Raw genomic sequence first — 72,089 nt, 5'->3', positions numbered from 1 at the left:
TTTAGTTTAGGACTTCCTACTCCTCAGTTTACGTTTTTTGTTGCACAAGAAAACACAAGGGCTTTTCTGAGTACATCTTAGTTTGGTGAAAGCTAAGAGCTTTCAGTGGCAATTCCCTGGTGCTCTCTTACTCAGGCCCCTTCTGAAGCAAACAGTTTCTCACTAATTTTACACCTTTAATTACACAGCTATATTAAATCAAGACTAGAAGATTAGTCCTTCTTGCACGCTCTCAGCCTGCAGATCTGTGTCTTCAAGTGTACTCTCAGTTCCGTACTTTCCTCCCAGGATTCTCAATTCACAGCAAGGCTTCTATTATCATAGCTGATTCATCGCTTATAATCTTATGTTAAATTCTTAGAATAAAATTACTCAAAACCTTGATTCAAAAGAAATTACGATGGCTACAGCCATTTTCATGCGGTCTTAATCACACAGATTGTAATTACCGTTCACATTAACTGATGCAGAAAAGAACCGTAATTCAGTTGTCATTTTTATGGTGATAATAAAATTATAATGTAACATGCTGAACAAAAGTAACGTTTTAGTCCATATGATCTTGAATCTCAATCATAAGTTTGTATTTCTGTTTCTCTACTCTTTGGGAATATCCCCATGGTAATTGGGCAGTTAGAGTGCCAGTGCTCCAGTACCTTTGTTTGTTAACGCCCCCGTTTCGCCCAGAAGCTTTGGCCATAGAGTATACCTTAGAGCAAAACTCACTCCAGCGAAGTAGTTTACAAGGAACCCGTCCACACCTCTGCAGAGAGTGTTCTGATCACAGCATCAACTGAGCTCCTAAACATTTTCGCAACTCCTCTTTCCTCGGGAAGCACGCACATCATCTGTGGCGGCCCTCATACAGAACATGCTCCACTCCACGAACCTTCATTGACCGTAACGCAGAAGTATCAACAGCAGTCTTTAGAAACTCTCAGAGGATCAAGGATATTCATGTGACATATGGGCAAAAGTGTTGCTTACCTAGAGCATACCCCAGTATTACGTTTCCGACTGTTAAACAAATAACAGAGCCAGTAATGGTTCTTTCGCAATCACTCATTATGCGGGACAATGTTCGTACAGGAATCCTGCGACTACTCAATGTACAGTCATGTCACCTTCTAACTACCACCTGTCAGAGGCATGGTCTCCCTTTCTCTAAACTGCGGGGCTTCCAACCGGTAAGTGCTTCAATAATCCTGGTGTTTTGAAACGAAAGCTTCACTACCAGTGTTACACCACACCTTGGAGTGGCTCCGCATAGCGTAGTTCTGAGCATGGGCGGGACATCACACCCAAGGCCAGCTGCGCAGCACCCTCGCCAAACTCTGCCAGCATTGCTTAGCACTGCAAAGAGGTGTGCGGCTCCTCATTTAAAAAAAAATAAGCCTCCACCGGGAATCGAACCTCCCTCTCTTGGATCCCCAGCCGAGCGCGTAGCCACTCTGCCAAGCCTAGGATCGGGAAAAGCTTTACATAATTCCGCTTGTCTACCGTGAGGATGATAGCGGGATTCCGCAAGTGAGATACTGCGATTGGCGCGCAATTTGAATGTACCAAAGACTAAAATAGTTAATTAAGTCACTCAATTGGAGTGACTTAAAAGACTTGACGTCATGCAATTGGAAGTAGAGCCGAAAAAGTGCATAGGAAGAGATTGGCCTGCTTTATATATATATGACCCCGCCGGGCTGGCGCAGTGGTTACGGCCCTCGACTACTGTTCCAAAGGACGCGGAATCGAATCCCGGCCTCAGCGGCCGCTTTTCGCAGGGGGCGAAAAGCAAGGCGCCCGTGTGCTGTGCGATGTCAGTGCAAGTTCAAGAACCCAAGGTGGTAAAAATTTCTGAAGTCCTCCACTACGGCTTCTCTCATAGCCTGAGTTGCTTTGGTACGTTACATACCACAAACCAACCAACCATATATATATATATATATATATATATATACATAAAATAGGATGTCACAACTTTTGTGATGATATATTTTATGCTAACAACAGTTTCGGACGGTGGACTGTCCTTTTTCCATAGGAATGACGGAAGAAGACGGTCCACCGTCCGAAACTGTTGTTAGAAAAAAATAGATAATCGGGAAAGTTGTGTGACATCCTGTTTGAATATAAATCTGGCCCATTAGTCACACGCTAACCATGTCCATATATATGTGTCTATATATATATATATATATATATATATATATATATATATATATATATATATATATATATATATATATATATATATATGTAGAGAGAGAGAGATGAGAGTTGAGAAGCTTAATTCTTCGGATCCAGAAATAGTCACCTGGCATTTGGACGTCGTGCGACGCAAGAAATAATGAACCAAGGCGAAACGCGAATCGAAAACGCCGGAACAACGAGAGGAACGCCTCGCGAAAAGACGACGCCAAGAAGCCCAACGCGGCGCTATATCCAGTGGTAGTACGCACCCCGACTTGCTTTCGCTCCTGACTGGGCTTAACAGTTAAGCCGCTCCAATTTTTTTTACGAGCCCAGTCTTCAGCATTTAGGAAATTTCCCGGGCTAGCAGAACATTCAAAAACGACCGTGTTAAATAAACTCGTGACGTCGCACAACCTACACTAATCAGCACCCGAACAAGCTATTTGCCAGTTACCACAAGCAATAGGCATACTCACAAATTTTTCAAGTCCGCCGGCGTGAGTGCCCTAACGCTTTCATGTTAAAGCATTGATTGGTGGGCTACATTGCCATCCTTCTACATCAAAGCCCAACTAGCATACGGGACAGAAACTTGCAAGCAGGGGCCACGCAGCTATATGCCAATAATATATTAAAATATGACAAGACTCACGATGGCTACAACACAATAGTACCGCGCCGCCAGCAAACAAGGAGCACGATAAGGAAAGAGGAGAGAATAGAAAAGTCATGAATAATATTGGAAAGATACAGATGGTGGAGGGGAAAGGAAAGGCGGTTGTCGATTTCCCCCATGTGGGTCTACACAGACATATGTTGCCTCTGAGATATGATGAGTTGTATAAAAGCTTAAAAAGTAAAAAGTAAAAAAGCAAAAAGCTCAGCGTCCGCTTAAGCAAAAGAATCATATCTCACCGGACAAGATGGCATATTTTGCTAAGTATGGTTGCTAGGTGTATGTTATTTAATATAGTCATTTTGAAATATACAGACTTTAACTTATTTTCTCTTTATCTTACAGATGCTTACACAACCGAACATATATCAATCCATCCACGAAGGTTTGTTATGATGAAAACTTAAACAATTCATGTTTTATTTATGATGCAGATTTACATCAATAAATAGGCTTGAAAAACGCGACTCCTCCTTACCCGGCCGTTTACTGCCAGAGCGAGCTCTTCAACGCCCGAACTTCAGCGGCGTTCAATGAAGCGAGCAGGGCAATCGTGGCAATCCCAGCTCCACAGAACTCGGCATCGGCACCGCAATCAAATCATAGCACCGTTCCTCACTCAACGGATCACCAGTGCTGGGGGAAACACAAGTGGTAGTCTTGGGCGAGGCTTAGGTAGAGGTATAGACCCTCCTATCTTGCGGCTTCGGGCAGGACAGCTGGGTTCCGTAATGAGGGGTGCCAGGGGACGCGGACGGGGTTAGAGCCGAGGGGCAAGCTTCTTGTCTTGCACTCATTGACAGTAGACCTGCGTTTAGAGGTAGTGCAGGTAGTTCTAAGGCTTAGTGCTATATGTAGTGTTCCTTAACGTAATTTTATATCTAGTCCTTCGTAAAGGCTATGTGTTTTCGCCTGGCTGTGCGTCACTGTCGTCGAGAAGCGGAAAAAAACGCTTCGAAAAACAATTGCAGCTTAGCTGCGTAACAGGCTCAATTCGCAGACGGAACATGCACTGACATCCATGCGCTCCGTTTTCTGACGCTGAGTGGCGTTGCCTTCACCGACAGACACTCACCGTGCCACAGCTTGCATCTGCGCACTCTAGCCTATGGCGTGTGAGTGGAGACAGGAAGAGCCATTGGACGAAACAAGAAGTGGCCAATGTTTAAGCGAACACCTTTTCTGGCTACTTCTGTTTTCAGGACGTTAGTTATTGAATTTGGTGCAGTAAGACGGGCTATAAATGTCCCTTACCCTGTCGTCACTCACCACAGAGTAAGGGACATTTACACTGTCACGGCTAATCTGGATTTGAAGAGGAAGCGGAACAGAATAGTGAGAAAGAAGTCCATCAATGAAATATCGGTAAGGGGAAAAGCAAAAGAATTCACGCTCTCGCTGCAGAATATATACCCAGTGCTAACCGAGAAAGGCGACCTTAGGCTAGAAGGAATGAACAATAGTTTCAGAAATATCAATACTGAGTGCGCGGTAAAAGTAGGCAGTAGATTTGTTAGAGAGGATACCGGTAAGCTGTCTAAGGAGACGAAAGCTTTGGTTAAGAAGCGCCAACGTGTGCAAGCCTCCAACACAATATGCCGAACAGAACTGCCAGAGATATCAAAGCAAATCAATAGACGCAATTTGGCCGACATGAGGAAATATAGCATGGGTAAAATTGAGCAGGCTCTAAAGAACGGTTGTAGCCTGAAAGCGGTAACGCGGAAATTAGACATAAGCAAAACTCAGATGCGTGCACCTAGGGACAAGGTGGGCATTGTTATTTCTGACATGGACATGATAATCAAGGTAGCCAAGGAGTCCTATACAGACCTCTACGGTAACCAGGGTAGTCAAGACAAAAATGTATTTGGCCATAATGAAGAGCAATCAGACGTCCCGCTAGTGACGAAGGACGAGGTTAGTAAGCCTTAGAGGTTATGAAAATAGGGAAAGCATCAGCATTGATAGACTGGTTTGTCTCAAGAAGCGAGCGATGATCTACATTGAAATCCTTGAGCTCTTCAACACACGGCCCGGTATACCTAAGGCACAACCTGATTAACGTTAAGCCGTTTTACGAGTTGAAACTCGCCACGTACATCAGAAACAAACTGTGCTAGATCCAGATAGAATATCCGACTTCCACTTGCCCAGTAATACACGGTACGACATGAGACATAGACTGATCAAACAGCCGGCGGTAAGAACGGATTATGGCACTCAAACACTAGTGTACTTATTACCTAAATTTCTGAACACCCACGCATCTTTTCTGGATAATATGCAGGAATTTAGATTATCTGGAAGCTATAAAAGGTCCCTAAAAACTTACATGCTCTAGCTTTCATTTCCATGGGTATTTTTGGTTTTCTTACAAGCCACAAATGTATGCTGTCAGAAAACCTCTGTAATTGTGTTGCATGTTGTTTTCATTAGCACTTGTATAACATTTTAATTCATATTTGGCACTTGCCGACCTCTTTAGGGGTGAAAGGGCCCGCGTCAGGGAGAGAGCATCTTCATTTTGCCCTATCATTCAAGACCAACTGTGTATGAAAGAATGCTACAAATAAAAATAAACAAATAAAAAAAACAGAACGATTCTCTAAATTATTTCGCTTTTTAGGCTTACAGATACCAAATGTTTTAGTTCCTTGAACAATTATTTTAAGACGATGCAAATATCGAGGCAGGAGTCTACATATGCTGAACGCATGAATTTTGGAGTAGCTTCGTGTTTACAGCATAAATGAAAGCAAACAGTTTAACTACGTGCCTCCTCATACTGTATCCTGGGACATAACTGAAAAAAAAAGCAAGAAAACTTCGGCAGCAATACCTGCAATTAAAAATTGCGCACCTGAATGAATTTGTGCCGAAACGCCTGCATGCAAGAGAAGAACAGCCTGAAAGCATTACACAGATTCTGAAGGCTATTTCACAGGCAAGTGAACACGCTCACCATTTCTGCCGCTACGTCGCAAAAGAAGTATTCCGAGTGATTGCATAGACTCAGGCGTGAAGAACGACAAAATTTCATCAATTGTGACACCTTTTGCCGCGGTGCTGCTTGTTTTGGAGAAATTTGCTCAACTGCCTTTGAACTAGAAGCTACTGATTTGTTATTGTTGTTGTTATTTCTTTCGTGAAATAAAGACAGATTACGAACTTGTGCAATAGATTGCAGACGTCATGGTAATAGGGGTCAGTTTGGAGCAGTATTACCAAAGACGAAAGATGACATTATTGCCACTCGGACAGCGCCGTTTTGCCCAAGACGTCAAGGAAGAAATTTCGCAAAAATATGTTACTAAAACGTTTTCCTTGCTTTCTATATCATTTTTATCCCCGCCGAGCAAAAACAAACTGGCAAACAGAGCACATAATTTTGGAACGTTTGGCAACATAAAACGACGAAATGGAGTTGGTACTCAAAAACATGATCATGCAGGCCTGGTTTCTGAGGTATGCTGGACCTGCCACGACACGTCAGATGTGGCTTTTGCTTCGGCCAGATCGCTTCATATATGCTGCGTTGAATTGTGCGACCACGTTCTGGAGGACGCACTTACGACACAGAGACGGGCTCGTAAACACAAACAATCATAAATTTTGAATTACAAAATGGGCGTTTGGCCAAAGACACCACACACACGTCTTCTTGCTTTCTAAACCCGCACTGTTGGAAGAGCTAAGGGGGCCTCGGCGTTTCAGCACGCAAGCTCATTTTACTTTCTTAGCCCTGTAGGAAGCGACAAACAAGCCTAATCTCAAGTCAGCACCAAGAGAAGAGGCATTGGTCCCGACGTGCCGTTCAGTTTCCCGATGGCTCATCAAGCCACCCACATGTGTAGAAAGATAGTGGAAACAAGGGTGGGATAAAGCGGTTAAAAACCAGCCGCCCATGGGTAAAGCCAGCTGAAGAGAGAATGAGAGAGGCTGTACTCAATCTCCCCCAAAATGATGAATGCAAAACATAATGAAAGACACAGGGAGGATGGTGAATGCGCAGTGCTCTAAGCAGGTTCGGAGAACACAGGTTGGGAGAAGTCAACATGCGAACTCACAAACGCAAACTAGCGCCTCGCATAGTATAAACTACAACTGTTCTGGGTAAAGCTTTGGCCGGTTCGAAAGGTGGCAAAGAAACGAGATTATTCTGTCAGAGGCACGGTCATGAGCAAAGAGTGCGCGGCCGTCGCCTTTCCCCGCATTTCCGATGCCAGTACAGGAATATTAACGGCGGTGGCGGAAAGCTCCGATACCGCACTGTTGAGGCTTATTAGCATGCGAAGTTTGACCCAGTGGTTTCGTGTGTTTAAATCTGCAAATAAATGTTTATCCTTTTAATTTAAAGCATAATTACCCCCTTGCTCCTACTTCAGATGAAATGTCACGTGTTTTCAGGGTTTTTCGGAGAGTTTTGCCTTTACAAAAAGATATTACTTCTAACAAGACCAACATATTTCTAGATTTAGAATTGAATGTCTTACCAAACAGGCACGTGTGGTTGAAATATTCGCCTTGGCCTAAAATGTGCCACCTGAATCAGCACATTCGCCGACGGTGAAACATAGCATTGCGAATTTTATATATTGACCTTTTTGAAGAAGAGCTGTTCCACTACTACGTGTTGTATATTTATTTTCAGTTCCCGTTTCAATGTGTGAAACTCGTGAGGTAGAGGTATGTATATATATTTTTTGCAGGCCTCGATGAACAAACTACTTGTGCTTCACTAAATAAACTACCCCTCATGGGAAGCCCTCACCCAAGGGCCCTTGAGGTATCTGAAATAACAATAAGCAAATAACCTGGCGGAATATAAACGCCAGCCAGATATCAAGTGCTTGCGAAAAGCGTGCAATGCCAGCGGCAGCATAAAGAGCTTCCTCATTGTTGCGGCTCCCTCGAAGTTTGAATGGTTGAGTGTGCCTTTGGGCTTCGCCACGACAACGACGTTTTCGGTGTTGAATGTTGGTAGAACCTGAGGTTTCCAGTTCTTAGGCTGGGGCTGCTTGCTCACTACCGATATGGTGACGTGCACGTTCCTCTCAGGGCCGCGGTGCAATGCCGCCTGTTTATTGTTCTGGATAATATATTCCGTAGCTTGTTCGAACGATGCTGCGTTCGCAGTCAGAATCTCCACGATTTGCATACTGTCCAAGTCGTAGTCACGTACGTGAGCAACGGGTCTGCAACGAGGGCCACGTCGGTGGCTAAGGCACTGGTGCAAAGCCCTACGCTTGAGCCCAGCGCCCATGTTCTCAAAGAAACAAAGTGCCGTAGGTTAGCCAAATATTAGCCCACCTGGTCGTCTGTGGTATCTACGGGTTCCTGGTGCCTTGGTGGACTCGAATGAGGTGATTTTTAGAAGGTTCGAAGTGACGGACAGTTGAATGGACATCGATTAGATGCAGCCGGTGTGAAACGCGTCTGCTCTCGACAACCTTCTTTCTTCCCGGGAGCGAAGTGGAATTGGAGCTTGCGCTCATGTCTCCAACCGCTGTAAGGGGCGACACGCTCGTACTCATTCCAGTCCTCGGCGTCCTCAAACACGTCGCCATGAAAATACAGTGGTGTTCGCGGCTAAGCGCAGGAAGTGCCTGGGAAGTGTTTTCTCGGATGTCATTGCGGCTGATACTGCATGCGTCCCAGGCTGCGTCGTTTAGGTAGCGGCGGGAAGGGGTCTGAATTCGAGGGGCTCTCCACGTAGGCGGCGAGCCGAGGTGCTAGTGGACCAAAGTAAGCCCCATGGCGAGAGGTTGGTTGTGCAGGACGGGATATATACCCCACCTCTAACATATTTCCTGACACAACCTTACACAAAAGGCAATATGGAACCAATTAACAACATCGGCAAGTTATTGTCGCCTTCTGAAGTGCTGGCATATACCGACAGATAGAGATCGGTCAAGGAATGAAGCGCAGAGAGATATAGAGGTGTATATTTACATCGCCAAAATAAAACTATTGCTAGGTAAGGGAGAATTAAGGAAACGAAAAGATGAATCTCCCAAAAAATGGAGAAATCGTAACGCACGCATAACGTGGACACTGATGCTTATAGCCTGTGATTGAAAATGTACATTAGCAAGGCAGATGCTTAAGTTTCCTCAAAATGTTTTGACTAGCGGTAAAAACGCATCTGTGGCTGTACCCGAGCATGCCGAGTCGAAAAATACTACAGAACCGTGTCAAAAATACGGCAAAATATTCTGTAGTCTGTCATAAACGTCAGATTTTTCTGTAACACTGTAGTACTTTCTGCAGTTATGTAGTTTTTCTGTAGCACTTTTCTTTTGTCTGTAGTTCCGTAGCACTTTTCTGTTGTACCTACAGATATTTCTGATGTTGCTACAGAACGTCCTGTTGTCCCAACATACTTGCCGTCTAAACTTGCACAGAAATTTTGCCGTAACAATAAACATTTTCTGTTGTTTTTTCTGACTGGGTGGGGGCGCCAAACGACAGTACGATTGGGCTGCTCAATGTAAGTCCAAGCTGTTGCAACGAAGCGGTGGCAAAACAGCCAGAAATGTTCTATTCCTTCCGGCTTCCCGCATATTTTGAAGACGGGAGTAAGCGCCAAAAAAATGGTCAATCAGGCGATTCCGAGCCGGAGCCTGATCTGACGTCCTCGAATCGCATGTGTCAGTTTCCGTTGTCTTCCATGGCATGTGTCAAAATTACCCTTCTTAGCCGTTTCAGAATCGTCACGTGTTTTTGCGCAACATGCAAATTTCTGGACACGTTGCAAGATCTGCTGGGCTACGTTAAAAGGCCATATGGCTATAGTAACAAGGAAAGAGCCTTGTGTGACGTATTAGGGTCTTCGTGCTTTCTGGCTGAGCATTTCAGTTTTCGGGGCAGGTGTAACGCTTGCTGAGAAGGCAAAAATTGTTGTGACTTTTCTCAGCCAAGCCTGGTTACATAATCGAAAGCTTTAATAGCCAGGCGATGTTTTTACGCTCTCTCTCGCTAGCTTGGCACCTTCATGCTACCTACCTCTTGCTAAAACTTCTCCTTTGCTGGTACCGTAATCTCGATCACCATACACACAGCCCGCTTCTCTCTCATCGTCTCTTCACCATGCCGCTAACTAGCACCAGTCCTGAACAGTTCATTCTGTCTGTGCTCGTTTCTTTGATTATTTTCGAACACCCACACATACCCTTTGCGCCACCTTTGTCACCTCTTGGTGTGTGTGCATGTGAAGCAAATGTTTGTGAAAACGCAGCGCTCGATGTAGAGATTCTTCACCACCGGGTGTGCGAGGAACCTTGTCGGAGAAATGCCTACCCCGACATGAATGCCGGGTCAATAGTTTTGTTCTTCCTAACCATTCCCCTTTTCCTCCTGACTGCTAAGCGTATAAAGTATTAGTGGCTGCTGCCGAAAGGGGTCGTCATCGAGACATCTCATGAGTGTACGTGTCTGTTTCACGACACGTACTGTGATACATTTTCTCAATGTATCACATGATACATTGAAAAAAATAGTGGGTTGCAGGAGCCATAAATCTTAAATACTTCTCAGGTGCATACCCTTTTAGAGTGATGATCAGACAGGAGGAGGAAGGCGCCATAACTGTGCTAGTTATTCTTCGGCAGGGATGCCAGCCACCGACCATCGAGCCCAACTGGGGGACGTAGCATGACATGAATTAGACTTCACGCCAGCTGTACATCACTACTATAACCAGATATGCAGTAACAAAGGTAGGGAGGGCCTTAAATCACCACTCACTCGGAATCAACTTAACCACCAGCATCCCTTGTTCCCCAGGCACTGCGATACCACGCAGGGCTAAGCGGGGATGCGGGGGGCGGTTGTGTCGCACAGTACACGCAGTCATCTCCTTCAACAGATGTCCCTTGCGGGAATTCCGTCATTGTGAGGAACTTTTTGAATGTGTTGCAGTTATTGAAATCCGCAATAGAGTCCTCTGAATTTGATGACGTTGCCATCCGCCATGTAGTCCTCCGAGTTCAAACGAAAATAGAATGTTTATCCTTTTTTAGGCAATTGGTGCTCTTATTTACCCTCAATCAGAAAAATAATAAGCGCTTTGCCTCTCTACCTGTACAAATTACACAACAGTACACTTCACAAATATAAAAAAAGATCTCGGTTGAGTTATTTTGAAAGCCACATATACTAAGTTGTCTCTAGTATATATTATTCGGCACAGAAGTTTACAATGGTACTCATCCACGAGGAGAATACCTGGCACGTTTTATTAGTAGTAAACATTGTTGTCTTCAAGCGAGGGTATAACGGCGTTCTCAGTCTGATTGATTATTTCTTGACAGGAGGGCTTGTACAATCCTTTTGAAGCTTTCTTCAGTTGATTCTTATAACGTTGCATACATATTTTGTCAGGACCTGTTTGTATTGAAGAATTCTTCACACGAAGTTCAAACCAGTCACCCACTGAAATAAATTATTTCTATTAGAGCCACAAGTCTGGAAGGCACAGGATTATTAAACAATAATGTAAGTGGTAAGGATACACTTATTATAGTTTCTAGAGGAACGCACACAATGCTATTGTCAATGTCGTCCACTTTCAGCGAATAATAGCGTCAGCCTAAAATCCTCGATCAATAGCTACAACTTTCGGCGACACTGAAATATGACAATGTCACACAAAGTTTTAACGAAACAACGTGGAGCAATCTGAGACCACAAATATACCGTACCGTCTTGCAAAAAGTAACCGGGCTGCATGTTTTGCTTCTCGCCTGAATTCTAAAGCCAACATGGATTCCCAGAGCATCACAAAGTGTTAAGAAGTGAGGACAGGAGCTCGCGTTTACTTTGCACAGATTTACAACTTCAGAAATGGTATGAATTCTCTACTATCTGACAGAGAAGCGGAACAAGCAGCCTGGTTACTTTTGGCAAAGACGGTACATCGTCCTTGTTCCTAGTGCACTAAATTCGTTTCGCTTTTTTTTGTAATTTTTCGTGGCGTTTTCGGCGGTTTTTCTTATTGGAGATTCCGAAAATCTAACAGGGAAACGTTCATCACACGGCACTCTGGATGGCTGCTTCACATTGCAGAATATGGGTGCGGTGTTAATAAGACGAAAAAAAATCAGTTGAAATGAAGGGCAAAGTGTGAAGGCAAATTCATGGATAAAAGCATTAAAGAGCTCTGCGCGACATGAGCAAAAGCCGATCGCTGAAGGCGTATAGCTGCAGTCCTTGAAAGTCACACAGCGTGCATCCATGCCGCAGTTGGGCTTTGCATCGCTCCGTGTACGGTAGACGAAAAAGTGATACTTTATGATACTTTCGAATTCCAAAAACAATGACGCTAGCCTTAAAGCATCGGTTTGAGCCCATATGCCTCTTGTGCATTTGCGCTAATTGCGCAGACATTTTTTCGCTGCTGGTATTCGTTCACAACATTTAAAAGTCTGTAGAATTCCTCTCATCTGTTCTTCTAGGATACGGCGCAGAATAGGTATTTGACGTCCATCAACAATAGGGACCGAACTTGAGCTGCACGCAACGTGCTCTAGCTTTCAAAGAGGGTGTGCGTAGCATCGGTAAACATGCTCAGGTTCCTGGCAGGCCTAGCCTTTCTTTTTTTTTTTTGGGGGGGGGGGGGATTTACAGTCTTGACCATGCACTGGATGAGCAATAGTCTCGGGACAGTGAGACCACTGTGCCTGCTTAGTTACTGCGAGTGTGCGTAGCACACAAGCCGTCAATAAGCAGGCACCCTAACACACTGCTAGCGTGCTATACATACTTGTACACCAGCCGTCAACACACAGCGTCATCACCTGCGATTTCGGCTTCATCAATCATCGAGTACTCATCTTTTACTTCGGAAAATGTAGGGAAAAGACAAGTTGCAGAAATCTGAAGACTAATCTTTAAACAGACGCGTGACTCTTGAAAGATGTTCGGCGAAATAACGACTTAGATGCAAATTATAGGCAGCTATTCTCTGTTCTGAATTGTCTCGTGTTATCTAGGTAAGTATACAGTTCTTTCTATTGCTTTAGCCAAGTGCAGGTTTTCGATACAGGAGCATGATGAAGAAAATTGCAGTTGAAGACCGGTGAGCTGCAAATGTCGCCATTTTCTAGCTCAAGATAAGGTCGCTGGAGAATTTAGAGCATCGCATTTCTCATATGTGCAGCGCCCACTCGTCAACTGGTTGAAGCAAGTCCAGTGACTTCGCGTCGCCGTATCCAGTCCTAACATCCGCCCGGAACATGCACTTTGCGCAGATGTTGCACTTCTGTTCATGGATGTCTCAAGGCGAAACATTCCAAGGCGCAATTCGTATGTGACCTGCCTGTGCACGCAGCATCCGGACTGAATTCATGAAAAACTTCTTTCCACTATTATGAAGGAGCAAGAACGCTTTCAACGAAGATCACAATGGCTGCATTGTATTGGCCGATAAAATTGTTCCATTCCAGTACTCGCTTGTATGGGAAAGCTGTATCAATTGCTTTATATTTTTGTTCAGTTGCACAAGTGCAGAAACTACTTTACCTGCATACAGAGCGCCTTGTTGGAAAAGATGTTTATATTTCAGCGCATTACTTCACTCATCTGCAGGTATACGCCGTGTTCATTTTGCTTGCAGAATAAGGCAGCTGCTACCAGCTACTCAAGCGAGCTTTACAGCCATATAGTAAGGTATACACTTATATGCAGGTTCACGGTAATACTCATTTGTGCATGCACGCGTTCACACAAAGCTGAATTTCTTCCTTGATTAATTTTGGAGCTAAAACACTGTACGTTGCCCAAATCTCGTGTAAAGCCTCAGAAGTGTCCAAGACGGAATAAAAAGACTCGAAGCAGAACACATTCGAACCCATAAAGATATCGTAAGAACCTCTTCGCAATCTCGTATCTTCGTAGTTATCGAACTGCTTCGGCTTTCTTCAGAGCTGAAAATGTCGGGAATTTCATAATTGTTGAGCAGATTTTAGACATAATCATAACAAAATCTTTCATATACAATGACTAGTTAGTGTTGGGTCAGCACTCTGGGGTGCACAGATAAATATGAATGCCACGTAAACACGCCGCTCGAACCCATAATGAAGACATTAATTTGAGAATTGCAAATAACCTTCCGTGGTGTCCCTAGCCACATGGGAATACATGGAATGAAAAAACCGACAACGCTACATCGTTTGCAACAAAACATATGAGACTTACAATCTGTATCACCATACATTCCTTACCAACGTACCGGCTTCCGAACAAGCGCAGACTCATTCAGGACCAAATGTGTCAGATAGAATGGGATAAAGAAGTCATAATAAACTCCATGCTAATAAGTCTCCTTAAGGAGACATGAGGAACAGCTGCAAAGTCACTTCGTTAAAGTGGCGTTCAAAAGGTTGTGGATAGGTCACACTCACCGAACGAACTCGTATCCACTCACGTCGAGTTCTTTCCCTCTATGTGATAATTGTGGGAGAACGATTCTGTTGCACATACACTCATCAAGTGTACCCGCAGTGAAAATCAAAGACCGGCTTGTTTCCAGAAGTGAACAAGCAGCGAATTCCATTTCATCTGATGCCCTTCCTTGCACCCGATTGATTATTTTCTTTGACGAGGACACAGCATTTTAAAGAAAAATCCCTCCTACAATCTGTCCCTTCTAAGCGAACTGACAACAGCCCGTAATTTTGTGCTACCTAAACAACGCGGTTTAATGATGTGTACACATTGCATGCAATTTCAGACGAGCCAATGTCATAGTCTACTGAAATCCGTGCAGTGCATTAGGTTGAAGTGTATGAAAGAGCACTGAACAAGATTAGAGGGGGAGGCTCAGTTTGCAAGTCGAGCCAACGTTTCGAAAAATGGACTTGTATTCGTCTGAGCAGCGCCATCATCACTTATCGACCTTTGGCGCGACTTGTTAACTGGCGCTCCACCTCCACCCTTGTTCATTGCTCTTTAGTACGTCTTCTCGTACTACCCATTAGGTTAAAGGATCACTTGACATAGACAAGAGGGCGCCGTGAATTTGCGCGATGAGAACTTCTCCCTCGTCTCGGTCATGGAAAACCCTGCACCTTCCTTCAAATCACACAAGTCACCTCTTTATTTACCAGAAAATCACATCGTTTTATCTTTTATACTTAGTTTAGCAGTTATATGGCCACCCAATTACAGTGAATTTTATATTTTCTTTACATTCACGACAATTCATGGCTTTTCGCCGATTCACATAGGAACCATCAAATGTCAGTCTCTGGCAGTTTTTGGCTTCAGGTGCCCTTGAGCAAGTAAACATTACTAATTGCCATCATAAAGAAACTTTCCAATGGCTTTCCCGTACATTGTTCAGCTATAGAGTTGATTAGTCCGAAACCTTTCTAGAGAATCAAACAGAATGCATAAGAAATAACTCTTCATGCTGTTGCGATACTGTATATTAGCATTGAGAAAGCTCATTTCATTAATAGTGTGATTTTCTTCAGCATCTTCCCTTCCTGTATAAAGTTTTGTTAGCTTTGACCCCGAACGATTTCGATGTTCAGCATTCAGTACGGCAAATGCACTGCTCCAATTAACGAATCGTAGGCTCACATTTTATAACTACACGTTTCTAGGTATATCTAAACAGCCATATTTGGCCTCGAGTATCCAATCTGATTTTCAGTAACCAGTGTTTAGCTACATACGTGAATGATACACGAACACCTTGACCACACCACAGGTATAGTTCGTATTGGCATACCAGAGTATTTCACTCATCATTTTCTGTCCACCTGAAAAGTGAAAAAGAACCAATATTTATGGACAAAAACGAATTAGTATTTGTTCTAACCTTTACACACGCGGAACAATGTCGATCTGCCTTAATTTATTTCAACAGCTGAATATGATCCCATCGAATGCATGCCAATCACAGCCTAATTTTTGAAGCAAGTTTAGAAGTATAGGTAGTCTGATATGTTAATCTGGAATAATTGGCTCGCAGAGACACTATCTGTCAGTTTCCCGTACATTATATGACGAAGAGACGTGGATTCCTGATAGCGTCCTGTAATCCACGAATTGACTCTAAATTTTATTTTACCTCCTGTTTCAATGCTCGACTTAAATTGCAATTATGCAGGTTAAGCAGGGATATTATATTTATTTCCTAGATTAAGCTTCACGTGTGAGCGTTGTGAGGTAAATACTGCTCGAACATTTCTTTTTCTGTGACCTGATGTGGTACCCCAAACGGGTACTATTTATTAAATAAGATTTTTTAATTTCTAAGGTAATAGAGCCTTTAGTCATGTCAATTGATACGCAAATACATGACATAACGTGCCCCGAATAAAGTTGGATACTAAATCATTCCAAGGGCTGGAGAAAGCGATACCCACCACGATACAACTCCCTTAGCAGAGAAGACTCAATCGCGTGGAGGCAGCTACAAACGGGCTCGTACCCAAACCTACACGTACTCAACAAAATGTATCCCACACAGTACACTGACAATTATGTCCTTGGTGCCAAGAACCACCCACGCTGTACCACATAAGGCGGGCATAACAGAGGATAAGCGTGGTACCCGTTATAAGAAACCGGAGTGCGGAGCAATGGGAGGGAGGGCTCCCCAGCGATCGCCGAGTCGACCAAGAAGGTCTGATTCGGCGAGCACAACTGGCAGCAGCATCCAGCGGAGCCCTGGACTAAGGGCAACCGACCTTTGTCTTAGAAGATGGGCGAAGCCATCTGAAAACCGCAGAAGACAAGCCAATCTAGAGCTTAATAAAGTTTTTCACTCACTGTGTGTCCATATCATAAACCCTATTTTGCGCATAGATGCCTCGACATTGCTTTTCGTCGTCGTTCACGTCCTCAGAGTGTTTGCGGTGATATCATTAGCCGTGAGCGGCGCATGATTTTCGGTAATTCGCTATAAAGTACCCTAACCTTGAAAAGGTGGCATCGTTATTCAATGTCCCCAACGGTAAGAAGGGAAAGAGTCCGACCGGTTTTAAACTGAAATTAATGTCTACAGAGGAAAAAGACGAACACGAACACGATGGGCGGGAAGCGACACCTAACCTAACCAGAAATATGCAGGCTCGATGCCGTTCCTTTAACCAAGTCGTGCGCAGACGTCTTACGTGGACAAAGTTCAGCGTGCACGTGTATTACACATCGCCCAAGAGTCCTGGAAGCTTTGGTTTTCATGTCACCCTCCCATCTCAAATCAGAAGACCAGTTTGGCGGCGCCTTCCATGGTATACAGTCTCATGACGTCATGCAACTCGTCAACCAATGAGCATCCGATCATGACACCTGCCGACGTTTACCTGCCAGAGCCATGTGCGTTTTACTGCCGGAAACGCTGGATTCTCTGTGAAACGAGACCTTTAATGCAGTCGGGCTATGATGCTTATGACACCCTTGATGATTAAATACCTACCCTTTAAGTCAGCACGCGAATTGCATTTATTTTGTGCGGTTTGTGACAGTTTCACGACACATTATTTTGATACTCAAGCACATCACTGCACATCATTGCAAATTATAAAGAATATCTCAGGTGTTTAGGCGTTTTCTGACCGCTTAAAAAGAGGGCTCTAAAGAAACCGAAATTGTCGATGGACTACATTTACGTAGGTGATGATTACAAAACGAATTCGATAAAAAGAGGCGAAGGATATGAGCGTCGCCCTACCCCTCCTAGCTGCAAATAGAGTAAAATGACAGTTCTACTGTTTGACGAAGAATGAGGCTGAGTTCTTTAGGTAAACATTCCGTACTCAAACACAGTTACCTATTCTGCCTCCTTCCTTCTCCGGGCCTGTAATGACTGGAATAACCTGCCTGCATCCTTAACAAGTATACCTCAAGAAGAAAAATTTTTATCAGCGCTGCAAAGTTTCTTTCTCACCTAGTATTGAAACTTATTGTGTAGTTATTTATCATCATTGTATACTCTTTTGCGCATTGTATTTTAATATTTTGTTATTTTTTACACCTATGCCGCCTTCCTAAATTACACATGTACCCCGTTGCTCTTTTTATGCGCTAATTTATAACGAAATTTGTTTTTCAAAGATTCGTACGTTAATTGGGTTACTTCTGTTTATATATATATATATATATATATATATATATATATATATATATATATATATATATATATATATATATATATATATATATATATATATATATATATATATATCTTAGTTTCGCTGCCATTTACGTCTGACACAAATCCAAGAGGAAGAAGGACGACAAACTGCATGTATGGCCACTTGTGGTGGCAACTTTCGTATTGCTGCAATGCGTTTCAATCGGTTTCTACGCTTTGTGTTGATTGATCGATTTATTTATTTAAAATACCTCCAGGGTAAAGATGTACGTTACAGAGAGGAGGGACGGATAATATATATATATATATATATATATATATATATATATATATATATATATATATATATATATATATATATATATATATATATATATATATATATCGATTGAAACGCATTGCAACAATACGAAAGTTGCCACCACAAGTGGGCATACATGCAGTTTGTCGTCCTCCTTCCCCTTGGATTTGTGTCAGACGTAAACGGCAGCGAAACTAAGAAATCAGTTTCCACGTCAATCACATTGCATATCACGTGACACATGATGAAAGAAGTACACGTCAACAAATGGGCTTTGTACAGTTCCAGCCACCTACCGGAAATACACTTCGCTGAAACATCTTTACGGCGTAGTGTACTAATTTGCTTATCAATTACGGAACAGATTCGTATATTTCTGTTTGTAAAATGCTTGTATAAAGCATACTTTACGTTGCAATGCGCAAATTAATCATAAAACTGTTACAGAGAATGTTTTATGATTTTTTCGAGCTTTTTGGTTTTAAAACATAAATTATTGTACTAAATAATACCAATGCTTGTTTTATGTTATCATTATAACCGAAATATTTATCTTAGCTTTCTACAAATTGTATCTGTGGGAGCGGCGCCGTAGAAAATATTGGGAATAGTTCGCTCTTTTGGGAAACAGGTGTGGAGTAACTCATTGATTCTCAAAACGTCTGGGCTAGCAAATCCTGCACTGTGGAAGCATAAATCTCGTCTTCGTTCATGCGATTGTGAAAAATCCGCCTGAGCCATGTCCCAGTACACGCTGAAGAAAATGGACAAAGGGAAAATTTGAGAAGGCGCCATAAAACGTTGGTAAGTGTGTAGGCGTCTTTTTGTCACGGTTTCTTTCTTAGCTAGCTGGGAGGGGCTGGCATCAGTTTATCCTGCATAAGGCAGAAAATATCGCTTTAAGCCGCCTGCATAAGCTAGTATATAAAGGTGCATTTGGGCATTAGACACGTTTCAAAACTGGTTATTTGAGCTTTGCAAGTTTGGTATTACAAGTAGACATGAGATTGCATAGTTAATAATGAATTTATTTTAAGGTAAGATTTTAGTTTCTTCTATTAGTTCTAACTTCACGCATTCCTGAAGTAGAAAATTGTACAAATCTGTTTTATATCAGCCAAGACTTCAAACTCAGTACTTGGTAAACTTCTCTTTATTTCCAAAAAATAGAAACGAACACTTTATTGCATAACCTAATTGTAAAATAGAAACGTGAGAACAAACACCTCGCAAAAAAGCTCTAGAACGGTGCTTACCAGCGGGGCCGATCACAACCTGATTGTTCAGTTCCGATTTCTGCCAATAAGAAGCCCATTGCGTGAAATATCCTTCGTAAAGTGTACTTTTTCTGAAAAGCAATGTTCAGATTTTTGAAATTTGTATTACTTCCTGCACGTGCTAGAGTTTTACCTCTGGCTTCCCCAGTAGTAAAGCCTTTCGAAAGTCACGTTTAATACTGTTATGTTTTTAATCATATCAACTTTGCAAAAGATCCCACTTCCAGATGAAGAGTTGTATGTCCATATCGGTTCCGTCGTGTTCAGGAACTGAAAAAAAAAAAAAAGTGCAGCGCTCAAATTTAGTCTCCGCCATTTTCAACACGAAAATGCTCAGAAAGAAGCCAACTTGCAACCCCAAGTGACAACATTATCTCAAATGCCGGTCTGCATTTTAAATGGCTCGCAGCCTATCCAGCAGCTGTGAAACAGAGCCTGGTACTTAACGCCTATCGCTTTATGGCTGTAAAAAGCAAGCCTTGCCAAACATTTATTGCACAACACAAACCTTGAACATTTAAACACAAATAAGATGTACGCCATTATAAAGAAGAAATTTCATTTTAAATTTCCTTCCTCTCTTCAAGTGACGGATATTCTGCAGAAAATGTGCAAAGACAACAATCGTTTATGTGTGAAATTGCCACGTTCCTTTCCTAAGCGTTTACGTACGAGGGGGTATTCAAAAGAAACCGAACTAACTTTTTGGTGGGCAACCCCTTTGAAGTACCGTGTTTTGCCGCTAGGAGCGCATAGAGTGAACATTTCAGAGTCAGTCAGCCGAGTGGTGTCGCTAAAAGTCAGACGTACTAGTTTCGGCAGAGTTTATAGTGACAACTGTTTTCTGTGAGCTTCGTTTTTGCAATGGCTGATTTTCGTGAACAGTGTGTGGAGGTAAAATGTGCTTTCTGCTCGGAAAAAAAAGGAACAGAAACTCCTAAAATGTTAACAACGGCGTACAAGGATGATGCTATGGGGAAACCTCAAGTATTTGATTGGCTCTCCCATTTCAAAATGGGTGAAATGTCAATTGACAACCAACTTTGTTCTGGTCGTCTTTCCACAGCACGAACACATGAAAATGCTGAAACAATTCGTGCAATCATCAATATTTGACCAAAAATGGTGTGGCCCCTGTTCCTCACCCCCTATTCTCACCGGACCTAGCCCGGTGTGACTTTTTTTGTTTCCCAATGAAAGCAAAGCGTTTTACTGATGTTGCAGAGGCAAAAAAAAAACGACGCAGGCGCTGTCAAGCATCAGAAAACATGATTTTAAGCAATTTATTGGAAAGTGGAATGAAATTTTAAACAATACATTAGTAAAGGTGGAGAGTATTTACAGGAGATTGAAGTTTTGGGCTTCAAATGTAAACAAAAAGGTTCAAAAGGAAATAGGTTCTGTTTCTTTTGGGTTCCCCCTCGTATCCGACAACTAGTGTATATCTATAATAGGCAGAAGGGCATTACGCAGAAACGTTTGATTTGGGATACGAGGGGTAGTGGTTCGGTTTCCGGTGGAGACAGTGTTTCAGTTCGTGTGACCATTTCTTACGGTCAATTCCTGCGAGCACTTTCTGAGAACATTTCCAGAGCACATGAGCCATGAACAATATTTGCCTTGCAAATGAAACAAAACGGTTTTGCCTTCATACTCGCTAGTACTCATCAGATCATCATACGATTTTCTCCGTCATACTTCCTCCCTCATAGAAGTTCCCCATATTTCACCCTCAAACGGTTTTCTCCACCAAATGAGGAAGAGATTTAACAGTGTACAGTTTCTTTACAGTAGATTTTGTTACAATACGGTTGTTTTAGAGTTAACTGTTTGGTACATCTCGCCACTTGGTGGTTTCAGGAAGCGCACGAGGGTCTTGAACTTCTTCGTCTCGAAGAAGTTGAAGACTCTCGTATGCTTCCTGAAACCACTAGGTGGCGATATAATAAATTTAATGCCATGAAATTAATCCGCTGTCATAGTTTTAAAAATATGTGCAAATGAATGTAATAAGTTGTTTACTACTAGTTACTACTGGTTATTTCTTGCAGAAGCAACAAGATTTGTGCGAATATTTTATATTACAATAGTTATAAAAGTACAAACCCTTACCTGTTCTATGTCATACAATTCGTTTTCATGCACTTCATTATTTTCCAAAGCGTTAATATGGTTATCAATATTATTCATAGAGGCGACCACTGTAATGGGCACCAAGAAACACTGGATGAGAACAATTCCTCGTTGTATGCCCATTACCGGCTTCAACATTTGGCTTGCTGTGTGTCTAAAAACAAAGCCACTTTTATACAATGATCAGCCTCGGCTCCCCGCAGCTGCCAGCAACAGACCTCATTCATCATCAGGGACTCTGTTTCGAATACATTAGACACAATTTCAACTTCTTGGGAGCCCTCAACATTCTATCAAGAAAATTGATTGGTGCTTGTTATCCTGATACGTTGCCGCTTCGAGCATCGAGAAATGTATATTTTATATTAGGACATTTGGCATATCGTTAGCAATTCTTAAGTATCTGCATATTTCGAGACCTACGTATTTTACAAAATGGGCTGACTTCCCTTTAAGATGCAAAGGTGAGGGGTCGTGTTCAGCCTCTTGTCATGCATGTAAGAGCTACCAGTGATGCACAAATCAAAGTACTCAAACAGATGTGCTCACCGTTCAGGAGCGTCAGCTGTACTATTTATAATTTCATGGTTGCTTGTGCTTGATACAAAGGTCAAACCAAGTAAAAGGGCAAAAATAGATACTATGTGATCATAGTATTGTGCTTAGCAACAGCGAACGCACGGCGCTTCGACTGATACATGTGTCAGAATATCGCCCACAAAGTGGGAACACTTCCAGGACACCATTTGGATAACATTTGGATGTCGCCCATTTGACACATAATATTAAAGTTGGTGTTATATGATTCGGCACCTTCCGATAAATGAAATTTCTTATTTAACGAAAGCCTAAAGTGTATGTGACAGTCAGACCAACGACCTTTCTGCGTCGAAACCATAAATACGGAGGATCGTTCGAGGTTCATTATAGCCGAACGCATTGTCACGTACGGTCCAGATGCTATAAAATGATTTTTCTCGCTGAGATGTACTTGATTAATAACTCATATAATAACTTAATAACTCATATAAGGAATAAATATTCCAGATATATCGGGCGGGTATGCAATTCGAAAATTAAGTACCAAAAAGTATGGCAGATGGCGCTGCTTATGTAGAAGTACGAATTACTAAAATAAATATACCGAAATAATAAAGTTGTGATTACATGGGAGGGGTTAAGAAGTACGTCTGCTGCTTTACAGGTGTGCAAAACACTCAGACAATGATGTCCACTATCCCCACTGTTGTTCATTATCTATATAAATATGGAAAAGAGTCTGCGAGAAAACAACCTTTTTTTTAATCTCTCGTATAAGCTAGGTGGAACGTACGCCCAATAAACGCTTCCAGGAATAATGTACCAGATGACATTGTTTTTTTAACGTTTAGCCAGGAATATTTACAAACATTGCTTAATATATGTGAGTATGAATGTTTTGAAGTCGGCTTTATCTTCAGCAGTCTTAAGTCGGTTCCGATGTTATTCAATGAGGGCAGTGATAGAAACCTGACAATACAAGGTAGTGACATACCAAAAGTGAGAGAATTTAGGTACCCTGGCATATGGATGAACGAAGGACAGGTATACAAGGAAAAACATGAACAGGTCACCAGGGCGAAGGGATGGCGCGATAATGAAGCACAGAGCATTAAGAGGGTACAATAGGTATGAAATACTTAAAGGTATCTGGAAAGGAATACTGATACCAGGCCTTATCTTCCGGAACGCAGTTTTGTGCTTATGGACACAAGTTTTGTCGGGGTTAGAAATAAATCAAAGATCAGTGGGAAGGTTAGATATTTGAGCCCACGACAAAACTACAAACGACGCAATAGAGGGAGACATGGGCTGGGCGTCTTTCGAGGCATGAGAGGCTCAGAGCAAAATAACGTACGAAGAACGCATCAGGAAATGGACGACGCAAGGTGGCCAGCTAAACCATTTCGATATTTATACCGAAAGGGCATTAACTCACACTGGCGGAAAAAGAACCAGAAAACTAACTGCTTGGTATGCAGGAGGGCCGGGCGGAGAAGCAATGAACATTAAACACGTAAAGAACACAGAGACTAAGACTGCAATAATTATATGGAAAAAAAACCGACCCTAAACATATACAGAAAATGGAAAACTCGGATTGTGAAGGAAACCTATGACAACTCAAGAGGCAGCGATCTTCTGTTTGAAGCTAGATCAGGATGTCTTAGAACCCGAAGCTACAGAAAGAAGTTTAACCAAAATTAAACTTGCGCTAAGTGTGGTAGTTCCCAGAAATAATTGAACATCTTATACTGGAATGTGGCAGTATCCGTCCAGATCTCATTTGGGCATAGTGACTTAAGCCGAGGCCTTGAGGTTTAGAGGTAACAAAGGAAGCCTAAACGGATCGGCGGTAGAGGTAATCAAGAGACGTTTGGAAGATTGGTGGATAAATAACAGTGAGGGAACGCATTGAAGCTAAATCAAAATATAAACACGGGTATTTAAAGATAATCTGGTACTAAAAGCAAAGTCGTTAAAGTTGACGAATTACCTAAGTTAAAAATATAATATAGAAAGTTTGAGCATGGCGATTACTGTCACTACTACTACTACTACTAAGTTCTATGGGGTATTCTTGGGGCGAGGATACTGGACGCGGGTTATGCAGGCCTATGTCGTGGCGGCACTCTTGACATTCAGGGGAAGGGGACATGGGATATGGAAAGGGGGGGGGGGGTCACCGTCATGGAGCCACTCTCACCGTCGTCTACTTCTTCGCCAGCGCCATGGTCCGCAGGTCCTGTGGAAAGCTAAAGATGAGCAACCAGGCCGGTCTCCTCCAGGAAGGCCAGCAGGAGCCTGTGGGCTGCCAGGGATTCCTGGTCGGGAAGAGCACCTGGTGCTCCGTGGCAGCAGGGAGTCCAAGAGCCTGATAGCCTGCCTCCATCCTTCGACGGTGGTGGGCGTGCGCTGGGCACACACACACAGGAGCTGTCCCAGTGTTCCCCCGTCGCCACAAGAGGGGAATGCAGGGGAGGGGGTCCGGCCACGGGCATACATCTCCGTGAGAGTTCATGAGCCTCCGGTGCGGAGGCGTAGGAGAGAGCTCGTTCCCTGCGAGAAAGCTTGTCCGAAAGGCGGTGGAAGGTATTCCCCTCAGTAGTGCGCTGATCAGGGTGCAGGGCCTTTACTGCCTTCTTGAAGGGGAGTCTGGAAAAGTCAAAGATAGAGATATCATTAGATATATTTACCTGTTTGGAGTGGGCCGCTTTGGCAAGTGCTTTGGCCTCATCTTTGCCCTGGATGCCAGAGAGAGAGAGAGAGATAGAGAGAGAAACAACTTTATTTGCTCGAGCTAAATACGACGTCTGCTTAGACGCCGTCGATGGGAGTGGTTCCCTCTTTACGGGACCCATATGCATCCCTGGCCGCCTGGCCCCTGGAGATCAGGACGAGCTGGTCTTCTACAGCGGGGCTGGTTAGCAAGGTCTCCCATCGCTCGGTAAGGCAGGATGAGGGATGGGGTGGTGGCGTAAAAGGCCTTATAACAATTACAGAAAGGGATGGGTATCTCTTGCGGCACTAAGACTTCTCAAAAGTAAACGCGACTTTCCTGAAAGGAAAGTTGAGTTAATATGAACACCGGCTCACTGTGGGCTGGAGGGCAACGAGCTTGCCCACCAGTTCGCCCGAGAGATGGAACACCGGGCAGAGGAAGGTGAGCCACAGTCCATTACTAGTTATAAGGAAATTACGAACTATTACAGGACCCCGACCCTCACAAATCGCTTACCAGAGAACAGCAAGCGATCTACAGGCAGATACAGGCAGGATCCTTCCCGCACCCTTACCTTCAACACACGATGCACCCGGAAAGGTACCAGAAGGAATGTGATTTCTGCAAGACTGAGATAGGCACGCTCCAACATGTCATTAGTATGCAACTTCATCAAGGAAATCCCCCCACCTCTTACCTGCATGCCAGCATGTCCGGGATCCAGTGCAGCGACAGAACGAAGCCGGCATCCTCCAGGGCTTGGAGGCGCGCTCGTGACAAGCCGATAGCTGGGAGCAGGACGGCTTGATCAGGAGCTGCAGTGCCGGCCTCGAGTCGCACAGGATGGCATAAGGGCCTGCGGTTGGGAAGGTGTCAAGGTAGTCCGCCGCCAAGTGGAGTCCCGCCAGCTTGGCTGCAGTAGAGCTGTCTGGGAAGGAAAGCCGCTGCAGCCTGGCTCGTGGAAGGCAGGACTGAGCCGTCGGTGAAGAGGAGGGTGCTCCCTTTGCACTCTTCTAACAGGGCTGCGGCAGTCTGGCCCAGGGCAGTAACAGGGGAGCGGCGTGTCACCAACCCGTTTCAAATGGCACGCTCCTAACATCCATCTATCCATTCAAGGAAAGTTTCCGGTTTGACACAGAATGTTAATGCGGTGTTTAAGAGGATGAAATTATTTGTGAGACGGACCTCAAAATATTTCTGGGATTGACTCTGAAGAATCTTCCGCCCCCAAAAACGTGCGTTCCGAAATGCTTCAGACGGCGCCGAACCGTTTTTCATATTGGGTGTTAAAAGATCAGTCATGTTGTGATGAAATTTATTTATTGACACAACAAATAAATATACCGAATATAATGAAGGTGGCTATATTTCACAATTGTAGTACAAAATTCACGGTGTAGAGGCGCTGCTTGAAGTTCTTGTAGCTAATGCTCTAAGACGAACATTGATGCAGTATTGGAATTTTTTTTTCGTTTCTTTCAGCGCGTTTAGAGGAAGTGAGTAAAAGGGTACTCAGTAGGAAACAAGCACACCTCTACAGAGAATACCAATAATAATTACTTATGTTACCATGGTTGAATGCATGCAAGTACCTCCCTGGCGGGAAATATGTAATCAAGGCAAGTTTAAACATTTATATAAAGAACACAAACACATACACAAAACGTTATTTTAACCACATCTCCGACGGAATATTCTTCACGTGGTAGCTTGTATAAAATTATCATAATTATCATAAAAGAACAAGGAGACAAAATGTCGCTAGTTTATGATAAACTGCGCCTAAAAGGCCAGTTATACCGCTGGGATGACACAAATTATTGTGAAGCCCTTGTGTGTCGTGAACCATCTTAGCAGTCCAGAAAACCAAAAAAACACGGATGATTTTCAAGGCGAGGTGTCTCATCGTACATTTCAGGCAGCCAAAAAAACACAGAAACTCCTCCAGACGAGGCACTTAAACCACGTCCCAGGCGGAAACCACAGCACCGCATATAATTTTCGCAAATGTTAATGTCCCCATCATCCTGAACAAGACGGATTGGATCGAATCACTGCTTGTTGAAATTGAGCCAGACTTCATGGCAATAACAGAAGCTCGGTTATCAGACGATATCTTGGATGCCGAGATTACACCTCCAAATTGCGTAATCATGCTCAAGGATAGGCCTACACGTGGCGGCGGTGTAGCCATTCTAATAAATAAAAAAATTCACTTCTCTGTACTGCCGGATGTTCAGGGTGCTGAGGCAATCTTTTGCAAATTGAAATTAGGCACTGGCGTTAGCACAGTGAAGTGTGTCTATCGTAATCCTTCATCCGACCATCTCTCAATGTCATCCTTGCATACGTACAAGGATGCAACGCCATGTTCTAGGCTCTAGATTAATCTTATTGGGCGATTTCAATCTTCCAGATATAAACTGGCAATCCTTACAGTTTCCCTCCTCTAGTTCCGAAATAATTCTAGATGCTATGCTTCAGTTTAATCTTTGTCAGGTAGTAAATAAGCCTACACGTGTACAAGAAAGAACGCCCAATATTCTTGACCTAATATTTTTCAGTACCCACTTTTCAGCAGACCAGGCAGAACTCGGATGTATTGATGACATGTCTGACCACAAAATAGTCCTATACACTCTTTCTATTTATAACACAGAGCCTCCCACTAAGTCTACAATTATATATCGCGATTACAGTCATGCTTAATATTTGAATATCCTCGATCCCCTTATTTATGAATGCCTGGCATTTGAAAAAATGTCAAATCAGCCTTCGGCAAATATTGAATCCCATGGTTCAGATTCACACGTACTGTTTCCTTCTGTATTCAGGATTATGTACCGACGAAAACAAAACTAAACCGAAAACACAACCCTCGGATAACACGAGACGTGATTCATGCCAAACGCAAAGTTAAACGACTAAGAAAATCATTGAAGATAAAACGCACACCTGGACTCGGACGTCGTATCGCTGAAGCCATTAGAGAATTGAAATCAAAATTAAACTCAGCTAAAACCAACTATTTCACAAATATTCTACCCAATTTTCTCAAAAGTTCCCACCAAAAATTTTGGAACTTTCTCAAACCCAAAAAGCAAAACAGGAACCAGAACTCCCAAGATGCTAATAGCATGAATAAGTACTTTAAATCTGTTTTTACAGTTGATTATTATGAGCTCGCTCCTATAGTCCCTCTATATAGGTTATTTCTAGCCTCTTTAAATATAAGTAACCGATGGTCGCTGAGGGTAACAAACTGGATTCCAAGGGAAGGAAAGCGTAGCAGGGGGCGGCAGAAAGTTAGGTGGGCGGATGAGATTAAGAAGTTCGCAGGGGTCAAGTGGATGCAGCTAGCACAGAACCGGGTTAAGTGGAGAGATATGGGAGAGGCCTTCGCCCTGCAGTGGGTATAATCAGGCTGATGATGATGATGACGATGATGATGAATCAGAATATTGAATCTTTTACTTAAACTAGACACAAAAAAAGCTACTGGTCCGGACAACATACCAAACATATTTCTCAAACGATATGCCGAGTGGATCGCGAAATACTTATTCATATTATATAATAAGTCGCTATCAACAAGCGCCTTACCCCAAGAATGGATAATCGCCAAAATTATTCCTGTATATAAACTTGGAAGCAAGAGTAAACCCTCTAACTTCAGACCCATCTCCTTAACTTGCACAATATGTAAATTTCTCGAACGCATCATGGCCCAGCACATAACCCCCTTTTCTCGAACAACAGCACTTTCTGACACCATTCCAGCATGGGTTTCGGAAACGTCTTTTCACTGTTACTCAGGTCTTGGAACTAATTCATGACTTACCATTCAGCATCGACAGTCAGAAACAAGTAGATATACTTTTTTTTACTTCTCAAAGGCATTTGACCGCGTTTCACACAGAAAACTTATTAGTGAATTAGAATGCACACTTGGCAGCAGCCACGTTGTTAACTGGATTAAAGACTATTTGACAGATCGGTCACAATATGTTGAGGTTAACGATCAGTGCTCTACAATTGAACGAGTAACATCAGGAGTGCCTCAGGACAGCGTCCTGGCTCCAATTTTATTTCTAATTTTTATTAATGACCTACCCTCTTATGTCAATGTCAATATTAAACTTTTTGCAGATGATTGTATAATTTACCAGGAAATTCATACTCCCGATGGCCATATTGCCCTTAACCGCGCTGCAGGAGCCGTATCCAAGTGGTGTGTTGACTGGAAAATAAACCTAAACCATAGTTAGTCTGCTCTTCTAAAAATAACGAGAAAAGTCAGTCTTCATATTCCTATATCGTGAATAATACCCCCTGACACGAGTTAACAATTATAAATAAATACAATTATAAATTATAATATCACATGATCTCAGATGGGAGTCGCATGTCAAGTATGTGACTCCAGCCGCATTAAAACGGCTCCTGTTTCTCAAAAGACACCTCCTGCAAGCCCCGCCTTCAACAAAACAACTTACATATAACGCTTTTGTTTGATCAGTCCTGGAATATTTGAGTGACGCTTAGTTCACTCACCCGAAATGTCTCGTAAGCAAATTAGAATCCATCCAAAGAAAGGCAGTCAGGTTTATGTTTAGCAGGTACAGGTATACTGACTCACCGACTCAACTACTAATTGACGCCAGCATTCTCACTCTGGAAAATTGAGCCAAACTTGCACGTCTTAAGCTGCTTTATCAATTGCTGCATAACCAACTTAATCCTGATAAAACTAAGTACATCATGACCTCAGAGGCGAGGCCAACTAATCATAAACATAACCAAACACTGAAAGAATACTCTTTCCGCACTGACTTCTTGAAATATTCCTTTTTCCCCCTTGCAGTAAGAGAGTGGAATAACCTTCATCATCACATCACTGATAGTACATCACTAGACACTTTTGCAAAACTTGTTGAAAATCACCTCCTGTCATTATCACATATTTGAAATGTCATCCTAAATAGTTAACTTCATGTTTAGGGCTACATTTTTCGTTCATATCACTGTTTCTGTGTGACGCTATGTCGGCCATGCCTAACCTATCAGTGTGATCATGTGTATAACTGTATAATGAAGTGTGGCACTGCATTCCCATCGTTTCATCTTTTAAACTTCTTTTAAGACTACGCATTTTGCATTTCACATTTTTAGCCATGTAGTCATTTTCACCCTGATATGTTTTGTACTAAGTTCCCTTCCTGTTAAAATCCCCACTGGATTGACAGTATGTATAAATAAATAAATAATTTGTATTGCAGTGTGTACAAAGATGAAACCTGAAACAGGTATCTACCAGCATAACAAAAGTTTAAAGTCATTCTGTGAGTGCGTTTCTTCGCACTCGTATGGCCCAGAAATGGCCTATGCTCAAGAGTTATGTCCTCCTGAGAAGCCATCGCCCATCACACCCCTACTGCAGTTCAATTGTACTGCTATCTATTCGCAAGACGAAGTTTCTTTTCTGGGTGCCATCCTTTATCCGCACATAGAATTATATCGTCATGCAGCTGAAACTTTCAAAAAATTTTCATATGGATTACTTGCACTATTTGAAGCCCGAAGGTAATTCCTAAACCAAACTTTACGCATTTGTTCACAGTCACTTGGTACCTATAGTACCTAAGCTATGATACTTAAGCCTGGAGTGAGGTCTATTATATTGTCCCTTGGCCTTTATTGAAACTACAAGTCAGCTATCCGGACCTTCACCCCTTCCCTTGTAACGTCACCCTAAAGCAAAAGATTTTGTTCATAAATTTAGACGTTTTACCTATCTCGCTACTTTATTTTTAAAACATTGTTCTTCTGCATTTAAGCTGCTTCGTCCTCAGCTTCCTCTGAGCCTATTTCCTCCCTGCACGATTATGAGCAACAGCTTCAAGCGCTTAGCGTAGCGTAACAACTTGCTACTACCTTTAATTGAGAGCTGGGAACGGAACGCAACGCTTACATTTTTCTTGCATATATTTTTTAAACATATTGGACATAGAATGATGGGAACACATTTTTTTGTTCAATTTAAAGGTTTTCTTTTTAAGGGATTTTCGTGTCATTTATCTTATGTATCGCTGAATCCGTGAACCTTTTAATGTACCGTCTCCTAAATTATAATTTTTGTATTGAGATCCTTCTCCATTGCACATTACAGTGTGTATCTAGCAATCTATATTCTATAATGCTAAGTTATGTAAGCTATCTGCGTTTGTATTATGGTTAGGTTGCTTACTGAAATTCATTTCCATGGGAGGTTCAACCTGCGGCCTTATATAATGGACCGTACCGCTGTATATGCTTATAACTTCAGAATGGAATCCCTAATGAAGTTTCAAATTCAAATTTACCTGGTAAATTTGCCATTACACAAACCCTTCCATAAGTAACTATTCAACTTGCATTTACACATATCTTCACTTGACATTTTTTTAGCCCGAGCACTGTTAAAACAAAAACGAAGCGTAAATACAGCAAACTCATTTGCGAAGGCACGAGGGCATCGCCAATTTTCCTTAAATTATGATCAATAAATTACAAGCTTTCTTCTGTTAACTCACACATGCTGATAAGCTTGACATATTAGAGATTTTATATAGTACTAGCACGATAGCGGACATAAGCACAATCACTCTTGAGAGTCGCAGCGACCTTTTAGCAGAGAGTTAGTATAGCCATCCAACACCGTTAAGCGTGGGGCACTTTAGATACTGGTGAAATACTGCTTATCATTGATTGGTACTCCTGCTGTTTTCCAAATTTTATTATATATAAGAGACCCTTAGAATAAACAAACATCTTACCACTTATTTCCGCCATCAAAAGCCGCAAGCAATGCCTCGGCAGCTAACATTTTCCGCGATGATGTGCAAATCTAGTGGCGCCATCTTGAAAAGAAATGCAAAGCAAGAACGGCTACATCCAGTATACATTCCTTCATACAAGATGCAGATATATTTATTCGATAATTCCTTATAAAATACCTAGATAAAATAAATAAACACAGTCACCGTCACCGTTTTTTACATTCGTGCCAGTTGACCTTCGTTCAGAGCAGTTACAGATGGTAGAATAGCAGATCGCGGCCTAATTGGCTTCGGAAGTGAATATTTAATAATGTGTATATAAAAATGTGCTGATAAACAGCCTAGCGTGGCCGTCGAAATAACGTCAGTCACAGCGATATACAGCGACGCCAGTGAGGAATGCAGCATGTCTTAAATAGGGACACTATGACTGCTTATTCGGCAAGAAAAACACGATAAAGCCGTCATTGAATGGCTCTAGCTTCACCCGTATTTATTTTATGCCTAACGACGGATATTAGCCCCGGTCCTCGAAATAAAATATATCGTTGTACGGAAGAAAACGGTCGAAGGGACCTCTATCTGGTCAGGTTACAAATCCTCTGCTACCATGTCAAAAAAAGGGTCGATGGGAAGAAGCCAATGTAGGCGACTCAGAGAGAAATACAGGAGTGAGGGCAGCAACTTCGCTGTCACTCAAGGGAAACAGGTAACGCGGGCATCGTCATGACTTAAAACTTTGGCCGAGCTACTGCACTTAGGAACAGTAAGTTTTTTGCCGTTACCATTGGCGGTCACGGCGGTATGAAAGAGTATGAAGTTACTATGGAAAGCAAAGCAAACATCATAATATGAAAAAATATTATAATGTTTTAAATTTCAATACGGCTAAACAGAGTTTTTTGCCCGCTATTTTTTTAGGTAAGCATTTTCTTCCTTTCATATTTGTTTACTCATTTAACTATATTAGTGAACAAATCTTTTTAATGCTCACAAAATATATAACTTATCGATGTAACCGGTTCCCGTCGAGGTGAAAGAAGCGTAATGCAAGCCGCAAACCGCGTGAGAAAAAAAAGACAAAAGAAGAGTCACTTTGCAAGCGATGGCACGCCTTCTTTTGGTCCTGCTTCCCGTAGCACTGGCGCAGTGGGCGGCCTTTGAGTGAGTGACATGCGAGGCAACAGGACGGTACTGTGTCCAATTTAAACAGCGACAGCCATGCAATCTCTTTATCGTTTTCGCAGGCCGTTCGCAGAACCAACAGAGGTCTCAGAACTCGGGCAGGAGCAGCAACGTCCATCTTCCTTGGCTGCCCTCCAGAGCCTTCCGGGAGCGGGCTTTGGCGGTGCCTGCACCCACGATGCCCAGTGCGGCCAGGGTCTTGTATGCACGCGGTAAGCGAGAGAGGAGGAGGAGAGAGAGAGGGAGGAGGCCTTGTTGTGTCCGTTGCTGCCACTTAAAAAGAACTCAGCAGCCGTGTTTATTAACAGTCTGGAATCACTGCATGAAATGGGTAGAAAAACATAATGGACGCTCATACTCATCATTTAGGTGTATGGCTTGACAGCGATACGGGTCCCCTTTGCTGCTCCCCTTGTGTTTCCCCGTTCACGTATATGCAACTTCTGCTCAATTAATTACCAATCCCTTCATTTGTGCCTCTACTATAGAAAAAAATTGTTATTAGCACAGAGTAATAAGCTACCACGCTATCCAACAACCGCTGTAGGGAGCTACACGGTTTATAGCCTTTATCCGCAACATTTTCCGGTAACTAATCACGCTTGCTCATTCCAACACTTGCCAGTATAAAAGACCTCCTTACCAATCTTGAAACCTTATCTGACAACTCACCTCAGGTCGGAGAGGGGAACCGTTGCCCGCTGCCTGTGCCCCCCGACGCTTCCCATCTACGTCTATCATGCCGGTTTCGGCAGGTGTGTCCGTGGTAAGTGCGGCCAAAGAATAGCGCGAATTTTTATGTAGCTGTCACAATTGTGAAGAATGTGAATAGAATGTGAACTACCCTTTAGGAAGGCATGCCTGCTTCGGAAGAACCAAAATAAAGAGACATGACTTTCCCACCAAGAGTTTCTATAGTGGCCGCGTCGCAAGAGACACCATTTATTAAACAGCGCTATCGCCCCGCTACTTTTGCGGAACCAGTAATTGTACTCTTTCTCCGAAAAAAAAAACAAGGAAGGAACGCTTTAAACACTATTCTGATCTGGCAGTCAATAAATAGGGGGAGGGGTATATTTATGAACAGCCGCCCATAAGTTCTTTGTAGTTCGACGTAGGAAATATACCTTCTCATCGCAGCCAGGACAAACTTTGATTCACGAAAAGACGCCAGGCAGCGAGCGGTGAGAGGATAACCTCTGAAAAGCATCTCATAACGCGCATGTACACCTTTTGTCACAAGTAGGCAGAACAAGATCTTTCCTTACGCTCAATGTCGTGAGGCTACTAAGCACCCGGAGTAGCTTTAATATTTGGAGACCATGGAGTATTCGAAACTCTATTAGTGCACAGCTAACTATAAGGTGTACGCTCAAGTAAAACTGTTTCAGGTACTGAACTTTTTAAATAGCTGTACTTTTCACTTCCTGCATCGTGTGATCATCTTTCACATTGCTGCGAGGCAGCCAATTCGGTAAACGTAAAACGCTTTTGAAAGTTAGTAACGAGTTAATACGACCAGAAAATAAAACCTAACATGATCAATATTGTATAAACTGCTCTCAATGCTCGGGGGAAACAGATTCACTGATTTAAGTTTCATGAAATGCGCCCACCACACATATCAGCAGCAGCTGCGCTTTCGGTCTTCCCACATTTAATACTAGCTGTTCATATCTGTAGCTTCCGGCACCCGATGTTCGCTCGCCCTTTACTCCAACCGTTTGCTAAGGTCTCTTCTGCGTAAAGACCCTCGCTATTTTAGTTGTTCCGGATAGATGCCTCCGCTTTACTGTAGCAAAAGTCGCAGGGGGTGTTAAAGCAATTTCATATCGCACCGTCCTGCCGCTCTCACAAATATTTACGAGTGGTTTCAGCTGCATACGAAGTAATCAAGAGCATGGTTGGTTTGTGGGGTTTAACGTCCCGAAGCGACCCAGGCTATGAGAGACGCCGTAGTGGACGACTCCGGAAATTTCGACCACCTGGGGTTCTTTAACGTGCATTGACATCGCACAGCACACGGGCGCCTTGCTTTTCGCCTCCACCGGAAAGCGGCCGCCGAGGCCGGGAGTCGATCCCGCGTCCTGGGGCGCAGTAGCCGAGTGCCGTAACCACTGCGCTACCCCGGCGGGGTAATCAAGAGCATCTTGAAAATCCTGTAAACATTCCTGCCTCGAATATTGGCAAACAACTACCAGAAGAGCCCGCAAAGCTGTTAGGTATCACAGATTACAACTATAATCTTATTACTAGAGTGCATGCCCGTAGACTCATACATCAGGCATTAGTCAGTTTTATGAGATATTGTTTTCTTAAAAGGCAGTGGGTAGTTAACAGCATCAATTTAAGCACAGTCATGTGGCTACAGAGAAAAACTACATACCTTCCACACAATCTTCACAGTTGACAAAATATTCGTCCATGTCCGGGGCTACAATACCAGCCAACGAGCTCCTCATGGCAGCCACTCTTCACACTCATCCCAAAATACACTACTCATCCCGGTTATCTCAATTTACATCACTAGTATACGAATACCGCATACAGACCACACACGTAGAAGAATTTTGCTATGGTAAGTCACTGCGCGAACAAAAACAGGAGTTATGAAGTAGACCAACAAAGCGCTCTCCCTGCTGTATTCGTCAGGTTTGCGATGCTTGCCTACTTCATTATTTCTGTTTATTTTTGCTATATGCCCTTCCAATTAAAACATGTACCGAATAGCTCCCACAGTGATTTATTGATTTGTGTTACGAAAATCAAATGTGGAATCTGTGCAGCTTTACTTTCGATTCATATGACTTCACTAGGGGGGTGCTAGTGAGTAATTACTGGCTATTACGAAAACAATAGGAAACCCAAATTGAAGCAGTATTGATAGCGTAGAAGTAGAACATCTTATTCACTCGCCCAAGGGCTGTCGCTTAATCCGGTGCCACGCATTTCTCCACCCGAATAATTTTAGATGAAGTTTCGATGGAAAAGCACACACAAAGGTGAAGTGTCGCCTTATCCCTTTGATAATAGTCAGTAATAGCACTCCCTCCACAAAACATAATACGACTCCACCGGTGATCAACAAATTCTGTTTATAAAGCAATCAAATTGGTAATTGCTCCCTCTAACAATGTAATCCGCCTTAAGGGACTCCACTAAACGTTGAACCAACACCTGTTGTTTTCGTGTTGAAGAATGAACTTCGAAAACAGATGTCATAATGAATTCAGCCTACAATTAGCTGCTCATTGTTTTAACAACGAGATCAGCAGACAAGTAATCTATCCAGCCTCTCTTTCTACTGCTATCAACAATTGTTAACTAAGCACTTATCCCGCCACTATTAAAACGAATGCGTACTTTGCCACCGGTAAGGAAAGAATACGTTCAGCAATAACGAGGCCTTTTTCGGCGACATGCAGCCAAGTCCCTGTACGAGTCGTGCGTGAGCAGCGCAGAGTGCAGCCATGGCAATCCAAACGTGCAGTGCGTGGACTTCCTCTGTTACTGCCCGCTGCCCTACGTGCTCACCGAGGACCGCCAGTGCCTCGCCCGTGAGTGGCACACGCAGCAGCGCACGCCCACCCGATGCTTTTTGAGCAGCGCTTCCTAAATCTCTGCACAAAACAGCTTTTCTTGCAGCTGTCAGCTTCAGAGAAAGGATATTTTGTACGAATATGAACGTTGCATGAACCCGCATGCAGTCTTGTAGGTCAGTGCTCACGTATCCAGACTACAGCGCGTAATTTTATTTTCTGGAGATGCGTGTACTGTGGATGTGCAACTGATGAAGGCGGACGAATAGGGCTCGAGTGAAAGCGTTTAAAAAGTTAGCTAAATTCACGTTTATAGATTAAACGCAAAAATGTGACAATGTTTAGTTTTCTTGTCACAAATAGTCTGCATGCATCGACTACCCTGAGGCACGATGCCCTATTTTGCTAAGGCCTCTCGCTCTGTCATAATATGGACCTTAGGCTTAAGCTCCCACTCTTGTAGTTCAACGTATCCGCACCACAACATAATTCAAGAAATAAATCAATACCGTTTAGTATAAATTATATTGACAAAGGTGTGTCATTTCTTTATTAACACTGCATTGGAAACATTTATATGTAAGAAATGATATTTGAAAAGTCTTTATTGGAAGGACGTGCTCACAGAACGTGAGAAAATTTCCAGGACATCATTAAAATCCATTTCTACACATAGTGCCAGTAGTAAGGCCAATTGTAAGAGCACTATTACTGCATCAAAAATTAATAAATCGACATCCCTGTTAGTGCTCCTAAAACATTTTTATATAATTGTGAAAATGAAACGCCACTTTTACGATGAACCTTCTAGCAGGTCTCAATTACGTGGTACTTTTATTTATTTTGTTGTAAATATCTTGTGGCTATACTCCACGGTCAACGTATGCTGCTGCCTTGTTAACTTCTTGAGAGCAAAGACGAGTTGCTGGCTCAAAGTTTCTTCCTAATTTTATAGTATAGTGCCAAATAAAGAAGAAAACTGAATACAAAATTCTATATTTCCCACAAAGGCAGCATAAGAGCTTCGAACGCTTTCAGATATTCTGTGTAATGCCGGCTCTCGTCAGTAAGGAACATGCGACCCGCAACGAAAAATGGGATGCTGTATATTTATATCATATACGCCGTGAGCAGTCTGCTGTCTTCGACAACATACTAAACTACCCAAATAGCACAAGTGGACCATGGTGTGGTGGCCCACGCTGTGCCCATTGGGGCATCCCATATCAGCCCCATGCGAGATTTGCAACACGTGCCCAGAGGGGCCTCGCATGCGCTGCCTAGTTTTGCACGATCGGTCCCAACCGGTACCCGTGTGGGCAGCTATAATAGGGCTCCCGCATTCGTCTCAAATAGCCTAATGTGGGAAGCATACCAGAATCACTAATTGGCCCTGCTTTTGTAAAGCCGAATGCTGCCCTATTCATCAACGTATTAATTTTTATATCTGTTAATGCCTCCAATCCTCAAATTGAACCGGTGCGGGCTTAACGAAGGCCAGCCCGATTTGGACTGGCCCACGTGTTGCCATTATGGGTTGAATCTGGGGTTTTGGGGCTGCCCAAGTTCCATTACCATCAAGTGTGAAACATTGAGCACTATGTAATTACTTTGTATTCTATACGCAGCAACATAAGAGAAATTTATATCCAGCACTATAATAATGTGGAATGATCTACATTGCCCTCAAATATTGGTCTGAACATTTATTTCGGTGCTGTGTGTCGAGTAATAAAAGTTTCGGGGGTGATTCGTAGGTAGTTCTGTAGATACCCGTAAAGCGGAACAGTTACTGCTTATCTTTTCTGCCAATACTGCACAATTACCATAGTTCCACAAGTAAACAAAGGCTCTAGTAATGGCATGACTATGCTTAGAACCGTTATGCGAAACCTCCAGAAGAAGCATTAGCTTTGAATATAATATGAAATACATAAATAAAATGACGCCCTTAAACATAAGATGAAGACGTTTCGGAGTGGTAAGCTCTGCTGCAGCCTATATGGGGACCACTGCGGCCTTCCTTGGGCAGCCCTATTTGGGCTAATCTTATTTTTATTTTAGAATGCGAATATATATTGCATGTTCTGACAAATACACCAAAAAGCCAGTGTGGGCTGCATGGGGGCATGCCCGCTTTTCAGCCCGACCCACTCATCTTCTACTTGCTTAAGTCCCACAGTTGGATCGCATCTGCTCTAACGTGCCCACCAAGAGACCGTTGTGGGCAGAATCGAGTATGAGCACTTCCACCCCGCCACAAGTCATGCGAAAACTATCAAGATTTCGATGGGCAGCCGATTTAGGGCAGCCCAAGAGTTTTCTGCATGAAGCCCCGTCCCGTCTGACCTTCCCTCGAGTACCCCTCAAGCGTCCCACTTAGGCAACGTGCGGGCAAGCTCGTTTTATTCCCGCCTCGGCCCATGCGGGACCTATTGAATTTTGTTACGGAAACAACATTACGCGAGGTTTCAGCTCGTCGCGTATGCCGTTGTCGCGACCACGAATGGCCTTGAACATCTGCCGCGAGGTGCCTCTGTCGCTCGCTGCCTCCAGATGTTTTGCCTTGTTTTGTCTCGAAAGCAACACTTGGACAGCAACAGCAAGACCTCGGGTTGCCGCCGCTACGCCGTGAAGAAGCGTAGGTACGATCTTCACATAAAAAAATGTGTCTCCACCAGGAATGGAACCTCCATCTCTCGGATCCTCGGATCTCTAGCCGAGCGACCTAACCAACTCAGCCATGCCCGGGACCATGAATAGCGCATCTTAATTTTCCTTCTCTACCGTGAGGATGATAGTAGTGAAGATGATAGGCAAGTTAGCGGCGTACTTCGGGCGAGCATGTACTCAGCAAGAATGCTCACTCGAGCCTCTCCTTTCATATTAGAGGGTGACATTAGATCAGCCTGCTGTGACATATGAATTCACGCTACCCCTATGCCACGGGCAGGAGCTGCCAACTCCGGTCGCTTATTTGATATGGGAGGGTGATATCACAACCAGCCTACCAGAACCATTTGCATTCTCGTTGCGCCTACGACGCGCAGGCACGTCCATACGGCTTGGTTGAAGCGTGGCTTTATATGTGGGCTGGTAGCTTACGCTCTCGCGTCATACCCTTAAAAGATGAGAATAAGTGTCCTCAATAATGTAGCACCTTGCACTGATAGGGCTTGATAGAAGAATAATGCAGCAGGCAAAAGAAGGCTTCAGTCATTGCTTTCGCAGTTCAACTAGGGTTAAACAGAGCTAAACCAGTGCAAACGTGTTTTACTGGGCAGCCCCGTTTAATTCGTCTTAGGCGTTTTCTACATTATGCCCAAATTTGCTTTACATCGGCCCTAAACTTGGGTGCTACGAAAGAATATGTACACCGCTAGCCCTTACCGCACCTATATGATGCCCCATTGGGAAAAGCATGGGCAAGCCCAATTTGGACTTGTCCGCCTGATTCTTAAAAGGGTCCCTCATGAGTATCTTTGTGGTTACCCCCACCCAACGTGATCGTACAGCCCCCAAGGAGGCTTCGTATTGTGTGCTACTCAGGTACGCATTCTAGTACAACATAGCTTATCTCCATTCGTAAAAGTTTCAGAATATCCTATCGATTGGTAATGCTTGATCCTGCAGTACCCACGCAAGTAGACATGGCATAGGTAATACATGTTATATATATTTTCTATTCCAACGCGTAATTAGACTCAAGTTGTGCACTGAGAATGATGACATGTAACTTTCAGGCATTACATGAAAGAGTAAGGGAATCCATTAAGTTATGGTTGAATCACCTGCCAGTATAAAAGTTATTGGTTTCACCTTAATTTCCAAGCAGAACGTGCGTTATCTTTTTTGTGGATATAGCAGTTTATGGAAACGGCCTTGTGCAGGGGAGATCGCGATTGTGTGTTTGTTATTTCTAACTATAAATACCCCTCGCGCGGTCATGCAGCTCCGGGATATGGGCCTCGAGCATCCATCGTGGCTCCACTCGTCTTGCTCTCCCTCACCGTGCTGTTGGGAATTGTCTACGTCTACCATAGGTAAGCCAAATTTATTTCATCGAAATGATAAATGATGCATGATTCTTGTTCTACTGGCAACATCTGTCTGAATATTATTTAGATCCTCGTAATACTAAACATAAATTCAGTTTAGTTCCCCGGTAAGGACGAGCGCTTGAGAACGTCTGTTATACTTTTCGTTGTATCGTTTAAGGGCTCATAAGCAATTGAGACTATGCGGTGCTAAGCAAGCAGAATTTCGGATAGAGAGAGGCAAAACTTTCTGGGACCTACTTGTATGGGAAATCACAAGGAACGACAGAATCAAAACTACCAATAAACACTTAGCAACAAATATCTTCATTCATATAATATAGTAGCGTCAATTACGAGGTGCTCCCGGATGGATCAGAGCACACAGACCGTCGGCTATCTCGTCCAGAGACAGTTCATGCCTTACGATTGAAGCCGTAGTTTGCACGGTGACTGACAAACTACATCTACAAACTTTTTTTTTTTTTTGGGGGGGGGGGCTGCTTTTGTACGCTTGTGTGCACGTGTGACTGTGTGCGTTACGCTTAAGGAGGGAGAAATGCCAGGGGGCGCTCGGAGTGAAAACAACGTTGAAGTGAATCGACTCCGGACTCTCAGGACGTGCGTAAACCTTGGACCGTGTAATTCCACCTCTACCGGCTCTGTTAACCTAGCCCCAGTCGCCAACAGCGTGACAATATTATGCAGCGTAGCTTTACAATCAAGATGACATTTATATTCTCATAATTTTTTTTCGTACACTTGAAAAAGTAATTTGATAGTACTGCAGTAAAGGATAAAAGGGAGATTCTTTTATTACAGATCAGAGTCTGCTGGGTTTCATTTGATACAATGATACCCAGCTAATGCAGTTATGCGTTCATTGCCTAATGTAGACAGCCTACCAAGCTCACCAGAGAGTCTACTTTGCTGAGCTAACTCATGCCAAACGTTGCTGTGCTTCTAATTTGGGTGACGGAGTCATTTTCTTATGTACTCATTCATTTGTATTCATATTCCAGTGTTATTGTGAACCAGTTTTGTTGGTTATATATTACAAAAATATATTTTTAGAGATACTTTCTACAGCAGCCACCTTCTTGACTGGTACCCTCGTCCCCAACACGATGGAGACGAGAATTTGTTGCCACTTTGCCATCTGTCAGCCGTGGCATGTCTACAAACAGCTACGCTAGACGCCGTGTTTGTCTCACGATAGGGTGTGTAATTTACACACAACGCAAGTAGGCTCAATGAACGGCACAGTATTACCTTTATTATAGGTGTTTGATATTCATAAACAAAGAAAACGCATTTAACTCAGCTCAAACCTCCTCAACCGTGGAATAGGGGCGTTGACAATATTATAAGGAGAGGCATGTGAAGAGCATTGCAGCTAAATATAATCAATATTTAGAACATTTCTCAATGTCCTAGCGCAGAGGCATCTGTCTAGGACTCTCCTGGATAAAATAAACACAGTGGATGAAAACATTTCTTCTTTCCAAAAATATCTCTCTGCGCCTCACAGATCTCCAAACAAATTTATTGAAGTACCCAATGCCCTTCTTGTATATTCAATGTGTCCGCGCAAAAGGACATCATGCAGTAAGGTGGACAAGGTAAATGGCTTAAAGGGGCAGAACACTGAAATTTAGGTCTACAATTTTTTTTGTCGCAATGGAAATATTAATGTCTAAAATGTACGATTCCATAGCGGTTTTTGTAGAAACGGTGTAGAAATTTTTTCCGAGAATTTTTCGGTCAGTGAACGCCTCTTTTTATGTAGTCCGATACTGGAAACCATGAGCAGCGACCACGATGACGTCTGATGGTCGACAAAAAAGTCGTACCGAAAACAAATATAAATTTCACTCGCCGGAATGTAATTTGACATTTTTTTCTTAGAGTAACATCCTTCTCAGTTTCACACTCAAGGTTGTTACGTCACAATATCGCACGCCTCATCGAAGAAAGTATTGGTAGGCACTATTATCGCTTCATTCACAGAATTCCAAACACTGTGGAGCCATCTAGTGGCAAAACTTGAAAGCATGCCTCTCGCGGTGCTAAAGGAGGGGTGGTTTTATTTAGGGCGCAGTGAAGAGAGTGCAAAATACCATAAATTATGACACACTCCTAAAAAAAAACAGTATACACTTACGAAAATCAGCGATATTTTGCTGAAAGGTAGTCACGTAAGGTACTACAGTGAAATTAATAGCGTTTCTCCGCTAGATAGAGCCTCATTTGTTTTTATACGATTTTCAATGGCAGAATAAAATTGTAAAGCCACTTTTGTTTGAAATTGTAGTGCTTTATCTGTACTATATGAGGGACAGTCTTTTCATCTCCATCATAATCTCGTGACATATTGTGGCCAGTGTTCTGTCCCTTCAAGTAATACCAGAATATAAATACTATACGAATAGAGGACAATCATGCCAGAACAGCTTAAAAAAACAGCAGTTTAAGGTGAAAGGTTGATAATGGGTCTTCCATACTCCGCTTATGTGCTGTAGAAATACTCAGAGCACTCGGTACATAGAGGGACGTTACGACGACTGCAGAGGTACATTGTCTTAATACGGCAGGCGGGACATCGACAACAGTTAAGCTTACTTCTGGTTTCCTTTGTTTAGGAAATGCTACTCAACGTCGCAATTTTTCACATTCACACTATCGAGGCGTTCGCAATTAATGCTGTAGGTGGAAGGGCATTCTCATATAACCCCTTTTGTTCTGGACATTATTTCTGTACTTTGCGATCAAGGTCGAACCCCCTCCATGCGTTTATTGTAAAATTCTATGGAGTGCGGCCTGGCGATACCAATTATGCTGCTCACTTTCCTATTGTCTTTTTCAACTTCATACAAACATACTTGGAAAACAATATTCTAAACTAAAATCCGATAATTACTGCAAGGACGTAGTCAGTAGATAGTACGTCATGCATGTTGACGTGTGCACACAAATAAACCCAGCAGGCTTCCGTGCATAATCGCTGTCTTTATTGGAGCTCCAAATTGGGCTGCACTTTCTCGCAGTAGAGTCCCTCGAGGCAGCCCTTAGGTCAGAACTAAGTGCCATTAGCATATCGAGGCTACCTGTCATTACTCTCTTCTAAGCTGCTTGGAGTGCTAAGATCTGACTCCAAATTGTCCGCTTCAGAATCGCCATCGGATAAAAATTAGACATCAAAATAGAATTTATTGCCCTGGCCTGGACACTCCTCGCTCTTAGGACATTTTGCACAACTACCGTTTTTTCCATGGTAAATCCAAGTGCGACGCGTACACAAAACCAAATTGCCGCCTACACAGCCTGCCCCGCGCATGCAAAACGCGGGAAAATACAGGCGCCTTTGAGCCCAGACCTGGAATTCTGCAAGTGAATTGAGCCTTTGCTTTTCATGCATTACGTCCGCAGTTGAGGACACATAAAGGCCATAGCCAAGAAAAGCGACAACAAAACTGGCTAACATTAAACAAGAGTTGTAATTTGCAATATATTTTTTTTACTTTTTTCTTAGGAACATTCGAAGGCCTCAAAAGAGTCTGCTCCCCGTTAGAGTCTGTCATTTCAAAACGCATCGAAGGCTAGTGACACCTATTAAACATTTTAGTAACCTTTACATGACCTCAGATGAGGACTCCATGCTGCTAGGGACACGTCCCGGCAAGTGAAAATTTTTTATTCCAGGATAACTATGTGTCCTCGTATGAGGCTAGCATGCATCAGAGGACTAGGGTTTACGTTAGGTGCTTGGCCGGCTTCACAGTTGATGTTTCTCCCCCAATAACTACTCCTTAGTAAAGTGTAATTACATAACTTTTTCTTTATCGACTTCATATGGTCTCAGGTGCATTTTACGGCATGGCGAGCTCACTTCCTTGGCATTTGAATTACTATCGTATATCTTTTATTAATTTTTTAATAATAATGCTGTAGATCTGATTGTTTTACAGCAGAATAGAAGCCATCGACATAACATGCGAACTCAGTTTTTAAATTTTCAAAATCGGTTATAGATGAAAATAACCAAGCGTGTATTTATGTGCGCCAGACCAGTAGGTAGCCTACTTGATGTCATGGAAATGCGTTTAAAGCTCTGCCATCACTGCGAAGCAGCTTTGCCTGGGATTTGGATTGACTGCCGCATTCTCGCTCTCCACCATTAAAAAGTGCGAATGCCGAACGAGAACACCTACAATAACTTTTTGTCTCTGTTTTAAATTAATACACTTACGCATATATCAGCAAGAAAACGTATGCAGCGCATTCAGATACTTTACCTCTACCAATTAGAGGGAGCAAAAGGCGAGGCTGGGAGCCGTTACGTGACACACATTCACAGGAACGTACATTTTACCATGTTCCTGGAACACACCTAACAAAATACGTCACAATCAGGTGTCTGTCGAAATTTTAAAAAATTAGCTTATCCTTCTCCCCTTACGTTAGGATTCTTTACTTCGCATTCTGTCCGTAAAATAGTTTGATATTTCGGACCGCACCACCCATTTGGTCATTTTTAACAACTGGGTTTGACTTCGATACGGAGGCTTTAATTTTCTCATGGTAACATTATTTCCTGAAACGCAACGTTAAGCCACTAATTGTGAATATTAAGTAACGGTTCTTTACATGCCGTTTACAGTAGGCATAATGTCTGAAATATTGAATTACACACCTCTACAAACTGCTTCGTGGTATTGCCCACGGATATTTAGAAAATTTCTACCTATTAAAATTCGCCCCGAATAACTACATCAAAAAGCTCAAATTGATGTTTGCGCCTTCCACAGGCTGTATCGAGAAGGATGGGCACCGCCGGCGCCAAGCGTGCTGGCCGTGACATCTACCAACGTGTTACCAACTTCCATACCACCGGTACGGCCCGCGCCACGTTTTATCCGCTGGCCCAGCCACCATCGCCCTACTACATCACCGTCCAAGGTTAGAACATACTCGGCTTGAAGCCCCAAACTGCATTTATTGAACGGCGCCGCAGAAAGTCGAACCACGTCATGCTTTTGGGAGCTACAACTGAACGCTTGCGCGCAGTTTGGAATGCACTCGTCATTCTCACGTGTAGCAGCCACACAATTTTAACTATTTACTGTTATACTTAAGTGACAGGATATTTAGGCAATTAATTTACATTTTTGCGTGATTGAGAAGTCTTCTATACGAAATGTCCTGATGTATAAAAACCAATGTGTCATCCTTTACGAAAAGAAAAGTGGACATTGTTCCTTTCTCAACTTCACGTCTAAATAATGCTGCGCGCCTTGACAAGTTCCTGAAAGGGAGACAAACTTATCTGGAAAAAGCTTGCAATCAGTCTTCACAGCCAGTCTTGTAATATACTGTATATAACCTTCCAGATCTACCAACGGCGTCAACCCGTTTTTATCTTCCAGAATTGGCGAATCCCGATGGAAGGTCGCACGCCTTAATTCCAAATAATAGCGCTGACAAGAATGGTGTTAGCAAAGTAAAGCTAACACCGTCATAAGCAAGCTAACATCGTAATCCACATAACACGACATACATCGGTCTTAACCCCTTCCACCTTGAGCTCAATTCACTCGATCTGTAATGAAAAACGCATCTATACAGACAACAATAAGGAGAAGAAAGCCGCACCCACAAAGACAAGGGCGATGCTGCTTTATGAGCTGCTTCATGAATGTATCGTCTGCTCTAACCCAATGCCGAAGATCTTAAAGGTGGACTACCCAAATTATCGAATAGAATAATACACCAACATTACATGAGAATTGTATCAGAATAATGTTCACGCGGTTTCTTTCACGGCCCTACATGCAACTGGGAAGCAGTACTACGCGATTTCATGTTTGCCATCATTCCTTGGAGGATGACCAGTCATACTATGTTAGGGAGACCTTAACTGTGCATAAGCTAGCTGAACTTATCATAAATACGGTCCTTAAAAAACATTCGTGATCGAATATAGCAAACCAGGCTTCGTCTATCGAGTTGTTCAGCCATCATTTTATTCTTTCTCCTACTGAGCGTTTTATATATATATATATATTGTAATAGGGCGTTTATTGACGCTCAGATGGAGAGCTGTGAGGAGAGGACCTTGCAACGGCGAGCCCAGCGTACTTCTTCTTCGTCTTCGTCGCACAACGCACTGGTGCATGTCGATGGCTGAAGTGCTGACTATCACAGTACATTTTCCCCCCGGGTAAAAAAAGGAGCCATCCTGGCGAGTGTGTCCATAGCACAGGGTGGCTCGCGCCCGTAAAGGAGAAAGAATGGAGAGAATCCAGTAGTGGTCTGTGTCGCGGTGTTATATGCGTAAGTAACAAACGGTAGAACTTGGTCCCAATTGGAATGGTCGGTGTTCACGTACATAGCCAGCATGTCACCGAAAGTGCGGTTGAAACGTTCTGTCAGTCCATTCGTCTGAGGGTGGTACGAGGTAGCGGTGCGGTGTATGATGCGGCATTCTTTCAGGAGAGCCTCAAGAGCGTCTGATAAGAAAACGCGTCCGCGGTCACTGAGCAGTTCGCGAGGGGCACCATGGCGAAGAACCAGGTTTTTTCAGAATAAAGGCAGCCACGTCGCGTGCGAAAGCAGAGGGCAATGATGATGTCTCAGTGTAGCGGGTCAGATGATCCACTGCCACGATAATCCAGTGGTTGCCAGCTGAAGTTGTAAGAAGGGGACCGTATAGATCTATGCCGACACGATCAAACGGACGGGCAGGACAGGCCAACGGCTGCAACGAAGCAGGAGACTTGAGAGGAGTTTTTCGGCGTTGGCAAGACTGGCAAAAGCGGACAAAATGGCGGACAAAGCGGTACATTGCTCGCCAGAAGAAGCGTAGACGCAAGCGCGTGTAGGTATTTAACACTCCGCCGTGGGCGGACTGGGGATCAGTATGGAAAGCAGCACAAATTTAGGCGCGGAGATGACGGGGGATGACTAAAAGCCACTTCCTTCCGTCGTGAAGATAATTGCGGCGATAGAGCAGCCCGTCACGAATTCAAAAATGGTGAGCTTGGCGGGCAAGCGCCCTAGACAAACGACCTGGAGAGTGACTTGAAAGAAAGTCCAGAAGTGTAGATATCCACGGGTCGCGCCGCTGTTCCGTGCCCATGTCGATAGTGGCAAGCGAAGACAAATCGTAGGCGCAGATCTCATCAGGCAACGAAGAGGGAGGCAGCGGTGAGCGCGGAAGAGCGTCCGCGTCAGTATGCTTGAGGCCTGAGCGATATATGACACGAATTTCATACTCTTGGAGGCGAAGAGCCCAGCGAGCAAGGCGGCCGGACGGGTCCTTGAGGGACGCCAGCCAGCAGAGAGCGTGATGATCAGTGACCACATAAAATGGTCGGCCATAGACATACGGACGAAATTTGCCGATGGCCCAAATAATGGCCAAGCATTCTCTTTCCGTAGCAGAATAATTGGACTCTGCCTTGGTCAAGGTGCGGCTTGCGTACGCCACCACATAGTCTCGGATACCAGGTTTGCGTTGGTTGAGAATGGCGCCTATCCCAATACCGTTAGCGTCAGTGTGAATCTCAGTTGGTGCATTCGGGTCGAAGTGGCGGAGGATGGGAGGCGAAACCAAAAGACGGCGTAAAGTGTTGAAGGCGTCATCACAAGCAGGTGTCCATGCGGAGAGGTCGGAGCTGCCGGAGAGGAGCTGGATGAGAGGAGCAATAATAGAGGCGAAATTTAAGATGAAGCGGCGAAAGTAGGAGCACAGGCCGATGAAACTTCGTAGCTGCTTCAATGATTTTGGGATCGGATTTTGGGATTTTGCACGAAGTTTGGTGGGATCGGGAAGAATGCTATCCTTAGAAACGACATTACCTAGAATAGTTAGTCGGCGAGCAGCAAAGCGGCACTTCTTCAGATTCAGTTGGAGGCTGGCGGTGGCGAGACAAGTGAGAACGTCCTTCAGTCGGAGCAGGTGGGATTGAAAATCGGTAGAAAAGACTACGATATCATCGAGATAGCAGAGACAGGTTCGCCACTTGAATCCACGAAGCACAGTGTCCATGAGGCGTTTAAATGTGGCCGGGGCGCTGCAAAGCCCAAAGGGCATGACGTTGAATTCATGTAATCCATCTGGTGTGATGAAAGCAGTTTTAGAGCGGTCAGCGTCATCCATTGGCACCTGCCAGTAGCCAGATCGTAAATCCAACGAGGAGAAAAACTCGGCGCCCTGCAAGCAGTCCAGTGCGTCATCGATGCGTGGCAGAGGATAGACGTTCTTGCGCGTGATCGTGTTGAGCCGGCGGTAGTCGACACAAAACCGGAAGGAGCCATCTTTCTTAGGTACCAATACAACTGGAGACGCCCAGGGACTGTGGGATGGCCGAATGACACCACGACGAAGCATGTCGTCCACAAGATGAGCAATTACTTGGCGCTCCGAAGCCGACACGCGATAGGGGCGCTGGCGCAAAGGTGCGGTTTTAACGGTGTCGATGGTGTGCTCTACGACAGACGTGCGGCCCAAGTCAGTTTGAGGAAGGTCGAATGAAGAAGCGAAGTTCTGCAAGAGGGCGACAAGTTCATCACGTTGCGCAAGTGGAAGATCAGCATCAATAGCATGTTGGAAAACGTCGGAGGGCGTCGAAGCGGTCGCAACATCGCAAGAGCACAGACTAACGTCGAAGGAGGGGGTTGAGTCAGCAAGAGTGGTGATATTACCGGGATCAAGCTCTTCAAGACGTCCAATGCATTCGCCACGGAGCAGGACTGCTGGGCAAGAAAATAGGTGCGAGGCGTAAAGTGCACTCTTGCCGTCTTGAATTTCGAGAACTGCGAACGGAAAAAGGAGGCAGGGATGACGGGAGGCGGCTTCGGAAGGTGTAAAAATCGCAGTCAAAGGAGTTACACACTCACAAGACAGTGGTACGAGGGCAGCAGAAAACGGAGGAATGTCGGTGTCATGGACGACGAGAAGTTTTGCAGTGCGGGGAGGGGTATCACAGAAGGGGGCATCACAGAGGGGGGCGAAGGCAATTTGCGCACGAGCACACTCAATAACGGCCTGATGAGTCGATAGAAAGTCGTATCCGAGGATGATGTCATGCGAGCAGTTCGGCAGAACAATAAACTCGATGGGGTACAAGACGTCTTGAATGAGAACACGGGCTGTGCAAAATGCGCAGGGGTGAATGTGCGTTGATGAGGCGGTGCGGAGCGAAAAGTCGGAAATCGGAGTGGTCACTTTGCGAATTCGACGGCAGAGCGCTTCACTGATGACGGAGACGGCTGCACCGGTATCGACGAGAGCGAGAACTGTGGCGCCTTCTACAGAAACTTTGATAACATTAGCGGGACGACACGGAGGACTTGAGGAATTCGAAACAAGCGCAGTTCTTGCCCCCGGAACTGCGACTGTTAGTTTCCCTCAACGGTGCTGGTAGGACGTCGCAGCATTGGAGAAAGCGATCGGCGCCGAGGAGAATGTGATCGACGAGTGGCATAGGTTTGGCGATCTTGCGAGACAAATTGAGAACCGGGCGGAATCATTTGCGAGCGTGAGTCGGTATCGTACGGGTAAAGTCGAATGTCAGGCTGTGAAGGTTGGAGGCGCTGGCGACAAAGGCGTGCAACATGGCCCGGCCGACCGCAGGCATAGCAAATCGGAAGGCTGTCCGTAGTACGCCAAGGTTTCATAGAATGTGGGCGGAACCTTGAGGGTGGGGCTTGGAACGAAGGCTCAGCATGCGGCGGTGAACTGTAGGCAGGGACCTGCACATAGGAGCCAGACGTGGGCGAAGGTGGTGGCCTAGCCGTTACTTGGGCATACGTGAGAGGTGCCGTCACAGGCAGCAGCACGGGGTTGGACGGCAAGACATCAGCGACGTGTTCTTGCACGACACGGCGTATAGTAGGGGCCAAAGATGGAGCCAGTTCAGGAACGAGGCGGCCCGAGTCTTGAAAATGGGGAAGGAGTGAGAGTTGACGTGCGACCTCTTCACGAATAAAATCTGATCTGTTGATTCAGCGGGCTCCCTTCAGAAGGTGGCGAACCACTCAGGGCTAATGCGGATACACCTTCGTCGCACACACTGGTGCGGTGCCTAGAAGCGCGCCGCTTGCGGAGCTCGTCGTAGCTCTGGCAAAGCTTCACGATTTCACTAACGCTGGTGGGATCTTTCGCTACCAGCATCTGGAAGGCGTCCTCAGTAATGCCCTCGAGTATATAGCGGATTTTGTTCGCTTCCGGCATGGCCGGGTCGACTCGTTTGCAGAGATCAACGATGTCTTCTATATAGCTGGTAAAGGTCTCATCAGCGCGCTGAACACGATCGTGTAAACGTTTTTCGGCACGAAGCTTACGCACTGCCGGGCGGCCGAACACTTCAGCGAAATTCTTTTTAAATTCCGACCAAGATGACAGGTCAGCCTCATGGTTGCGAAACCAGAGGTTCGCCACGTCCGTCAGATAGAATATGACGTTACTGAGCTTGTATGAGTCATCCAACTTGTTGTAGCTGCTTACTCTTTCATACAATGACAGCCAGTCGTCGACATCTTGATCGGCCGTGCCACTGAAGATGCAATGGTCACGCTGCCGCACAACGCCAGAACACATGATCGTGGGTGGAACGGCCGGCAGCGTCGAAGTGGACTCGTCTTGCATGGCGGTCGTAGAGGGCAGTGTACGGCTTCGCAGTTCCAGTTTGAATGGGATCGTTTCCGGCACTTCCGCCAATTGTAATAGGGCGTTTATTGACGCTCAGATCTAGAGCTGTGAGGAGAGGACCTTGCAACGGCGAGCCCAGCGTACTTCTTCTTCGTCTTCGTCGCACAACGCACTGGTGCATGTCGATGGCTGAAGTGCTGACTATCACAGTACAATATATATATATATATATATATATATATATATAAGAATGAAAGAAGCCAACAGTCGGCGAGGCCAAGGAAAGCGTTGGGAATGGCACTTTTATGTCTTTTTTTTTATGTTTGCTCAGATAATCACAGGAATTAGTAATGTAATCTGTTTAGGGGAAAGATAATTAAACACAAAGTAGAAGAAAAAACAACGCGCCGATGGTGGGATCCGAACCCACGACCTCCGAATATCGCGTCCGGTGCTCTTCCAACTGAGCTACATCGGCCGCTGTCCCCCCTGCTACTTGCTTGGGTATTTATGTTGTCTGTATACGAACCTTGAGAGTGTTCACCAGCGCCACCCTCAGCCATAGCGGCGGACGTAGAACGTCCTTTTGTTACCGCCAGCGTCACGTAGAACGTGATCAAGAGCGAGGGCGAAAGCTGTGCTAGAACCCTCTTACGCTACCTATGGCTTCAAGACTGCCAGAACCGAGACCCCCGTAAGCTACAAGCAGATCAATTAAGGGGAAATGAGGGTGCTCGTTATAATACATGAATGAAAGAAGCCAACAGTCGGCGAGGCCAAGGAAAGCGTTGGGAATGGCACTTTTATGTCTTTTTTTTTATGTTTGCTCAGATAATCACAGGAATTAGTAATGTAATCTGTTTAGGGGAAAGATAATTAAACACAAAGTAGAAGAAAAAACAACGTGCCGATGGTGGGATCCGAACCCACGACCTCCGAATATCGCGTCCGGTGCTCTTCCAACTGAGCTACATCGGCCGCTGTCCCCCCTGCTACTTGCTTGGGTATTTATGTTGTCTGTATACGAACCTTGAGAGTGTTCACCAGCGCCACCCTCAGCCATAGCTGAGGGTGGCGCTGGTGAACACTCTCAAGGTTCGTATACAGACAACATAAATACCCAAGCAAGTAGCAGGGGGGACAGCGGCCGATGTAGCTCAGTTGGAAGAGCACCGGACGCGATATTCGGAGGTCGTGGGTTCGGATCCCACCATCGGCACGTTGTTTTTTCTTCTACTTTGTGTTTAATTATATTTCCCCTAAACAGATTACATTACTAATTCCTGTGATTATCTGAGCAAACATAAAAAAAAAGACATAAAAGTGCCATTCCCAACGCTTTCCTTGGCCTCGCCGACTGTTGGCTTCTTTCATTCATGTGTTATAACGAGCACCCTCATTTCCCCTATATATATATATATATATATATATATATATATATATATATATCAGTTCATGGCAACTAAAACAAACTGACGTTTAAACATCATAGTCGTTGTGAGCAACAAGGAAATGTAGTGAACAAGTCAGAGCTACAATCGATTAGTTGTCATTTCACCTCCTGGTATTTAATGCTACTTTGCTCAATGAACATCCTAGTGACTTCTACAGCCACAAATTACTTCATATGTTCAACAGGGAGAATTTCACTTTATATACCGGACTGGTACATGTAATGAGTAAAGTTTTTTCTCTAGAAACAAGAAGACATATTATGCCCATTCTAAGCTGTAGTTTTTACTGCTCCACCACATCGCATTTAACTTCCAGGCAGCCCCAGCCCTCGGTGACAAGAGCGACCAGACGCCCAGCCCGTCCGTAGCGAAGACCCCCCGCAGGAGACAGCCCTCCCCGAGCACAAAATCACCATATCGTGCCAGCCGTGGTGACATACCGGACTAGGACAGTGCCAGTGTCACTTTTGGTAAGAACCTTGCCTTGCCCTTTTTCCGCCGGTCGTTTTTCTTTTAGATCATTAAACCTTCAGAAAGAACAGGGAGTCAAAATGCAAGATTTGGTGTCATTTTTTATGTTTCTCTGAATGCGCCTTATGGCGATGCCTACAGACGTGAATAAACAACTCACCCGCCCATTTAAGTCTTTACTACACCCCGGTTCCTCCTATCGCACAGGCAAACTCTGTGGGATAAAAAAACATTCCGAGAGCACTGTGGAATCTACACTGCAGACATGTGAAAGACAAAGCGTTGCTCGTGCACATGGTCCATCACGTATACTCTCATCATTATTATCTACTGAACACATTGTCATTATGATTGCTAATGACATCATTGTCATTATCACTAAGTGCAGCGCCGTTGCAATCGATACTATCATTGCCATGGTACACAAGGAGAATTACGATGTGCGTTCCACAATACCAGGCGTGAAGCAAGTGATTAAAATGCTCGGCTGGGGATCGACGGGATGGAGGTTCGATCCCAGGTGGAGAGATGATTTATTTATTTTTAGCTATCTCCCTCGCGGTAGACTGGCCAATGACGTCACGATATCGCATTATCTCGCGAAGAAGGGTGGAACTTCTCGTAGCCGGACGGACAGGGTCATGACCTCGAGCATGAGCCATTAAAGGTTTTCGCCTTAATTAGGTCTGTGCACATAGCATAACTCTGTCGAGAAATGAATCTGATGGCCCAAACACAGTGCCAGTAGCTGAGAAGGGGGGGTCTGTCTGTCCAACTGCCGACTCGATGCCCAAAGGAACCTGAAAACAGTAGCACAGAGAGCAGCGTCATCCGCTTGAGTCCCAGACCAGGACCCTAACCGCAGTTCTTTGCTATCAGTTAGTCAGTGCATCTTAAAAAAGAAGTAAGCTTTTATTAGCAAGGCGTGATAAAAGCCTCAGGAGAGATTAATCACACTGAGGTGTTACTTCGTCATTCCAAGCGATCCAATGCATCTACAACTTTTGCTCAAGATCTTAACTGGCGTAACACATTCTGTCAAAGTGAAGTCCAGGAACTCTCATCAGATAGGGCCGAATTTTAGAACGCTCCTTAGCTAACTCGATTTACGTAACTCACACGAAGAGCCCTCAGTGCTTTCTCGCCACAGGAAGCATTGAAAAGAGCCATCTTATTTTCGAATCGTAGTAAGCCTCTTCTCCAGTACGAAAGCGCCAAAAACAACGAGGAACAGCTTGTACACACGTGGTGGCAAGAATTTGAGTCCAGTTTGGGAAAGCTATTGAGAATAATTGCGAAAAACCGCAACTACGTATCTAAAATTTTGTATTTGACGTGCGCTCCTTCGCGCTCGTTTTTCACCTTACACGTATTGTTTGAGTGCCCTCCATTTCTTGACCGGAAAACATTGTTCATTACGTAAAGTGCAACTTTTAACAGTGCAAAGGCTCGGCATGGGCAGCAGCGAATGTTCCTTCTGCCTATTCGGTACTTTAAACTTACCGTAACCCACGCTGCGGAAAACAACTTTGCGCACGCAAAAAGCGATTTGTTGAGCAGAGAAGCATATGTACCGGTCAAAGATTAAGGTAAAGCAGCATGACTGTAGTATTCTGTCCTTCTCAAGAGAAGCATGCTCGAAAGGAGGCCTGGCTAAGAGCTCTTTCGTGAAGCATATTTAAAGATTGGCCGAAAATAGATAGGCGACCAAAGTAAGGCCAAAATAAGATCAAATTAAGGTCTAAGAGTTCTCATCAGATAGGGCCGAAGTTTAGTAGGGTCCTTAGCTAACTCGGTTTACTTATCCCACACGAGGACGCCTCAGTGTTTTTCGCCACATGGAAGCATTGGAAAGGGCCATCTTATTTTTGAACCATACTGAGCCTCACCTTCAGTACGAAAGCACAAAAAGCCGCGACCTAAGCCTTCCTCACTGAGGTAAGGAACAAATCCGAATTGGGCCAATAGGACCATTTGCCCTGCTGTTTGTTTAAGCCTGGACCGGCAGTGCGCATTCGTATACCGCTCATTTGGAAACAGCAGAGATGTATATGAAGTTCTATGCAAGTTATGAAAATGTAGTAATTCAGGTTGTCACAAATACACCAGTCCTTTAACTTAGCAACAGTATGTGCGTAACAGTTAAATGAAGCACATGGTAGTATTTTTATATAGTTGCGGTAAGAAAATGCAACACCATACAACGTGTTTAAAAAGAACTACAAATTAGGTCCGGCAAAGTATAGTATAAACAACCCTTTTTGATATTGTCTTTAACTTGTGATCAATAACTGCATTGACTGAAAAAGCGATTATTCTGGTGATCGAAAGTTTCATCATATAAAGCTGAGATACCCACAAGTAGCACGGTCCTGTATTGAAATGTTATTAGCGCCAAAATTAAAACTATTAGTAGTCAGCTCACCATGTCGGTCCGCAAATGCAATACAGGTAATTGATGGCACATTCACGTCTTCAATCTGATCCACATTTTTTGCAACTAACGCTTTGTAATTGTTGAAATGTTTAAATATTTGATGAACTGAAAATAATTTTGAGACTAATAATGCGTTCTCGAAGCCCAGATGTCGCAAGCCAATTCCTTGCGAATTACTTACGAAAGATTCGTAGAACATTTCTATTATCCATTACGATTACGTTGGTGTTTGCCCATTAGGAATAACAGCTTGCAAGCACATGTAAACTATGCATATAAAGCTTCCCTATTCATCTAGTGCTAACCCAGTAAAGTCGGACGTAATTGTATTATTTACAATGAACCCGACATGACTTAAGTAATTTGGGAACATGTTATTGACTCTTGCGAGACGTAAATAAGTTATTTGTGTTGCGGATTTGCAGGTCTACGAAACGAGCAGTAGGTACGCTGAAAAGTAATTTCTCAAAAGGGCGGCTAAGTTCATAATCATGCTGGCTTACCAAGGTCAATCACATCTCTTTTTATCTAAAACACAAAGCTAAATGAACAAAGCTTTAGTGGAAGAAGACGCAATGTGCTAGCCAAACTATGATTGAACACAAAAACGTTTCTCTTTTTCAGGAATTCCATCTTCCGGCCTTCGTTTCAAAAAGATTTTTTAAGTACCTATTTTGGAGTATCCAGTTTTAGTAGTGGCAAATGTTTTGGAGATTGTGGTGCCACAATGCTTAACCTTTTAAAATCTATGTCACGCACTTCCCGCATGAGTTAAAGAGGTTCTTCGTAAAATATTGATAGCCGTACAGTGTACGACACAGTCACCATCGGAATATCTTAAATCCACTTCAACACTTCAAAATCCCCACCGTGTAACTGCGTCCAGGCTTCACAGTAAAAGGACTTACATCCCAGGATTTACATTTCAAAACGCGCAAAAGAATATCCCTCTCTAAACGTTCTGCATTATTTTGCGCATAAGCTTTACACAGAAGGTTCCGCGTTGAAGGGTTGCATTGCCTTGATCAGGTTTTGCAGGCTACGCTTTGTAGAGATTATCCAGTGGTGAATAGGGTACATAATGAAAGAAAGAGTACTATCTTGCCTCAATTTTAGGTCACTGAAGGTTTAGCAAATTCGTACGATGACAATGATTTGTTTCACAAATGAAATCATAAATGGTATCTTCACCCATTTTGCAACAGAGCGAAAACGTTGAAACTTTTTCCTGATAAAAGCATTTTCACTCGTCCTACTTTCGGCACGTTTCAATGTCAGCGAAGAAATATGATGGTATAGAGAAAATGCATTTTTTCTGAGTCTTGTGGTAAACGGAAACATACAACTCTCATTTCCGAGTTTTGAGCGTATATTGTTTTCGGAATTCTACAGATACTCCGTCTGAGGACAGCCGGTCCTCTCCAGCAGGCGACTGCTGCTCGGAAAAAAAGGCTGCATTTTCCCCGCCTCCATGTGCAGACACTGTCAGTAATGCGTCAACGGCTCCTTCGACGTGTCGCCCGGGGTAAGAAAACGGCATGTAAATGGGCTTGTGTTTTTAGCATGCCCACACACTGGACCCCAACATGTGATCGGCACGTTATGAACGTTCACTGGAACATATAAAATAATACCTAAAAAAGTGTCGCATTGAGGTCTGCAAACCTCATTTTCTTTTTCGGTGCTGCTATCAAATACACTCTAGCCCACAGTGCATGTTAAGGCTAGGCAAATACCGAGCACTCTTAAAACGCCACAGAGACTTCGTCAAGACATCAGGTAAAGGTGAATGATTCACTGGCGTTTACTCTCTGCCATCCGGAACATTAGTTTACAATTCGATCTTATTCGCCCCCTGTGCAACAATCTGGATCTGTTTACCTTGACCTGGCGTCGAAATTAATGCAGCAATTGTTTTGGAAGTGGTTGCTCGAAAACCTTTTTGCCATCATCACTGCGAAATATAAGAACGCAAGTAAGAGTGCTGCTGAATTGAAAGCCAGTATCGGCGTGCGTCGCCTAGATACCACCGCATGCCATGGTTTGCACACGCCAGACAAACTTGCCACGGTTACCAGGTGACAGAATAGAGGGAGAGAACTGAATGTTTTCAATTCCACATACAAAGAGGGAGAGGCCACAAAGTGGCTCCGACGTGAAGACGTCGCCAAAATTGAGTCAAAATTGAATAATATGGTGGCTTTTCATGGTGCAAAGGAAGCATTTACCGGAGCCAGCAATGACGTAAGCTGCTTTTTGTCTGCTCAAAGTTACGGTATAAGAGCCTATAAGACACTATGACAAGCGAAAAACTAGAAGAGTAGCCATTAAATGCCAGATGACGTAATGTCAAAGCACCCTCGTAGCATACAAGTATGTATCAGCGCCGTATATTTGAATTCGTACGAAATCTTAGCTATAGCCATGTAGGAAAGAACACCTCGACCACTTGGTTTCGAAGTGCACTCTGTGGGAAACTGGACATCAAGTAACCAAATATTCTACTCTTACTTGCTGCTCTCCTAACACTGAGCGCAGTAAACATAAGGGGTTGAGCAGAAACGAAGCATCTCAACATTGCATAGTATTAGAAAAATCTAAGTGTCGCATTTTTTCAGGATTTTGAACAATTAACAATGTCCAGCACAATGTGCTCCATAGAAACTCAGATTGTTTTTCATACTATTGAATTATAACTGTTCCAATTGAGCTGAGCACTACTCTGATTACCTGCGACCGACTAGGCTGGGTGTAGCCTTGAATGGTGTTTGTTCTATAGCACGCATGTTCGTATTTTTTTCGTCTGTATAAGAAGTTGAACCTTTTTCAGTTTGTTCCGAAATTCGTGAACACAATCTTTCGGACCCGATTGAGGGGTGAGGGAGGGGCTGAGGAAGTGGACTTTAGCCACATACCGTTCTTGCTCGTCACAAAATGTGCCCCCGCTCAGTTTCCAAAACTATTTTCTAGATGGCTTTTATTCTGTGCCATATTCTTTAACTTTTTGACCATGCGTATTCAAGCACAACAAACTTCTCCTTGGTCTCGGCGCTGCTCAGCGCTCTTCGGAGCTTTTTCACAAATCCATGACGCATTTCAGTAAATATTGATGTAAACTGTTGTCCATTCTAAGTGCGATAACCCGCGAAGATGGGAGCTCTCTTTAACGCATCATTGCGTTAGACCCTGCCACTGATGTGGAAGAAGAAAAGTGGCACAGAAGCAGAGATAACTGGCGTTAATGCCTCGCACTACATGCAACGGTACTTTTAAAAGCGGCCACTTGCAGTGTTGCTCACAATAAAAGTAGATGACACTGTATGTTCGGTTCATCTTACGAAGCAAAAAAAAATTAAGAACTGGTGATCACCAAATTACGCAGCGTGTCATTATACCGCCTAGTAACGCTCCTACGCCGCAGGAGCCAGACTCCTCAGCACAGTCACAGTAGAGAGGCGGCCAATCCAACGACCCACAGGAGTCAGCCCACGCCAAGGCTTCTACCCGCAGCTCTACCTGCTTCACTCCCCGGTTCGCCTGCGTTGAAAATGCGGTCACTCTCTACACGGTAATATCCGATCTCATTACTTTCTGCAGAAAGCTTTTCCTAAGCACACACTGCCCTAATGACTATTTCAACTGCAGGCATAATGGCAGCAGTGATATCAAAAAAAAGGATAATACATGTGTCAGCGTGCATGCACTATGATATAATTTGGTACGCATCAAGACTTAAAAATTTATGTCTTGTTTGAATTTTATTCTCTTTTTGGCAAGCTCAACGTGTACTCAAATAGACCTGTCAATTTTCTTTTCTTATCTTTTTCTTTGCGCTTTCACTGGCCCAAGATTATGTAGCATTGGGGCGACGAGTAAGGTGTACTACGTCGTACTAGAAGGCAAACTATAGAAAGAGCAGGTGTGGAGATTGCAACACAATTGACATGCGGGAAGTTTGTGCTTTTAGTGTGTGTGACGCAAAAAGACAATCCACGAGCATTTGCATGAACTGCGCCAAGGCAGCTCCTCGCTAACATGTATTTGACTTCGTAATCATGTCATGCTGCGTTTTATTGACGTTGAAATCAAGTATTGCGTTACGTCAGCTACGTCACCTCCTTACTCTCAGATAATTTTAAAGTGCGTCAATCGAGTACGTTATGCGTATACCTGCTCGATTACGTGAGCAGCAAACAATTTCGTACCATATCGCTATGCTTCCTCTAGTTCCGTTGTTGTCACTGCACCAGAAATACCTTGCACAACAAATGCAGAGAACTTGTGGACGGCTGTTCGCGGAGGAGGCGTAAAGGCTCCAGCGTAGACGATTCCTTTATGCGGGAGCTTAAGGACCGACTGAGAGTGAAGACGTTGCTCAGCCATCGGCGGATACGACTTCTGCAGTCTGAGGTGCGTATGAAGGAAACTGTATGATTACCGTCGTGTAATATTATTAACTAAAATGCACTTTAACAGGATCTTACCGCTAGATATGGATTTGTTTTGCCTATATTTGCATTTTTCAGTCTATAACAAGTGCAGCTGCATTGTAATAAATGTATTCTGTCACTCAACTTTTTGTTCTTCCAGTCTAACACCATAGAGACTTTTCCATTCTACAATGTACATGTCACCAAGTCCCTTATAAAACAACCAAGAAAACCTTCGCCCGTGCACGAAAAACACCAGCATCGTGCGCAACAAGCGACGATACGTAGTAAAAATTAGAAGAAAGCTCAAGCTTCATCTCGAAAGTAGACATGATAGTGCCTTTAAAGAGAATCGTGTTTCTTTCTGCTAATATTTCTGGGCTTTATTTTTTACAATATTTTGAATTTCTAAATATTAATTTAATGCAAAGTCAATAGACATCCCAATGGTACGTTCGTCAGTCACGACCACAGCACATTCACAAGGTGCCTCTCTAACATGTTTAGTACCAAGGGCCCTTGGAGGCCAATGCACTGAGTCCTCCCAACCCACCATCCAGTAACCATTCTCAACGACATGTGTTGAAATAGTTACCCCCTTCTCAACACATGTGACATTTAAATGTATATATGATTTATTTCATTCATAGCCACATAACAGTTACCATATCACCGCTCAGAAATCTACCTCGCAATCGCAGGCTAGTTCGCGCGTCTTCGACTTCGGATGGTGCCACACTCCAACTGTGAAGGCCAGCACTGTGCCGGTTGTTGGATTCTCGGTCGCGTCCTCATCTATGGGTAGACCTCACGCCTTAAGCATGGCCCGCTCCCCAACCAATGCTGGCAGAGAAACTACTGCACCAGAGGTTGCCTTCTCTGTAGCATCATCAGCCCACTGCCCGTTCAAGGAAGGTCAGTAACGCCTGCATTCCTCCTTTCACCTAAATATTGCTTAAATACTTTAATAAAAACTGCCGCATAGATAAATGGTTGAAGATTCTAAAATCTTTTTTCTCTCGCGAGCAAGCGTAGTATTCTAATGAACCATCTATTTAAGCTTTTTACTTGCTCCCTGGCACAACACACCATAACAGCAAGCAAAGCAGCAACAGGGGCTAGTTTGTGTAGACTTATGGACTTACCGATTGATTCCCTGGATATAGACTGCAAAAAAACAAATAAGACAAGAAGTCGTTTTCTCTTATCAGTCTCCATGTGGAAGTGCACTAGGTCAGTAAGGATAAACAATACCGCAACTCAAACTTAAAATAAAACTTTAGGACACCCTGAGCTCAAGAAAGGTTTTTGTAACTGCAGAGCCCAATCACCGCTTTCATCTGTTTCAGGCATTGCACCTACTTTCAATTGCCTTGTTGCGCGTAATGCGGCCTCCATTTCCCGTAGTGTGAAATCTATAAATACAGCCACTGCATTGTTCCTGGCATTTCACAGTATCATGTTGTAAAGAAGCCTTTCTTAGGCTATATGTCACGTGCGAGATATACAGTCATGATACCTAAAGTACTTCACTGTTCACAGCACACAGAAACACAAGGTGGTATCAAGACAAGTGTGAGCAGAATCACGGGAACGCGTGGCAACTAGCGTCGAAATCCACCTATATCGATTCGCTGCTGCCGCTGTCAAAAACAAAGTGGAAAGGATGCCGCGGTTCCACTAACTGTTGGCAGTCCCGCCTTGCTAACGTCCTGCCAAACGGCAGCTGATTGTGAGGCGCCGGTCGTTAGCAATGATACGATGGCTATGGAAAGCAGGTAGCCCACCGTGCTGTCGGTAGTTCTGCTCCAAATATCAAGGTTAACTTTTTTCCTTTTTTTCTATGTGGTCCAGTTAAACCGCTGACCAGAAAGTGTTCGTTGCAGCATGCTTTCCACACACACACACACACACACACACACACACACACACACACACACACCTATGTAAAAGAAAAGGTTAAGAGCAGTATTGGGCGCAGAACTAGCACGGTCCGCTATCTGCGCTCTATAACCGGCTTATCGCTGGCGGCCGGTGCCGCGCAATCAGCTGCCGTCAGGACATGTGAATTTGGCTCTCGACAAAACAATCATTTCGCTCAATACGTCTATTGAACCCCCTCTTTCCTGCCTGAACTTCTATATTTGCAGCATACAATTATTTCTTTCGTTTTGCAAAATATCCTGCATGAATTTGCCATACAATGTTTAATGTATGAAATAAATAGCATTTACTGTAATAGAAACATTGACGAGTCACACGTGTGAGCCATCCAAGAACTCGAACATAAAATCAGCACACTGAAATTTGAAAGTTATGAATAAATGGTAATGATAAAGCATTGAAATATCCAGTAGCCCTCAGTATTTGCTACAAAGTAAGAAATGCTACACTGTGGTAAATCATGAAGCCGCATTATGTCAGTGCCAACACAAAACACCAGATCTGGTGTGCTTCACTTTCGAATCAGAGCGACAGACCAAGTGTCCTTACCTTATTTCTGGATAATTTCTATTTCTGGCAAGAACCAATTCTTATTCATTCCCCAAGATATGCAGTAGATCTAAGTCCGAAGTATAAGCCTTAGAATTCCCGATACTGCGCATTATGTTGTGCGTTAAAAAGGACACCGAATCGCCCTTCTTTTTTCTTCGTACAGCTGGATAGCGGATATCAAAAATCTGGACTATATCATTCGGCATGGTTATTCAGTGTACAGCTGCGGCACTGCTGACTTCAATTGCTTGGGTTAGAATGATGGCGGCTTAATTTTACTGGAGGCAAACTGCACAAATAATCTCGTCCTGCGGGTAGTCATGACCGCTTACAGGACGCCGGGAGAAAGAAATTTGTCTCACCTTATGAATTTCTCTTAGCTAATATATGCCTTTTATATAGTAATTACTTCAACGCGAGAGCAATAAAACTGCGCCGTTAACCGAAAACTAGGCGTCGGTGACCGTCCGTCAGCGTTGGTGTTGTAAGCAAAATGTCACGAGCATGGGACTACGAGGCGGTAGCTGGCAGCTGACATGGCAGAGCATTAACTAGATGTAGAGTTGCCTGACATTACGTTTGGCAGGAGCTGCCCACTTCGGTTTCTTCTTTTTGTGGGAGGGCGATGTCAGAAGCATAGTGCCAAGACATTTGCATTGAGGTTACCACTATGCCACACAGGCACGTTCATACGGCTTGGTTAGAGCAGGCATTTATAATTGGGCTGGTAGCCTGCGCTATCGCATCACAACCTTAAAGGCGGAGCTTACGTGTGCCTCAATTTTTGTGCAGTGCCCCAGAATGAAGTCGAAGACACTTATACTCCGACTAAAGGAGCGGAAGATTCAAGGCGTGTGTCGAAGCTTACACACTCTGAGTTACAGCCGCAGCCGCTGCTGTCAGCTTTCCCGGAATGTGTGCAGGAGCAAGTGGCTGCGCAGCTCGAGCGAGAAGTAGCCAGGCGCAGCGAACGTGAGTCTCTGCATATGAAAACATCCGCCACGGCAACATTGTATGTCGACTGTTACTGCACCCGTTGCAATCGTACGTCCACGGAAAGTTAGAACCGCCTCGGCTTGCTAATTTTACTAAAGGTATATTTTCTCTGAGCGTAACTGAAACATTTGCTGAAGGAAGCTACCATATGTGGCACTTTAGAAACAAGCACTGTTCACACTTGTTTTTGTTTAGATTCGTGGTAGCCTGGTAATCTTTCAGAATGAAGTTTTACATCAGTAAACTGCCAGGTAAAATGCCAGGCAGGCTACTTCGCAACTTGCGGCTGCAAAATTACACCGCCTCAGATATGCCCGTCGGCTCCCATCAGCAAGGTAGTATTACACTAATTCTTTCCACATAAATATTTCAAACAAATATAAATGGCGATTCAAACTCGGTCAAGCGTAAGGTACGGAGCGCAATAGTCTGCTCCTTTGAAGTAGTCTTTGTTGCAGCGTTGTTGATACTAACTGGAAAAAAGCTTTCTTCTTACCGGCACATTTACTGAACTCTTGATGCTTCGTATTTCCACGCATAATGCGTATGTCGCTACTGGTTTCAAGTACAAAAGGAAGCCAATGTTTCAATTCCTGTAACTCTACGATACTACTTATGAACAAATCTGAGAGACATGCCTTTGTGTTGCCTCAACGAATATTGGTGTCCGGGAGGAAACCTTTTTAACACCCTTAGCACTTCGGCAGAGTATCGTTTGCAGTCCGTGCTGTAGTGGTAAATCATGCATTAGCTCGAATTGTGTCAAACACCAGCGTCATCTGCTGCAGCATCCAGCTGTGTCAGCCTGTTCCACGTGGAGGACTACCAGGCGTCGGTGCACCACGCAGTGCCATTGGGCTGGGAAATGCCGGCTGTTGTTATGGCTGGCGCTCCTCCAGAGTCGACACACACCGACAGCGACCACGTAAGCGACCGTAAAACAAGAATTGCCCTAGAGGCCGAATTTAGGCCTACTTGGAAAACCGAGGGCAGCTACCAACGCCATATGTATTCATAGCGCCACTTAACGATGTCTTTGATGTCAGTACATTACGTGTATCAGGTATACGTATGAAGGAAACGCTAGAATGATGCTTGAGGATTAGACGTTCAGGCTTCACCCACCGAGTACGAGTCAGGAACATGGCGTATTTGCATTCATTACGTTTATTCTTTGGAAATCGCTGATGATAACTATGATTATTTTTTTCAGACAAGTATCTTCGAAATTTTATTGATGGCTTCACACAAGCGATGCACAAATATTATGCAGACGCCAATGGTATTCCTCTAAAAATTCAGGACCGATATTATAAGCACAACCAGAAATTCTGGACCACCTCATTTCGCAACATGGGCTGAATCTATTAATGCCTAAAAGGGTCTTTTTAAATGAGGTCTCCTGTGACAACCAGCGGGGCAAGAGGAAATGATGGAATGGAATAAAGGCTAAGTCCCCCGAAAGGGAGAGCAGGACTTTGCTGGTGTGGAAGGTACATGCAGGTGCCTGTCTTTTCTCTTTCTCTGAAGGAAGTTCTGACCGCAACTTTGTTGAGGTTACCCTGAACCTAACAAAAGGAGTTCAGGAAAGCCACCAAATGCAGATGCGTATAGTTCCAAACCAAGTATTTGACACGTTCCTTATAAATTATTTCGAAGTCACATTTTGACATATCGCCACCCATGAATAGATATATCAACTCCTCAGTGGCTAAATCAGCTGTGCAAGCCCGTTTTTGACTTGTTTTTGAACCTAACCAGTAATCAACACGACACATTATCTCTCATAAACCGTCACTGCAAGCTGCGCGGAACGGTTAAAATATGTCATTCTAAACAACGAAAAGTGTTGTAAAGGATTCTAATTACTTTCTTTTACTTGACTGCCATATTTTGACCTCTGGGATGTGTTGCAGTTGCATAAAAACATATAACCTTCTAGCGCGACTATATATTGTAAAATAAAAACAAGGGTTACAAGATACTCGATACACGAAAAGCATATAAACTACTGTTCGCACCAGTGTTCATGAAATACCAGGAAACCTCTCATTTTAGTATGTCGATGAAATGATAAACATTTTTTTTATTTCAAACAATCATGCTTGGAAACTGCTGCTCAACTTTCACTTCAAAAAAAATCATGTTTTATCTAATATTCGTTCATATCTTAAAGCGCTACTGCCGAAAATAAAAGGTTCATGGCCACAATTTTAATCCGCCTTTGAACGAATTAGGGTACATAATGATGTAGCGGGAGCGAGAGAAAGGCCAATATTTTTAAGCTGGTAACAGGATAATGTATACATTTGCTCCCGACTTTCAATCACTTGCACAGCTACTAAAATTGTGTAACATGTAGTCTCAAAACTCCTTATACAGGACAAAATAAACTATTGTTTTCTTGAAAGTTGGCACAATGGATTGTTAGAAGAACCTATTTCAACAGCCTAGCTGTTCGAAACACTCCATTTTACAACCGCCTTGCAATCAGACCTCTTGGACAGGGTGTGGCATGTGGAAATCATAAAAATGGTAGGGACCATGGTACTGATTATTGCATTATTGAACGAAGTTTTGCTGACACATCTCACAATTTTTACATACGTATTCATATTTATTTCCTGTGGCCTATGCATGCAATGATACGCAAATGGTTTCTAGACCAGATTTGTTCATTGTATATAATATATTGAATTAACATTGCGACACTTATCGCCTCTCCGACTTACGTAGGATTAGACACTGTTGATTGCACTTTGTTTGTCTGTGCGCAGTGTTTGAGTGCCAAAATAGCCTGACTCAAAACTATTAAATAATAGTGCACACATATCCGTTTCTTATCTCTACTTTCGAACTCTCGGAGCGAAAACTACAAATATTTTTTCCTTGTTCGGCCTAGCAGAACAACACAATGTCATTCTATCCCACTTGCTGCATCATGCGGAAGTAATTCTCTTGGGCGTAATTAAACCACTGCTCTATCGCAGGTCAATAATCAATTGTAATTACTCGACGCTAGGGTGACCTCCAAGCGTTCACTGTTGACTTGCAATGTGCCGAAACCTGTGGCGTATATAAAGTGGCATCCTTTTCACCACTTCTTTCAAATAACCCACATCAACAGTAACAATTTTTCTCTAAAAAATACCAATCTTGTTAACCTAGCTTTAGCTCCTGTCTACATAATCAGGTTCAAATAAATCAAAATATTTCAAGCACGTTTAAATAATAAGGCATGGTAAGCTCGGCATAATTGCCGTTAGTGAAAACCGTGTTGAGCATCAGTCTACGCTAGTCACTTCATACATGGACGAGAAGTTTATGTCCAACTGTACTAAGCTAGTTATGTTTTAGTGTTTTGCCTCATGTTTTGCCGTCGTAACTATACTAAGAACGCTTACGCAAAACATGCCAACTGCATTCCTCATTCTATTTCATAACATCGTACCTTTTCTATGATCGTTTAATGATACAGTGTTTCGTTACTGCCCACAAACTGTTGTAATTTGTTTCGCACAAGAAACAACCGCTTTTTTGTTCCATTGCAGACTTGGGTAACCCCAGGGACGAGCAGCGATTCCTTTGATGTCTACTCGGAGGCTCTGCCACCTGTTTCTCCGGCGGCCGCCGGCGACAATTTACTCGACTTGCGGCGGAAGCGTAGAAAGGTAAATTGGCTTTGAAATCTACTTTCTTTCCAGCGCAGGCCCAGTTGTACGCTTTTCCATTCCTTTCCAAACATTATAGCTCTATGACTTCCCAAAATACACGTAGCTGAGTAATTGGTGGGTTTTAACGCGATACCGTTAAGCGTCACGTGTCGCAGAAAAGCCGGTGTCGTCGTCATGCTTGTAACTCTAAAATCAAAAGAAAGTAAAGAAACAGTAAGCGTTCTGCGAAACCCCACTGAGTTGAACAGGGTTTCTCCGCAGCGCGAGGGGAGCACGCAACCTCTCCTCCACAGGACCACATTGTTTCTTTCTGTTCAAAGGGGGATCTAATATATGCATTGTCTTATGTATCTCAACTAACGCTTGGGTGTGTCATTATAAACAAACTAATAAAGGAAGTAATGGTGAAGCAAGAAGCAAAGAACATTTCGGTTTGCTTACCTGCGATACGGCGCTCACTAGAAAATTTCTTCGATCGTCATTCTATCGTATGGCGCCGCCGCAACAGATGGCGTGAGCTACCGCCCGATTCAAAGCATTTTACATCCATCCATCGTCTTCAAAGTATTGGGGATGAAGGACAGCGCAGAAAAACAAAAGACTGCAGACGTTAGGCGAGAATAAGGAACTGAACGGTGGTTGTCTGATTGGTGGTTGAATTCAAGGCAGGAGGGAAATTTTATCCTTCACTAAACACAAAAAAAAATGAGTGGCGTGTCATGAGAAGTATGTCATTGTGAGGCTAAAGAGCATGATAAGGCGATGCGAAAAGGCTCGACAACGCTATCGCGCTGAGCTCTTGAAAGCGAAGCTTAAGCCTCGTCAAATGTTTACGGAGAAAGTCCAGCGAAAATATCGACATCATACTCATGAGAGAATAGTAGAAAACAATCACTTTAAGCAGTATTTCACACCGGGGAGCTTTTCGAGAAGGGGGTACGGGGCACCGCCGGCCGGCGGAACCCCCTCCCCTCTCTCTTCTCCCTCATTCACACGTAATGCCGAGTACGAGTTGGGTGTCACCGTTGCCAGACGGCAGAGGCTCGGCGCGCGCCGTCGAGAGTGCGTCTGCGCTGCCTGTCTCGACGCTTCGCCGCAGCCGGGTTCAATCAGTCGGTTTTGCAGGTAATGTGGTCGCGAGGTATAATGAATGAGGAATGCCGAGACAGGTTACAGTGAAGTTGCCTGGAAACTTTGTACCCAAATTTGATTGGTTCTCATGTTCAACATAAATATAAGGGCGTAAAAACATGGTAGGCACCAGAGCCACAAAATAAACCGAGTGGCACACATCATTCACGATTTCAGAAAATGCAATACTCTGTTGGATATATGTATATCCCGTTGTGTCCCACCATCAATCTGGTGTTATTACAAAGACCTATATATTTTGAGTTAAAGATAGTACAGCTCTTAATTTTCTTTGCATTACCTATTATAAATATATTTTCCGTCCACTAATTCAAGCATTCCAAAACTTATCCTGATCTAATATTTCTTTTTTTTTACTGCGTCTCTTGCTATGAGCGCAGTAAACTCGTCAACAAGCGCTACGAAATGCACTAGGAGGAGTTGTAATATAAATCATCAATATACAAAAGAAACAAGAAAGGGCATAAAATGCATCGATACGGTATGTCAGAGATATGTTTCTTCACTAGACAAGCTACAGCCCTGGCCAGTGCTTCGACGTTTAAGCGATGCATCACGTATGAGCGTAATGATAGCCTAACGCCTCTGACGCCAAAGCAGTCAAGGCTCTTCATTAAAAAAGCTATGATTGAACAAATTAAATGCTTTCGAAAATTATGTCAATTACAAGGGACATATGTTTGTCACAGATTGCATTTGCTAAAACTTCATTTTGTCGAAGTAATCCTGTTTCACCTGATCTTTTTGTCTCAAACCAAAATGGCATTCGAAGAGGACCTAATGCTTTGACAAAGGACAGTTCATTCTCGTGTAGGCATTCCTTTCTGTGTCTTCTCGGCCTCCACAAGCGTCTCTCGTACCTCTGCCCCACCATCGGGTTTCCTTGTCATCCTGCTCATCTCGGGTCTTTTCTATGTGACTGTGCAGCCGTCGTCATAATGTCGACCCCGCATTCCAGCGCGTCCTTCGCCGACCCTTCTTCGTCGCAGGTTTTCGGACAAAAAGGGAATGAATTTGCACTATCGCTTAGAAGTCGCTGGCTCCCAATTTATCGCGCAACCAAGACCGGCACAGGCCGCTAGCCGTTACAGTGGCACCTGCAGCATTTCCGTTCTGGCTGTTTTTATTGTTTCACTGCGAGCGAAATAAAAATTAGTCGTCAGACTTGACCCTGTGCTGGTCGCGCCTTCGGCCCAGTTGCGCAACTCTCCTACTACCAGCAACCACCGAATACTAACTATAATCACGCGCTTATCGCAGCGCGCCACCCGCGAAGTTGCCAGCCGAGCGAAAAGGCCGCGGACACCCCTCCTCCCAGAGAAGGTTTTGTGCCAGCCGACAAAGAGCTCCCCACCACCGAGGGGCCCCCGGGAATCCGGTTCCGGCGGTCGAAAAAGGCTCGTTTTCACAACATGCCGGTCGAGAGGGGTGGGGCTCTCCCTCGTGTGGATACCCCTTTATGGAAGAAAGGGGGGGGGGGAGTATTATTTTTCAGCAATATGGCTCGAACAGTCTGGTTTTGCAGCTATGGAAAGATATGCCTCTTGAGACAGTGTCAGGTTCTTTCATGCGGATAACTTTAGGACGCAGTTTCCGTTTCCTTCAGGTCATCAGTGCTCATAACTTATAATCCGTTCGAGATTACTCTTTCTGGCTGTTTTCTAAATGTATTCCAGCAAAGTAAATAAGGCAATCAATGTGGACGTAGATTCCCTAAAGCGTAAAATAGTTTGACATTTAGTTTGATTGTGTTCCCAAAAGTGATTATCACTGTGGAGACTCAAGAAGTGAGCTAATTACCGCTCGACCTCGACTCAGGCTTCCTGGTCCGTTACGCAGTTAAGCAAGATCCAAGTTTTTCGCTGCTGCTTTTTTTCTGTATCTACAGCAAGCAGCATACCATCTCCATATGCCTTGTTCTATAATGTCAGCCTTCTCAAAATTGTGGTGCTATTTTTACTACAGAAACTGTTTTTCTGTTCGCAGGTTTCCTGCCCTTCGCTTATCCCTGAAGCAGATGAACGCTGCAGCCCTTGTCGGAACAAGATTGCAACACCGGCACAGTCATTACAGGCGGTCTCAAAACTGAACCGACACTCTGCGCAGGCAAGTGGCTTTGCTCACAGCATGCGCTCGTTGTCCTCAAACATGTTACGTCATCATCAGGGTCCAAAGGTAGAGGATTTGGTGTCCTATTAGAAGAAGGTCGAGTTTCAGCGTAAGCCTATTGGGCGATCTCATGAGATCTCGCCACGCGACCAAACCCGCCCACCGATCAGTAGCCGACCCTCTCACCTGCCGCCTGCTGCTGAATTCGAACTCAACACCTTCAGGCTCGATGCTCTACCAACTGAACTATGCTACGGACACTTCTATCTTCTACCTTCGTAGGTGTTTCATGTAACCTGTCCTTACAATATTCGCCAGCGTCAGACTCGTACGCAATGACTGAGGTACTGTGCAACCGCGAGTATCACGTCTATTGGGATTAAAATGCTAAGGTTGGAGCTGTGCGATAACCGCCTTACGCTACCTAGGCTATCAATGCATGAAAATACCAAAACCGAAATAAAAATGGAAGTAGAACAGAGGCTATCCAGCTCACATCTCGAGACCTACAGTAACGGGATCATGCGTGCACAAGCAGTAGCGGTCTTCAAAGATCGCTACATTCCGTTATCTAAAATCTTTTCGTACTAATACATTTATTACCAGCACATGCACCAATCCTACGAGGTCTCGTGCTCCTTCCCTTTTTCACCGTACGTGCAAAATCTATCTGTTGTATAGTGGTACTATATTTTTCTTGCGCAAAATTGGCGTTTAAATGCTAATAATGAGGCGCAATGATCTCAGACACAGCAGGGAAATGATAACATGAACATTGTTTTATTTTTATGGCATCTGCACCCTTTGCGAATATTTTTGGATGCATAATCTCGGGCCATTCGTACGAATGAAGGGAAGCTCACTATCCGCATCTCTGCATGTGCTGTCACGACCACCGTAGTCGCCACTGCGGTAACATACAACGTGCTCTTTAATTTTGTTTTATATCGTAAGGCACAAATGCATTTTTGCTTTTCTTCATTGACACTACCCATGTACCCATGCGCTGAGGAGAAATTTCACCCCCCTTGTTTGGAATCTGTAGCCATATTCAGCAAATGAGGAGCCCTTTAGTATTTGCCTCAGAACTTAGCTCAAATTATTCGTGGGAATGACATGAATGAACAAAAATCAATGAGCCATGCTTATTTAAAAGCGTGACAATGCAGCATCGCAGGCCATTATTCTTAACGCAGAACACAGTTGCTCTCTGCAATAACAGCCGTTATTTGCGTCAATCCGCAGTGGATCATTTGAGAGGTGTTCGATTACTGAGCTGGGAGGCCTAAGTTCTATTCCGACCGCGGCTGCAGCGTTGCAATGGAGGAGACGCGCACCGCCGGCAATACTGAGTAATGTCACTGAACGTTACAGAACTCTAAGAGGTAAAAATCCCTCGCAGCCTCCACTACGACGACGCTCATATCCTGAGTCGCTTTGGGGCGTGTAACCTTGTAAATCTACAAAAAACTAGCCAACCTGTATTGATGTCTTGTATTTTGTATGCTTATGGTTCTGGTGATTCCATGCTCATGAATATTAATGATCTTGTGGTTCTGTTCATTCCACGCACATGAACATTAAAGATCTTGTGATCCTGATGATTCTACGCATGTTCACATTAACGATCGAGTGCTTAAAATGGTGCTACAGCACCAGTTGCAAACATTTGCATTTAAACGC

General features: G+C 43.8%; 1 protein-coding gene across 1 annotated transcript; it reads left to right on the top strand.

The window, feature by feature from the left end:
* Positions 1 to 32,877: 32,877 nt before the first annotated feature.
* On the top strand, positions 32,878 to 53,089 carry LOC146176752 (uncharacterized). The gene is made up of 7 exons (XM_084581378.1): positions 32,878 to 32,936; positions 33,020 to 33,169; positions 33,635 to 33,723; positions 36,383 to 36,514; positions 40,449 to 40,539; positions 45,342 to 45,492; positions 52,958 to 53,089. The coding sequence occupies exons 1-7, from the start codon at positions 32,878 to 32,880 to the stop codon at positions 53,087 to 53,089; spliced, it is 804 nt and encodes a 267-aa protein (XP_084437504.1).
* The last annotated feature ends 19,000 nt before the right edge of the window (positions 53,090 to 72,089 follow it).

The sequence above is a fragment of the Amblyomma maculatum genome, chromosome 10 (genome assembly GCF_055883805.1).
Source record: "Amblyomma maculatum isolate TAMU_Amacu chromosome 10, ASM5588380v1, whole genome shotgun sequence".
Lineage (NCBI taxonomy): Eukaryota > Metazoa > Arthropoda > Arachnida > Ixodida > Ixodidae > Amblyomma > Amblyomma maculatum.
This window is presented reverse-complemented; position numbering and strand designations above follow the sequence as displayed.

Coding starts and splice junctions, on each gene's coding strand:
- LOC146176752 (XM_084581378.1), top strand. CDS start 32,878: ATGGCACGCCTTCTTTTGGTCCTGCTTCCCGTAGCACTGGCGCAGTGG. Junction 33,724..36,382: donor TTTCGGCAGGTGTGTCCGTG/GTAAGTGCGGCC, acceptor GGCGACATGCAG/CCAAGTCCCTGTACGAGTCG. Junction 40,540..45,341: donor ATTGTCTACGTCTACCATAG/GTAAGCCAAATT, acceptor CGCCTTCCACAG/GCTGTATCGAGAAGGATGGG.